The 71742-nt window shown below is 43.2% G+C and overlaps 4 protein-coding genes across 7 annotated transcripts in view; 2 read left to right on the plus strand and 2 right to left on the minus strand.

Moving 5' to 3' along the window:
• Window positions 1-168, plus strand: part of BTBD7 (BTB domain containing 7) — a 112537-nt gene extending 112369 nt beyond the window's left edge. For all 4 annotated transcript variants that reach the window (XM_034768056.1, XM_034768057.1, XM_034768060.1 and 1 more), the window contains exon 11: window positions 1-168. This exon is cut by the window's left edge and continues 2832 nt beyond it. The gene's annotated coding sequence lies outside the window, so the exon portion shown is untranslated.
• Window positions 169-12737: 12569 nt separating this feature from the next.
• UBR7 (ubiquitin protein ligase E3 component n-recognin 7) lies at window positions 12738-31920 on the minus strand. Its single transcript, XM_034768061.1, has 11 exons — window positions 31756-31920; window positions 29569-29702; window positions 28409-28469; window positions 28147-28242; window positions 25457-25510; window positions 23963-24068; window positions 21151-21338; window positions 20334-20465; window positions 19768-19930; window positions 14445-14506; window positions 12738-13268 (listed from the first exon to the last, which is right to left on the minus strand). The coding sequence occupies exons 1-11, from the start codon at window positions 31918-31920 to the stop codon at window positions 13176-13178; spliced, it is 1254 nt and encodes a 417-aa protein (XP_034623952.1). The 3' UTR covers window positions 12738-13175.
• Window positions 31921-32227: 307 nt separating this feature from the next.
• On the plus strand, window positions 32228-36661 carry GON7 (GON7 subunit of KEOPS complex). The gene is made up of 2 exons (XM_034768063.1): window positions 32228-32551; window positions 34055-36661. The coding sequence occupies exons 1-2, from the start codon at window positions 32341-32343 to the stop codon at window positions 34162-34164; spliced, it is 321 nt and encodes a 106-aa protein (XP_034623954.1). The 5' UTR covers window positions 32228-32340; the 3' UTR covers window positions 34165-36661.
• A 1337-nt stretch (window positions 36662-37998) lies between these two features.
• Window positions 37999-46925, minus strand: TMEM251 (transmembrane protein 251). The gene is made up of 2 exons (XM_034768062.1): window positions 46733-46925; window positions 37999-43136 (listed from the first exon to the last, which is right to left on the minus strand). Exon 2 carries the CDS (start codon window positions 43118-43120, stop codon window positions 42725-42727), a length of 396 nt encoding a protein of 131 aa, XP_034623953.1. The 5' UTR covers window positions 43121-43136; window positions 46733-46925; the 3' UTR covers window positions 37999-42724.
• Window positions 46926-71742: the final 24817 nt, after the last annotated feature.

Raw genomic sequence — 71742 nt, forward strand, 5'->3', positions numbered from 1 at the left:
AGAATCGTAACACAGTGTGGAAAGTTGTCCTCACCTCCAGAAACGTTAGGATAGGTTAACACGGGTGTCACACAGGCTAGGGACTGAGGTGCATTGGCCTTGCTCTGTGAAGTTCATCACAACATTTTCTAACATTAATCCCTAGCCATATGTACTGCCCCCCTCCCATGCTCACGAGCACTAAAATCAATGTAACCCTCTCCCAAAAAGTAAATGACTACTTCCATCGAAGCCTGTGTTCAAATGTTAGTAACATGATCACTTTAAATCCTAGCTTCCAACAGAAGACTTACTATTTGTATAACTTTACCTACAACTTGATAGATCTGCTTACAGGAACCCTGTTTTAGCTATTGATGATGTTGTTTGATGTGGCACTGTATGGTAAATTGTGGCTTAAATCTCTTAGAAATAGTATGAGTAGTTATTTGATGGAACTTGTGGAGGGGTGGCTGGTAAAGAAGGCTGAGAAGTTTCATGAGTATGTTTTGAATGCAACCATCAAATGTTTTTGCAGTGGAATATGTTGATGAGAAGTTTTTTATGGAAAGTTGGTCTGCCCTTAGAAAACAGTTGCCACTTTCAAGGTCTCAGAAGCTGGCATTTCACACCATCGAGCAGTACTTAAGGAAGAACAACCATGAAAAAGCGAGAAGTCCTAGACAGGCCATAAGACAATCGGGCCACTTAGACAATCTGCACTTTCACTTACTCATATTGATCTGGGAAAAAGATAGAGAATTGCTGCTGATCTCAAAATATTTTCAGGGGAGGGTAACCCTTCGTCATCTTTCCTTGGGGTTTTTCTTTTTTTAAATTGTAGGATTTAATCTACATTCTGAATTGTTGGCAAAGTGTAATTATTGAAGTCAAAAGTTGCACGATACAGCATTGTAGCAATTGTCCTCTAATCCCAGGGGTGCTTAATATTTTTTGTGTATATTAAACATACATCACTTCTCCTCCCCCTCCTCCCTCCCCCAGTCCTAAACAATTTAGAAATCTCATCAATTAGTGAGATGATTGATTTTTATTTTTGGTCGAACCTCCAGGTAACAGTGATATGTCTCTTGCAGATGTATAAAAGGAGTGTTGTCTAGTTTGTATTTCCTGTATCATCACTGGAGCCTCCTTGAGAAGAGAGCTCTGACTTAGTTTGTTATAATGCTGACAGTTTTTTCTTCTAGTTTTTAAGAAGTATAGGCAAAGTAGGCCAAATTATGCCCTGGTTTAAGTTAATACAACCTGGTTAGTGAATGGAGTTGCCTCTATTCATACCAAGGTTAAATTTGGCCCCAGGCTTGTATAACTGGACATGTGAAATATAATATAAAGAATACATGCATCTGACTCTATAGAAGCGTTATGCTGAAACTAATCTTCACTCCCCTCATCCCAAAAAGCAGGTGACAAGCTGGGGTAGTGAGGTGTCTCAGCTACTTAATATAAAAGATGTTACCATACCCTATGCTATACTTCATCTCTTTTCAGTTTATTGGCTGCAGCAGAAGCCCCTTGTTTACATGACAGACTTTCAAATTAGAGTGGGGATTCTAAGAACTCCCTGTCCTTCCATATAGTTCTGAATCGGAGAGAAAACGTCTTACCCATTTAACATTGTTTGATGAAAGATGCATAAGTAGATGTTTACTTCACAAATCATAGGATGATTTCCTGTTCTTGGTTTATTTAATGTTCATTTACTTGAAAACATCAGTACTCAAAAACAAAACCGATTTCTTCCCTCCCCCTCATTTTCTAACATGGTGTATGGATGAATAACTTAATTTCTGGAAAGGATGCTACTTTTAAATTGTTTTGCTGTTTCTATCTCTACTTCTGGAAGGTGGCCTTGCCTTCTGCAATGTTACATTTTGTTTATTGTCCTTGTGCTGTTACTGGTAGTCAAGTGCCTTCAATGCTAAAGGCTCAGAAAAATTTCTTAAACTGACTTCATGTCCTATGCAAGTGTTTTTTCTACAACCTGCATAACCAGTACTTTGTAAAACTTGTTTACGCTTCAATTGTACATAGTGTTTTTTTTTTTTTTAAATAGTATTTTATTTAGGTACCTCCAAACTTGAATTCTAGTCTTGTGTGATGCATTGTAAAACAATACATTTCTCTTTTGAGTACCATTACAGTTGTAAAAAGGTTTTCACTGGTTCTATTTTTCTACTGTTGCTGAGAAGCATGTAACATGACTTTATCCTACATATAGTTGGCATTTCAAATAAATGGCTTGTATAGAAAGTGTTTGTGTAACGTTTTTCAGTTCAGCTACCTAAGACAATTGTGTTCCATATCCATCTGCATGCTCTTAATTGATAGAAATATCCCTGTTGACTTATTGGAGGAATAGAGTACATCTTAATAATTCAGACAGGTAGGTATGATTATAGTATAGTCAATGCTGTCAAAAAAGGAAAATATAGGGGGGAAAATGCCCTGTAACAAAGGGTCTTAGAGGAAGAGAGATTATACTTGCTTCCTCTTAGAATAGGACGTTGCCTTGAATTTTAAGGCTGTGATTCACACTAATGGGAACATGGGAATCCAAAGGTAGTAATTTTGCTCATTAAATAGTTATGTATTTTTAAAAGGTTTTATTTGGGTAAGTGAACTTTCCTCTATAGGGCTGAGTTGATCTTGCTTTATTTAGGTGACTAGTCCCAGTGAAGGCAAACGAAGTGTTAGTAAGGCAGCAGGACTTGGCCCTTGACCCAGAAGCCATTTATATCCTAAAGAGAACAGAACAGTTGGAGAAAGACCTTCACTGAACACAGAGCATTCATTTCATGGACAATTTGCAGTTACCCAAATCAATTAAGACGTATGAAATGAATTTCTCAAACTTACAGTATTTGATTATTTCAAAGCTATGTTAGGTTTACATATGCGAGCCAGGCTACGTTGAACAGTTTGATTTTGAACTGCAACTGACTTCTAGGTTACCTGTTTAGTTTTCTCTTCTGCATGATGCCACAGGTGCATGAAAAAACAATGTTCCCCCTTTAAGAATAGAGGGATAACTTCCTACATTGTAAAATAAGTTAGTGCCCGTTTTAAAATGACTTTTTTCACGAGTCGTGTTCTTCCAGACTGATTCTGCGGGAGGTGGAGGGGGCGCGGCAATGTGCCAGCTTTAGGTTCTTTAGGAAAAAAGCAACTCTCAAGTACACTAGATAAAAATAAATTCAGATTAGAGAGATAAAATAGCTAGTGCAATGTGTAAGCATCCACTGATCTCTTCAATTAAACTGCTTTACTTGATGTGTTTAAAAATGCAATGTAAAAACAGTTGCTTTCAAAGTATACCTCTTCCCATGAAATTCATAAGCAAACTGGAAACTACAATAACTTCTAACTGCAATTTTTGGATAAAAATCTAGTCCTTCACAAGGAAACCATCTACTTTGTGTGTGAAATGGTGATTTAATTCTTTAAGAGCACTGTCACCTCTCTAAAATTCCCCAATAGCACTAAAAATTGTTGGATGTGGGCAGAGACATGTTATAGATCCTGAAAGCTGTCAGATTACATAGTAACCTAGACTGTATGCTTTTCCTGGGTACTCCCACTGATTACAGTAGTTGCCTCTACCCTTCCTGAACTTTTTACTTTGCCTTGTCCCCCATATCAGGCTGCCATGGCTGGAGGAATGACAGCAATTGAGTTAAATGCCAAAAGATCCAACTCAACTGACTTTACAAAAACTAGACAAGCCATTTACAAGACAAACTTTGCCTCTCTACAAAGGAAAAAGGACACTAAACTATCTAAACTGCTACATGCCACAAGCAGCCACAACAGTAGTTCCCTTAACCCACCCAGCAATATTGTTAATCTTTCCAGCTATACTCTTAGCCCAGCAGAAGAGTCTGTCCTATCTCGGGGCCTCTCCTTTTGTCCCTCCAGATCCATGAATATGATACAGTTCTGCGGTGACCTAGAATCCTACTTTCGACGTCTCCGACTCAAAGAATATTTCCAACATACCTCTGAACAGCATACTAACCCACAGAATCCTCCCTACCAGCACTACAAAAAAAAGGATTCTGCATGGACTCCTCCGGACGGTCGAAACAACAGACTGGATTTCTACATAGATTGCTTCCGTCGACGTGCAAAGGCTGAAATTGTGGAAAAGCAACATCACTTGCCACATAACCTCAGCCATGCTGAACACAACGCCATCTACAGCCTCAGAAACAACCCTGACATCATAATCAAAAAGGCTGACAAAGGAGGTGCTGTCGTCATCATGAATAAATTGGAATATGACCAGGAGGCTGCTAGACAGCTCTCTAACACCACATTCTACAGGCCATTATCCTCTGATCCCACTGAGGATTACCTAAAGAAACTACACCATCTGCTAAAAAAACTCCCTGACAAAGCACAGGAACAAATCCGTACAGACACATGCCTAGAACCCCGACCAGGGGTATTCTATTTGCTACCCAAGATCCATAAACCTGGATATCCTGGACGCCCCATCATCTCAGGCATTGGCACCCTAACATCAGGCTTGTCTGGTTATGTAGACTCTGTCCTAAGACCCTACGCTACCAGCACTCCCAGCTATCTTCGAGACACCACTGACTTCCTGAGGAAACTACAATCCATCGGTGATCTTCCAGAAAACACCATCCTGGCCACTATGGACGTAGAAGCCCTCTACACCAATATTCCACACAAAGATGGACTACAAGCTATCAGGAACAGTATCCCTGATAATGTCACAGCTAACCTGGTGGCTGAACTTTGTGATTTTGTCCTCACCCACAACTATTTCACATTTGGGGACAATATATACCTTCAAGTCAGCGGCACTGCTATGGGTACCTGCATGGCCCCACAATATGCCAACATTTTTATGGCTGACTTAGAACAACGCTTCCTTAGCTCTCGTCCCCTAACGCCCCTACTCTACTTGCGCTACATTGATGACATCTTCATCATCTGGACCCATGGAAAAGAAGCCCTTGAGGAATTTCACCATGATTTCAATAATTTCCATCCCACCATCAACCTCAGCCTAGATCAATCCACACAAGCGGTCCATTTCCTGGACACTACTGTGCTAATAAGCGATGGTCACATCAATACCACCCTATACCGGAAACATACTGACCGCTACACTTACCTACATGCCTCCAGCTTCCATCCAGGACACACCACACGATCCATTGTCTACAGCCAAGCTCTAAGATATAACCACATTTACTCCAATCCCTCGGATAGAGACAAGCACCTACAAGATCTCTATCAAGCATTCTTAAAACTACAATACCCACCTGCTGAAGTGAAAAAACAGATTGACAGAGCCAGACGAGTACCCAGAAGTCACCTCCTACAAGACAGGCCCAACAAAGAAAATAACAGAACACCACTAGCTGTCACCTTCAGCCCCCAACTAAAACCTCTCCAGCGCATCATCAGAGATCTACAACCTATCCTGAAAGATGATCCTTTACTCTCACAGATCTTGGGAGACAGACCTGTCCTCGCTTACAGACAACCCCCCAACCTAAAGCAAATACTCACCAGCAACCACACATCACTGAACAAAACCACTAACCCAGGAACCTATCCTTGTAACAAACCCCGATGCCAACTCTGTCCACATATCTATTCAAGTGACATCATCATAGGACCTAATCACATCAGCCATACCATCAGGGGCTCATTCACCTGCACATCTACCAATGTGATATATGCCATCATGTGCCAGCAATGCCCCTCTGCCATGTACATTGGCCAAACCGGACAGTCTCTACGCAAAAGAATTAATGGACACAAATCTGACATCAGGAATCAAAATACTCAAAAACCAGTGGGAGAACACTTTAACCTGTCTGGTCATTCAGTGACAGACCTGCGGGTGGCTATATTACAACAGAAAAACTTCAAAAACAGACTCCAAAGAGAGACTGCAGAGCTAGAATTGATATGCAAACTAGACACAATCAACTCCGGTTTGAATAAGGACTGGGAATGGCTGAGCCATTACAAACGTTGACTCTATCTCCCCTTGTAAGTACTCTCACACTTCTTATCACACTGTCTGTACTCGGCTAGCTTGATTATCACTTCAAAAGTTTTTTTTTTCTCTTAATTAATTGGCCTCTCAGAGTTGGTAAGACAACTCCCATCTGTTTATGCTCTCTGTATGTGTGTATATATATCTCCTCATTATATGTTCCATTCTATATGCATCCGAAGAAGTGGGCTGTAGTCCACGAAAGCTTATGCTCTAATAAATTTGTTAGTCTCTAAGGTGCCACAAGTACTCCAACTCAACTGATGTAATTTCCCACCGTGTCCTGGAGCCAACTTTCCTTCCTTCAAAACACACACTTCAATTGCTTTCAAACAGCATCATCCTTCCTGCTACTCAGACCTGTAGCTTCTTCCAAACTTCACCCCTTTCCTTTCAAAGTGTGTTGCCATTTGAATAGAAGGTACTACACTCATGCCTCCCCACAAATCTGAAAAGTTGCCTGGCAGCAGGGTTCAGCTACCTGGAAATCAGGAAACAGACCAAAAGTTTAGCTAGCTAGTGATAACTAACAATTATTTCTAAAACAGATTTCAGGCTCAGCAGTTATATGCTGGTGTTTGGCAATCACAGTAAGCAGTAGTGGATGACTTGTAAGAATTTTACAAGATGACTGGCTTAAATCATCTCAGAGTAGCTTTATTACTGATTAAGGAGGACCTTAATTGGTGTCCTGTCTCCACGGTTCACCCCTGTGCCCCATATTATCTATTAAGCTGGCTGATTTCCCATTACTTCTGCTAGGAGTGCTAAAATTAATGCCTTTGCCCTGCCACAATTTAGTTGTTCAAGTGCTTGCTCATGTCAATTCCATTCTAGGTGTGTATGCTCTCACGTGTACAGTCCCCAGAGACTTTTGCCTTAGCGGTATTGGTAGGGTCTGCTGTGGCGCCCTCTTGAGTGCTGCACTCCTGCATTGGTATATTAGGTGACACCAACCCTACACCATCTCAGTTCCTTCTTACTGCCCCTGATGGTTAGTTGGAGCGCCTTGTCTTGCAGATCACAAGAGCATTAGCAGTTCTTTACAGACTTTCTTTGTATATAGTTTATAGGTACTTAGCCATTAAGCATTGGGTTAGTTGGTAGCTGAGTCCCGGCTGGGACTTCGCCCTGGAGCAGGGCCGGCCCTGCTGTCCTGGCTTAAAACCATGCTCGTCATGCAGCAGGCTCATGCCTATCAGTGACTCCCACAACAGCTGCCTGACACGTTTGGGGGAATCCCACAGAAAGGACAAATGTAGAATGTGTAAGAACTTTCACCCTAGAACCCAGAAGGAGTGGGATATCCACATGAGGGCCCTCCTCATGGAGGCTGAACTTTGTCCTGCACCGGATCCCTCCCACTCAGACCCCACACCGAGCACTTCGGCATCGGTGAGGAGCGCACCGCCTGCACCTGGGGCTCCACCCAGCACCATTCCCCCTCGCCGGTGCTTAAGAAGCAGCAAAAGAAAAGGCTCCTGGCACCAGAAGGAAAATGGGCTTTGGACACAGGACCAATGTCAGGCCATGTGCCTGCCCCAGGGCTTCACGGGGGTATTATGGAGGTCGGATCCTCCAGCCCAACCAGCGATCCACCTCTGACTCCAGGGAGCAGTAGGGGACCTCTGTCTCTCCTAGGGCCCTCATTGCCCGAAGCGACCCTGGCGGCTGAAGAACAAGTAGGCTGACTGGCACCTCACCAGGAAGCAGACTTGCTAAGACCCCCTACATCTAAGGGTAAGCTGATTATTATGGGACTGCCTCATAGGGCAATGGAGCACTCTTGGTCACCGGATTGCAGGTGCAGATCTCCATCTCCGTGACCTCAGACCCGGGCACTGTATCTCAGGTCTCTGCCTAGAAGGCCCAGGTCCTTGGTGTGCTCTCCACCTACAGGACACTGGACACCGGAGTCAAGGCGATGGTCCCTGTACTAGCGGTACCAGCAAGTTTCCTGTCAGAGATTGCGACAGCCCAGATGTCAGTCCCAGCCGGGGCAGGGCCACTCCCTGTCAGGGCATGGGTACCCTTTCTCCTTCTGCCCCCCTCGGTACTGTTCGGTGGGCGGGCACCATTTCTTGCTCTTGCCTCGCCAGTCACCGATCCAAATCAGTCAGCAGACTCAGGCCTCAACGGCTCTGTCCTAGTCACTGGAAGGGCGGTGGTCCGAGTTGGACCCGGAATTCAGCCCCTTGCCAAGAAGGGTGATTTGCCACCTACTCGTGAGGCTGGTGCGGCACCTGCACTGACAACATAGCAGCCCGACGACCTCTTTAACATTATATACTCCGCCATCCTGGCCTGGCCCACACTGCCTGTCAAACCAGGGGTCCTCACAATTGCCAAATCGCTGCAGCAAACCCCCTCTTCCATTCCATCGACTTCTAAGAAGGCAGAAAAGTATTATGTCCCTGTGAAAGGGTTCAAATACCTCTTCACGCACCCCCCAGCAGTGTCATTGGTCGTGTCCGCTGTGAATGAAAGGGACAAGCAGGGCCACGTTAGTGACACACCAAAGAACAAAGATGCCAAGTGACTTGATTTATGGCAGAAAGATTTGACGGCCAGCCTACAATTCAGGGTGTCTAACCACCAGGCCCTGTGAGACAGGTACAATTTTAACCTGTTGGACTCCCTTAAGTTCAAAGAGGCCCTTCCATGGGACCAAGCCCAGTTCACTGCTTTGGTGGACGAGGGCACAGCGGTGGTGAGGGGAGCCCTCCAAATGGCCTGGGATGCTACTGATTAGCAGCCAGGGTGGTTGCCTCTGCGGTGGCCATGAGGCACAACTCCTGGCTGCAATCCTCCACATTGTCCCAAGAGAGGCAGGCCACTATTCAGGACCTCCTGCTTAAGGGGGCAGGGCTTTTTAAGCTGATGGACTCAAGGCTCCACAGCCTTTAAGACTCCTGGGTCACCCTCTGCTCCTTGGGCCTGCAGACCAAGAAGCCATTCCATCCTCCGCCTCCACGGTCTAGGTCCTGGGGAACTCCCTTATTGGGTTCCTACAGAAGAAAGGACGGAGACAAGGGGTCCAAGCAGTGACACCTGTTGTTTTCCCGCCTGTCTGCTCAGTCTGACTCTCCCAGAAACCAGGGAGGCTAGAAATAATCATTTTGAGGGTGTGCTCAAGGATGACGCCCGGTCACTTCACTGGATCCATTCTCCCTCTCCTTCCTTGACTGCCTCCACCCCTTCCGATAGACCTGGTCTTGACTAACCTTGGACCATTGGGTGTTCGACCCAATTTCTTCGGGCTACTCCCTGCAATTCTTGGCCACCTCTCTTCAGGGACCATTCTCATGAGCAGCAGCTTGTCCAGTTCAAAAACCTCTTGCACCTGGGGGCAGTGGAGAAGGTTCCTTGGGATATACACATCTCTCAAGAAGTTGAAGTTTTGCATGGTTTCACTGGCCTCCATCATCCCCTCCCCCAGGTGGACCTGTTTGTGTCCAGACAGAACAGAAAATGCCAAGTTTTCTGCTTGATTTGGGGGATCAACAGCACTGGTTCAGCACATTTCTGGACCTCTCGGTGGCTGCTTTGTTATGTTTACCACTCCGGCCAGACCTGCTGTCCCAAAACTACGGCAAGTCTTCTGCATCCAAATCTGGAGGCGCTGAACCTGACTTTTTGGCTGTGCATGGTTGAATGAGCAGGAGCAGTAGTGCTCGGCCGATGTCCAACAGATCCTGTTAGGCAGTAGAAAGCCCTCCACCAGAGCGATCTACCTGGCCAAATAGAAGTGGTTCGCCTGCTGGGCCTCTGATAAAGGCATTCGGCCTGACCAAGCCTCGCTGTAGTTAATCTGGGACTACCTTCTGCATCTCAAGCTCCAAGGCCAGTCCCTTTCATCTATCAAAGTCTACTTGATGGCTCTCTGTCCACCGCTTGAAGATAGGTCGTTTTTTCCAAGGACGTGACTGTCAGGTTCCTCAAGGGCCTTGAGCGCCTCTACCCATGTCAAGGTCCCCATTCCTCGCTGGAACCTGAATCTGGTGCTGAAGTGGCTCACGGGACTCCCACCTTCGAGCTTCTGGCTTCCTGCTCTTTTTCCTGTCCTAGAAGGTCGCGTTCCTGGTCACAGTAACATCTGCCTGACAGATCCGAGATTAGGATGCTCACCTTGTAACTGCCCTTTACGGTCTTTTACGAAGACTAGGTCCAGTTGAGTCCACACCCGGCTTTACTGCCCAAGGTGGTCTCTGTTTCATATGAGCCAGGACATTCTTTTTCTTGTCTTTTTTCCAAAGCCGCATAAGTCGGAGGAGGAGTGTAGGCTGCATTCCCTAGATGTTAGGAGGGCGTTAACCTTCTAAATTGTAAGGACCAAGCCATTCCACAAGTTGACGCAATTGTTCGTTGCGGTGGCCGACAGGATGAAAAGTTGCCTAGTGTTCACTCAAAGAATTTCTCCTTTGATCACTGCCTGCATTTGCTACTGCTATGATCAGGCGAAGGTGCCACTCCTGGTGATTGTAACCGCCCACCCGACCAGGGCACAGGCCTCTTCGGCAGCTTTTCTAGCCCAAGTGCCTCTCCAGGACAGCTGTAGGGCAGCCAGCTATGTCCCACTACGCACCGAGCCAGCAGGCCCGTACTACAAGCCCACCTCCAAGGATACTGCTTGAGTGATCTAGAATAGAATCGACATGAGCAAGCACTCAAAGAAAAAAAAAAAGTTATCTAACTTTTGTAACTGTTGTTCTTTGAGATGTGTTGCTCATGTTCATTCCATTACCCGCCCTCCTGCCCCTCTGTCAGAGTTGGCAACAAGAAGGGACTGAAAGGGCGTAGTGTCGGTGGTACCTAATATACCGACGCATGAGCGTGGCAGTCAAGGGGGCACCACTGCTGCTCCTACAGATGCTGCTAAGGCAAAAGTCTCCGACAAATGTGCATGTGGGCGTGTACACCTAGAATGGAATGGACATAAGCAACACATCTCAAAGAAAAAGTTACAAAAGGTAGGTAACCATTTTTTCTTTTTAAACCAGGAAGAAAGTTTTCATTTTGCCCACCAAGCTTTCCCAAGGTCATATTTCTTATGTCGATCAGCCAATTGTTCTAACAAATACTAGTGCAAGACTTCACAAGTAGTCCATTCTCTGGTAAGTTTTATTTAAGCTGAGTCAGGCATCTCAGAAGCCAGTATTTCATCTGTAAGGAAAAGGGCTAAGATCTGTTCTGCGAGTATTGCAGATCTGTTTTGCTACTTAAACATTTAAAGAGACGTCCATTACAAAAAGCTCTTGGTTAAAGGCACTGTGGTTCTGGGAAATCCAAGTCTTCCCTAGTTTTTGTTTCAGTAAGATGCACTTGCTTGCTTTGGTTGATATTCCCTTTGGGCAAAGCCTGAAGTTGCTATTTAAAAACCAAGTACACTTACTTGATGCTGTTACCTTCTGGGCTTAGTGACTGCTTGAGTAGGATTGGATGAGGTACCTAGTTACTTTCCAATCAGCTGTTTATCTTCCTTCCTGTTGTCCTTGCTTCTAGTTTCTTTGTACAGTGGAAGTCTCATGACTGTATACAGGAACTTGGTTAAAAACATACACACCCACAGCCTTATTCCTGGGTTGAAAGATTTACTGTTCGGACTGGATGCACAAAGCCTAAACTGCACAACAGTAATTCTAAAAGCAACCATGATATGCAGATTGTCTGAACAGTAATTTTATTTAAATTTTACAGAATCATTTTTGGAGTAGAACTGCATATCTAACTCCAGTAACAATTTCTACAAAAAGAGCATAGACAGTACCCAAAAACATAGTTTTAAAAGCAACTTGTTATATCTGCATAAAACAAACCAATTAACTGAGTATCTATTTCTGACAAAACTAGGTTTTGCAAAGTGAGGCAGTCAAACAAAATTAATGGGAAGAATAGTAAAGGACAAGTTTAAAAACAAAAAGCAATATGGTTGATGTAAAAGTAGACTCTGGGGAAAATACAAGCCCTTCAAGTACTATACATATCAACTGGGAGTTTAAGATTAACCAATGTAAAAATTTTCTCAAGAATCTCAATAATGGGTTTTAAACTAACATGTAAGTTCTGATATTTAAGTTTTGTTTTAAGGACTTCAGCTGTAGATTTAGTCTTATGTCCAATAACTACCACGGTGGTTCCAAAAAGGTCACAAGTTTATATGGCAGCAAATAGGTTTTAAAATGTTACGTTAACGTATTCCTTTCTGTAATATTTAAAAACTAGGGCAGCTTAAAATAGATCAGTTTTTAAAACCCCCAAAAGCTTAGGTTGTAACCTACTAGTATCATTCCATTTATATTCTAGTGAGAGGATAAAACTGACAGCCATTCTATTAATTTCAGATGTGACTGTATAATGAAACATGAACCAAGTTTTTCAAAAAAAAAAAAAAAAAAAAAAAGCCCTAGGCTGTTGCTTGAAGACCAGTCCATGATTCCTTAATCTCCTCCTACCCAGAAAATACACTTCCCCAGCAACACTGGAGTTAGTCTGTGCAAGTACAATGCAATTTAAGTTCACATAATGACCCTACTTTTAAGCTGTGATTCTCCTCTAAGGTTTAAACATACCTTAACATTTAGAGAATTAGGCCCATCAGTCTGGTTAAACATTCTGCCTTTGTATTGTAAACTTATGATAGTACCACTACACTAGAAGAGTTAGTATGGAAGTATTCAGACCAACAAAGCAACACTATACAATGTAGATTTATTCCCAAAACAGAATGTTGTCTGCCCCCATCTTTAGTATGGTATATAGCTACATGTACTAAAATGAAACAGGTCAAAGGTTAAAAAGGACACAAGTGGCACAAGTTATTTTAACAAGGACCAATTCACTCCCTCTGAAACAAAACCAACTTTTGACAACTTAAGTATACCGACACTGTCTGAAATCTGCATGATAAGCTGCTATGCAATGCACCTGTAACGAAATTAGACATATGTATAAGCTACAAAAGTAAGAGAAGTATTTTATGGAACAGAGTGAATGAGCAGAGGTGGAGGAGGCCTCTTGGAAAGCAGGATTTAGGGAAAGAGGTCAAATATTAGCAAAGGTGCTGCTTCTATTTACTGAAGGATGGATTGGATTTTCCATTTGTCCTTATGAAAGTCAAAGCCTTTTCAGTCTAACTGCAGTAGTACTGCATCCTATTTGTCCGTCTTCTCTTGCGTGACTGAAATTCTTCAAAGAATTGCTGAATGTCCTCTCTTTTAACAACCTGATAATAAAATGAAACCCAAGTTGTGACAAACTAGTACAATAAAATACATATCTGGAAAAAGGACCACCTAACAGACACGAACTACATGAGAAGTTTCTCAGGACAGTATTTGTAACACACACAAAACACACTGCATCACCAGCAGTATCAAGGAATCCAACTTGTTAAGAACAATGGTCCTGACCTACCAGTGCAAAAGCATAAAAGCACAAACTTCCACTCTGAATGGCAAAAAGAGCAGCCCCAAAGGAAAGGAAGGAAAATATTAGAAAAGTATAAAATGCTTGTCCAGCTCTTATGAATTATCAGGAACTCTAATTACAAAGTGAAATAAGGTGAATGAGGTAATCTTTTATTAGAACAACTTCTGTTAGTGAAACAGACAAGCTTTCACATTTACACAGTAAGCTCGAAAGTTTCTCTCTTTCGCAAAAGAGATTACCTCACTCACCTTTACTCTCAAATATCCTGGGACTAACATTGTTACAGCAACACTACAAACTAAAATGAAAGATGTCAGTAGGACTGTAGTGGGTTGAAGACTGCATAATTGCACACACAATGCCTGTATTTCAGCCAACTTAGGAACAGAACCAAAAATGGTACCAAAATGTCTCAGCTGAGGTAGTTTTTGGGGAAAAAAAAAACATGGCTCTGAAGGTACAAAGGAAGTTTAAGGTGTAAATTCTAGTGCTGACTGACAATGGGATGTGAATGCCTTGGATATAGTATGGTTGAATAGATCAAGTGTGGTAGTAACCTATTCTTGCTCTTTTAAGAAATGTTAGGCTGATAAAGGACAAAAAAGATGTTTATGCAAAAAGTCTCAGATTAAAAATTCAACTAATTATTTTGTTTATAAACTGCACTCATCAATACTTTAATATGCAAATAATGGGTTGTTACAGAACAGAAGAGCCTAAAGATAAATAGACATTATGTGCACAATTACAAAGAGCCCAAGCAGTCTCTCAGCAAATCTTTCCTTTACTTACAGCAGATGCATTTTCTCAACTCTTAGTCAAAAATGGAGGTGACATTTCTACTTCACTCTTCTATTTCCCCCTCCCCACACCCCAAAAAAACTATGGAAATTTTAAGCGGTCATAAAATAAGTATTTTTTTTAAAAAATTGAGATTTTTTTTCTAGAAAACACTTTAGTTATAGCTTACTGTTCCTTCATCTGCAAATCGCCTGAGATAGTCAGTCAGTTCTGTCTTTAGGTCGTTGTATTCTGGAAGAAAAAAATGGGAAAAAACCCTCAACTGTCTGCTTCAATGATTGCTTGCTATCTCCTCTTGATAACTAGTAACTGACTAGACTTGCTTCAGTAAATGGATTTCAAGTTTGGATTATAAATTAATGAAGAGCTGTGGGAAGGCTTTATCCTAAGGTGGTTCTTAAATCTGTGTGTCCTACTCAATAACTTCACTTTGAGCAGAAGTTGCTAACTGTTAGAGCTGTGAGCAATGGTGGCTTGTGCCTTTGACAGGAGAAGCACAAATCACAATAGTTCTATCCACCCTCACCCACTGAATAATAATGGCTATAATAAGATTAAATACACAGAAACGATCACTCCCAATCGGTTTGCAGAGAAAGAAAAAAGAGTACTTCCAAATAAACAAGACAGTTGGGACATTTTCATATTATTTTACATGCTGGCTTATTATTAAAGTCCTAAACGTAACTTGACATCGTTCACCTAATCTCATATCTCTGCTATGAGCATTTTCATGCATTCAAATAGCCTGCAGTCACTATGTAACTATAATATAATCCCATCAACTAAAAACAAAGGCAACATTAGCACTTTAAACAACACAACTTAGAAAACTGCTTTAAAAAAAGATTTCATAATCAATTGGCAAATCAGAACCTGGCAATCACATATTATTTAGTGGACTATTTGCTATAAACATTCAGTATCAAAAAGTCATTCAAAAAGTCATGTCATAGCAAGAAACTGACATCCATTAAGTGACGTAAGCTTACCTTATTCATATAGTGAAGATCAATCTGTCTCTTTTTTTGAAGCAAAGCTGTGCAATAACATTGTACCAGGTTGGTTGCTTCTCCAGGAAAGAGAACAGTTCTTTTTCAATGGATATTGTGGCCAGTGCAGTGAGACAACCCTGATCCATTGTACTCAAGTATGTCTTGATGTGTTTAAGGCAAGAAAAGCTTCTTTTCACACTCACTGTTGTTGCTGGTATAGTGGCAACTAAGCAAAAAAAACGGTACACTTCCTTAAGCACTTCACAGAGCCCAGTTTAATTAATTAAGCGCAGCACGTCACTAACAGAATGATTCTGAAACTGCTCATCTTTGAAGATGACACCAAACTCATTCTTGAGACGATCTAAATCAAAGTAGCTGCCATAGGAATTGGAGAGTGAGGTAAAAGCATCTGTGGGGAACTGTTTCCTGAAAGCTGGAACTCTTGAGTCCGACAGCTCAATGAAGTGGGGGGCCTTTATGTCTACAAACCTGAGAGACAGTTGCAGAATGATGTTATCAATGATTTCATTGTATAGTTGTAAATATATTTTCTGACCATCTTCAGAGGATCCATCTTCCAAATCCAGCCTATATTTTTTTGGAGGTGAAGGTAAGTCAGTGAGGGTAGTGGCTGCAGAATTAAACACTTCTTTGAACTCCTCTTCTTTATGCAGATCACCAATCCTTGTGATTGTTAACTGAACTTGCAAATTGCAGTAATCTACATCAACAGCCTTTTTCTGAAGAACATCACTGAGAATGTCAGTGATGCTGAAGATGTTACCGTAGGAGTATGCCAAGAAAAGAAACTGGAAGTTGTTTAGTTTTGTAAGGTATCCTATGGCTTATCGCCGAGATTCTCCATCCCAACCACTGGCATTGACAATCTCCTGAAATACTTTGCAAAGTTTCTCTCTTTCCGAGACAATGGCATATAGGACTCTGCTCTTGTATGTCCATCGAACTGCACAGAGGGAAGGTATCCTTTGGCCCACAATTCGATCCAGCAGTTCACTGTGTTTGCTCGAGCGTGTAAAAAATGTGGAGAAGCCTTCCAAGGTTGCAAAAAAGCCACGGGTTTCTTTAATACACTGCGCCCCTTGCTGGAGAACTAAATCTAATTTGTGGGCAAAACCATGCACAAACAGAGCTTGTGGAGCCTCTTTTTTAATTAGGGCTTGCAGACCTCCCAGCTCACCAGTAATCACTACAGTGCCATCATATGAATGAGACACAAGTTTTCTTTTGTAGTTGTATTTTAACAACACTGAATCCAGAACCTGCTTCAAAGCAACTGCAGTTCCATCTGCACTGACATTTTAAAAACCCATGAACCGCTCCTGTGTTTGCCCCTTCTTGTCCACGTAGCGTAACACAAGTGTTGGGGTCCACTAGGCATAGCTACCAGGTAACTCGAGAGAGTGGAAGGCCAAAAGTGCCCATGAAGCTCTTTTGTTCTGGGTCTGTGAACCACAGTGACTCCATCTTGGGAACTCTCACCTACTTCTATGCTAACTGCTTACATGCTCTGAAGTAGGTTGAAGCAGAAATGTAATGTCAGCTTTTTAGCAGATGCCTGCAGTTTCACTCACACTAGCAGAAATAATAGAGATAAGGAGCGGGGGAAAAGGCGTAGTTAGTTTGCAGGCGTCTAACTCAAGGTCGCAAAGACTGAGAAAGTTTTCTCACAAGCTTATGTAGAGTTTATTGTAACAGTTGTCTGGAAGGGAGGGGTAAGGGGGAACAGCCAGACAAAGATGTATGCAAACAGTTTGGAGTATAAAAGGTAAAAGTTGTTTGTATTTGTTACACTTGATTTGAGACATGCTGGTCTCCTAGTGCCATTTCAGAGCTCTGAAATAAACTTGGCTTGCTTTCTCCCCTCGGTGTCTTTATTGGTGCCAAGCACACCGGGCGACGAACCCCCTGTTTGCCATCTCGGGCCCAGTTCTGGGCAGGCAACACAAGTGAAAGCTGGCTTAAGTGAGAAATGTCAGTTGTTTCATCTATCTCGCAAGCAAAAAAGCTGCACTCTTCAATTTCACGGTCAATGTAGGATATTATTTCTTTAGCCACACATTCCATCAATTTGTTTTGAATGGTCTTTGATAGGTCAGAAAAAATGGATGCATTTTTTTTGCCAATAAACATTCAATCTCTTGTCATGACGAAAAAATAATCAAAAAGTTCCCTGTAATTACCCTGATTGAGAGATTGTTCCGTCTCATAACAGTAATGGAATGCAAGTTCTTGACAAGATAAAACAACTGAAATATCAATTAGTCGCTTCAAAATCTCTCTGTTCTTCCTGACTTTCTTGTTGTGCTCTAAGATAGCAAGGTGCCTTTACTCACTAAGCAACACATCTATAGGAGTGCTTGCCTGCTCTAAGCATTTCAAGGAAACTTCATTTTTTATGTGCTCTTGTGATGAGCTGTGTATAGATGTGCTTCATGACACATTTTTCCAGTCACAGTAACCTTCATTAGCCCACATGTTTTTTTTAGTTGAAAGAAGCAAACAGGGCCAACAATATAATCTGTTACTCAGAGCGCTGCCTGTTAGCCATTTATGGACTTTGTACCAAGATGTCTGAAACTGACGCGTTCTTTTCCCGTCTTTCTTCAAGACCTCCAGTGCTGATGTTATTCTGCCTTCCTTAATGATTGAACATCTCTCTTCTTGAAATCTTAATGAAAATCCTCTTTCTCAGGTCACACACGTCATTTTCTACAGCAGCCATTACTGAAAATTTTAAAATCTCAAATTCCAAACATACGTCACCAAGTTCAGAACTGGCCTCAACTGCTACAATCCTGCCATGGCCTCAAACAGTGGTTACCATAGCAACACCTTTATAAACTGACTTCTTGGTGTGGTAAATTGCCATGGTAACAAGGCAGCTTCTTGAGGCACTATTAGTTTTACCGAGATTTGATCATGCAGCATTACATTCTTCTAACATTTTGGCATTGCGTTTCACTACTGGACAGTGAGTTGTGACAGATTTAAATCAAATCACAAGCACTTCTTGTGGAATTATATTAACTTTTTAATATATATGCTTAACTGTCTGTAAATCTATATTTATCAATTCGATAAACACTATGGAAAATATCTTGCAGCTCTTAGGAATTCTTGGTTAGGCTGTGCCTCACTTGCTTAGGCTGACAAGCTGACTGTGCGGAAAGCAAAGTGCTATCAACACTAAATGAGATGGTTCAGAGACTATGGGATACAGATTCCAGTTCTAGCACTTGGCAAGACTTCAGCTCAGTCCACTGTTTCCTTACCAGATTCACAATGTACCTCCCCCCAGCAAGTTACATAAAGCAATCTGTACCTTTCTGAATGAGAATTAACTGAGCAAGAATCAAGCAATTTGTTCTGTTCTTGTAAATTTTAAAACTAACACACTGATTTTTAGGAGCAACCAAACATGGACACACACTCTGCGCCTGACATCACTGACAGATGCTTCCTACATAAGGGAATTCCCCTGTGCCTAGACCAACCAGTTTAAATAGGTATTTTAAGGACAAAACAAACCTGAGAATCAAGCCCTATGAATAAATTAATACATCAGTACTAGCTGTTCTTTATATGTGAAGTGAGCTTCATTTGTTCAAACCCTCAAGGGTTTATTAGCTTAAGTTCACTGGAGCAGAACAGATTCTGCTGAGGTACAATACAGTCACACTGGCACATTGTGTTCTTCAGAACAGTGGCAAGAGCATGAGTTGATACAATTGATAAAGTCTTCCATGGAGGAGCCCTAATTTATGACTGAGAACTCTGGCTTATTGGCCCAGAAATGCTCAAACATGTCAGATATAGTTCAGCCTCTTGTTGAGGGACTGGTGCACCATTTTTCAAGTACCTCCATCTTCATGTCTATAGACACTGGAACAGAGTTTGGGTATACTCCACACACAAGGAACAGAACACTGTCAGGAAATTCCATCTGCCCTGAAGCTGACAATTCCCCCGCCCCACAAATAATGCATATAAGAAGCAAACTAAACTAAAATTAAGTGAGTGCTTGACTTCCTCATTCAGTTCCATGCTTTTCACTGTTACCCTTCCCTGCCCATTATCTACTTATGACAGCTGTGCAGGGCAGGGAAATTGTATTTGCGCTGTTGATGCTATATATACATAATATATGAACTCAGAAAACTAAGCTAGCTAATATGAACATGTCAACTTTCGAGAAGGAATTACCACTGCCGATCTGCTGAATTAGAAAACAAGCAGAAGCTTCTACAAAATCTGCTTCCTTAATATAAACAGTAACAATTAACAACAGGCTGAAGACAAAAACGTTCAAGGTTTCCTACAGAAATGTTTCTGGAGGTTAGTTAAACAGTCTCTTATAAGCTGCTTTTTAAAGACACCGTTGCTATTTAAGTAGGTGGTCTATTAAATAGCTCCTTTAGGTAAGATATATATTTAAAATGCTATGCTGAATTCCCAAAATGAAATTATATTTACCACAAATGAGTTCTACTTGCTGGACTCTGTTCATGCTATTAAGCGTGTCCATTAAAGGATCTCTTCTGTCTGTTTCCTGGTCACTTGTACCTTTATTCTCATAGGCCAAGACAGTGTCACATTCATCAATCAGGAATTGGACATCCAGTTCTGAATACATTTTCTGAAGAGTAAGAGTAAAAGTTATTATTTTCCAGCTTACAAACTTTACAGACCATTTGCCAACTTTTCAAAACCTCTCCCAAAGAAATGACATTTATCACATTATTTTATATCAGCAAGTATTTCAGCCACTTCTTGTGAATGCTTCCAGAACTGTGCTTACTTTAGAGAGTAGGTAAATAAATACAAAATGTTCACAGGCTATTATATATTATTAATACTGAAGATGATAGTCATCAGATAAGACCCACAGTTGTTTCCTTAGGTTAGTGGAATGTTTTCCAGTAGATATTTACATTCAGAACAAGGAAGTTTTACAAATTGTATTATGTATTGACTTCGCTCAGTAGAGTCTTCAAGGAGCTAATGTAAATGTTAGCCCAGAAAACAAAATGTATACATACTAAACAGTCTTTGCATGTGCACAATTTACTCCGCCAGTTAGATGGCCAAAAGGTGGCGGTATCCTTCTTCAGACACTGCTTGGTCTGAAGTTCTCGCAGCTTACACACCGGTTCATCACTTTTTGTAACTGTCTGAATCAAAATGAAACAAGTCAGTATTTTTCATTTCTATTCTATTTCAAAGGGGTTTAATTTAGGTTTTTTTTCCAGTTTGTCCTTTTCTTAGCTACAATACTGGCCCCTGCTTTGATTTTTTTTTTTTTAAATGCTCCCTAATGCGTGTTCAGAGTAAAGTTTGAATTAGGACACTGCTGTATACCCAGGAGAATCAGCTAAAACTGCTAAAAGGCATCATACTCTAAATTAATTGATTATCCTTCTTACAAATCAACATCAGAGTCAATGCAAAAGCAATAAAGGGCTCAGAAATTAGATCTGGGCTAGCCTGATGGTACAGGTGCAGTGGGTGGTACTTCCATATTAGCAAACAAATTTAGAAGTGATCTCAGGCTGATCAAGCAACAAAAGGGGTGACATAAAAAGAGGAATGGAAGATCTTTGCTGAGCAAACTGTATTCCTGTATGCTCTAGTCTACTGGCTGATCAATTGACGCATTTCACATCAGTAGTTACTGGCATGTCTACTGCAGTGGAGGCTGTTCTGGGAAATTACACAGACTTTGAGTAGTATTTAAGTAGATGAAGTATTGATAGGGAGCATGAAATATATGTTTCCTATTCACAGAACCAAAAAAGGAGCTTTGCCCACACTAAGCAGAGAGGGAACATAAAACATTAAGAAAAATGTGCAGTTTACCTCTGGACATTTAGATCCAGAACTAGTAGATGGCTCATTATACTGCTCTACTTGTTCTTCCTCCTTAATCTTCCCTTGGTGATCTCCTCCACTTTCCTTTTTGATTTCTCTGTTCTGTTCTTCAGTTTCCTTGACATTCAGCACAATCCTTTCGTCATCAAGTGAGGTCACTTTGGTCACGGTAGGAACTAGAAAATGTATATCCATAACTAACATAAGCTTGCCAGTCAAAGAAAGCAGTTTCAGAATTTTTTTTGACACTGTAATGTCATACAAGTGCTCAAACTGCACTGTACACTTCAATAAAAACAAGGATATATTCTAGAGTTTTCTGGGGACACTATGATCTCATTAAACAATAATACAATGGCTTAATCTTTTATCATAGCTTCCTCATACCCCCCACGCCGCCTCCTGCGAAAATAGTGTTACAGAACAAGTCACAGTAAGTTTATTTTTATTAACTGAAAGACTGATTTAAACTGATTAACTGCGTTGTGCCTTCCCACTTCCAAAGCAGAAAAGAAAACCCTCATTGTTTTTTCATCCTGAAAGCCTAGAGTTTACTGGAAAATAATGGCGAAAACGGGGGAGGGGAAATACCATGACCTCACAGAGTGCTGAACACCCCTAGGATGCTAGTCTTCCCTTGGGTTTTTGAAATTCATTGGTATTTGCAAAAGATTGGATAGTAGTAGCCAGGTACTTTCTCTAATCTTATTTTAGTATATTTTATTCCCAATATACCCTTGAAACTAATTTTTTCAGACAAACAGATAGAAGAAACCAAGAACAATATGTTTAATTTATTATAAAATACACTTTTAGAATGTTTACAGAGGTCTTCGAGACAAACAAAAGGAACAATATTCTGTGTGGACGATGCAACAGTCTCCCAGTTTTAGAGGCTTCTCAAAAAAGACTGGTTTAAATAATAATTTCTCCATATATATCTATAAAGTGTAATTATGAATCAATTACAAATAAAATTAAGCAAACATACATAAGCATGTCACTCTCAAACCCTGGAACTCTCTGGGGCAGATGCTCTCAAATTCTGGAGCGTGAAACACATGACTGCTGCTCCTTAAGAGCACTGCTGCTCCCTCACTCAGTTCGCTTGTCACCAGGACAGCTGAAATTGTCAACATAACTTTTTAGAGTGAGTGAAGTAACCAAAGCGATCAAACATTTCACTGAGCGATTGTGCTACAGAGTTTGCTCATTATTTCTTAGTTATTTTACCAGAGAAAAGCCTCGGTCATCTCTTTTCAAAGCAATCCTGGTGGATATAAAAATGGATAGACCTCCACTAGCTTCCTTCATGATTTACTGAAACAATCTCAGCACCACAATGCTAGAGTATATTATATAACTATGCTATGTGGGTTCCCCGTATATATCAGGTTTACTTCTTTGATGTGTAATTAAGCGTATGCTCCATGCCATACCTATTCTAAGAAAAAGCATTGTCATGTATTTATACTACAAGACGATTCCATGTATGACATCTTTGTACATCAACCCCTTAAACACATCCTGAGGAGCCAACTTTATACGACCTACCAGGTCATAATCAGCAATTGATATAATCAACCATTTGGAAACAAGCACCTTCAGTCAGCCACCTGCTGTGGAGCAAAGCAATCTAACGTAAGAACAGCCATACTGGGTCAGACCAAAGGTCCATCTAGCCCAGTATCCTGTCTTCCGACAATAGCCAATGCCGGATGCCCCAGAGGAAATGAACAGAACAGGTAATCATCAAGTGATCCATTCCCGGTCGTGCCCAAAGGGAAGATGATTCCCTTTCTTTCTAGCTCCTACATTATTTCTAATCCCGAAGAGAAGAATGTGCAGCAAAGAACACTAGGATTACTGTATTTATTTTGATTAGACAACTGGAGAGTTGTTTTCCCTAAGAAAGATCACATCCCAAATAGAGCAAGGGGGAACTCTCCATATCCATTTGACGCAGAGTCACCCTTCAGGGTCCATTCTGTGTTACTCCAACAACATCTCTCCCACAACCTCTGTTTCCCTATACCTCCCTCCAGTGTTGTAATGTCTTTTCAGTAGTTTTGATTTAGCCTAGAATGTAAACTCCTAGGGGCAAGTATCAAGTCTTTATGCACTATTTGTCATAAATACCTACGGTGAGAAAATACACTTATAAACTACTTTCAAAACTAAAAAAATAAGATTTCATAAAACTTAAGAATTAGGCCTTCCTTGTTTTATAAAGCACAAAACCTAAAGTTGTCACCTAAGCTACTTTATTGCCTGAGGTTTTTGTCTAAGTAAAAAGAACAGGAGTGCTTGTGGCACCTTAGAGACTAACAAATTTATTTGAGCATAAGCTTTCGTGGGCTACAGCCCACTTCATTGGATGCATAGAATGGAACGCACAGAAATAATGTACAGAGAACAGGAAAAGGTGGGAGTAGCCATACCAACTGTAAGAGGCCAATCAATGGTATGGCTACTCCCACCTTTTCCTGTTCTCTGTATGTATAAATATCCTCTTTCTGTGCGTTCCATTCTATGCATCCAATGAAGTGAGCTGTAGCCCACGAAAGCTTATGCTCAAATAAATTTGTTAGTCTCTAAGGTGCCACAAGTACTCCTGTTCTTTTTGTGGATATAGACTAACACGGCTGCTACTCTGAAACTTTGTCTAAGTAGTAACACAATTTCTTCAGCCCTGTCAGCAAATATCTGTCTTTCACTTGGATAGGCTTACGTGAGTTAAATCAGCTCTGTTTGGGAGGTTTATAGAATAGAAATATTAGTACAGCTCTCCTAATTTTACCTGCTAACTGTGAAGTATACGCCCAAAGGAAAGCACAGCAATTCATGCAGGCCTGGCATACCATCTCATGGAAGTCCCCGCTCTCAGGGGGAACTGCCCCAAGGTGCTATCAAGAAGAAATAGGAACATATGACAGAGACATATTAGTTGCAAATTAATGGATTCTGTAGAGTGTTTTTTTCTCTAGGTTTAGTGGCAGAAAAACAAGCATCATGCCCACCTCTTCCCTCATGTTTTCAGAATTCCCATTAGCAGTATATTATCCCCAGTTTGTCCTCCATACCCAGCATCCATACTGCTAGAGAATGAGAGAGGACCAATCAAATTTAAGGAATGTATCCAGATTATTAGCCTCTCTAAGTCTGGACTCTATCAGCCAAGAGAACAGGAATACTTATGGATATTTCCAAACCTTGTCTATCCTAATAGGACAGTTACCACACACTGCAGTTTTAAGTAGCCCTCTTACTTAGTAATCTGAGATTCTCTCCTTGCTGAACAAGTTTTATAAAACATTTTATCCTTCTTCAGCTTCAGGATGGGACCAATGTGAGAAGAGTTAGATACAAAATCTAAACTGTCTTCAAACAAACTGGCGAGAAACATCAAAATGATTAAAATAAATTGCCTCCATTTTCTTTTGACAAATTTGACCAATTTTTATAGTTAAAGCTAGAATATTCATCAAAAATACTTAATATCTAATACAAACATTTAGGAAAAAATAATCCTATAATTTATCTGAATCAGAAAGTCTATAATTAATGAAAGGTATGCTATACCAACAATATTCCTATTTCATGTCTTTGTTCCAGCCATTCTACTTGCTTCTGTCTGGTTGGAATTTCACAATCTACCCTTAGTGACATGATGAGCTGAACCCCCAACCCTGCATAAAGCAGGTGATTTTCAAAGGAAACAATGTGACCTAGGCACCCAACTCCCACTTCCTTTCAATGGTAATTGGGTGCCTTGTCCATTTGCCTTGAAAAAATCTTCCCTAAAGTTCCTAATCAGGCACTGACTGTGCAGTTTGTTCCCTCCTACCCAAAATAAATATGGCTCTAAGTTAATGTCCCATCAAATGAACTGCCATTCACCACAGATCATGATACAGTTGATAATGGTGTGCTCAATAACCTTCTTCTCCAATTCCAATGGGAAACGCTATCATTCAGAACAGTCTTCCATAAAACATTAAAGTTTTAGATGTCTATAGTCACTTATTAGGACTAGTATATACATTAAGAGCAACCTTGAATAAAGTACAGGTCCTCTCCATTTGGGGTACTAGTTCATTATGAGGACTGCCAGCATGAAAGAATAAAGATTTAGGGTTTTTTGTACAGCCTGAAAAGAGCTAATCTGAAAACTCTTGCCCTGGTTCTCAAAAGATCCCTACCTACCTTTCCAAGTAAGATTTTCCCTAAGGAAAACACTAATTTTAGCCTATTTCCAGGCAAGATGACAATTTTCTTAAATACATATCCTTACCCTTCCATGGAACCAGTCTTCACAAACTATGCATTGGATCATTTCATCTGGGATCTACAAGAATGGTTATATTATTACCAATAATATCAACCTTCAAAGTTTCTCACCGGCCTTTAAGTGCCGTGTATTCTAAAGAATATACAAGTGAATCACTTTCCACAGTGAGACACTTAAATTGCATGGCCATTATAAATATTTACCGCCTCACCAGCCAAAGTTTTGAAGCACTTGTAATTTGTTATATTCTGGCTAGAGATTCCCAATTGTTTAACAAGATTATTGTTCCATTAGCGCCAGATATGCTCTCTGTGACATTCTGCACCCCATATTTACCATTGTGATGTAATTATGATATGCTTTGAACAAAGTATGCCTTGAAAGGTATTATTCTAAAAGTCTTGATCTGCTAAACATTAATATCTCATTGGATTGTATGTGCTATCATTGTATATGAAGTTAAAAAGTTTTGCTATTTATGTGTTACTCAAAGATGTGAAGTTAGAAAAACCCACAACTAGCCTTTCAGGTACAACAATGAAGAAGCTAGACAGTGCTAATGGCCAATCAACAAAGACAATGGAAGATCTTATCCTCACCTGTGGACTCTTCAGTCAGCTATGGGCAATGACTCATCGGGAGCATGCAAGGGCTTATGATACTGAACTCCATTTTGGTACCAGTATTTTTCTATGAACTGGGTTGGGAACCTGACTTGGAACAAGAGTTTCCCGCCATATGGAAAAACTATATAACTATATATCGGGTTTGCAGTAGGAGAGCTAGACCTGCTTATTCAACTTTAGAATTCTGTCAAACATAATACAAGACAATTTGGTTTATTATTAAAACGTTGTTTTTAAATAATCCATTTACCCGTTCATTATAAAGTGCTAAATGCCCTAAAACTTGGCAGAGTTGATGGTGTACTGTACTTCAAAATTATAGTGTTTGTCATATTAATTTATACATTCATATGGATCTAACAAGAAACCAGATGTTTGTTTTTCTGCATTTGCTATTTTGGTATTGCCTATTCCCAAGATGCCCTCTGTGAGAAGAATTCACTACTATATTGTAGTAATATTTCATATTATTCAAAAATACAGAATATTTAGCAAAATATTATAAACACATTCTAACTTTCCTTACCCATTGAAGAGGTGAGAGACAGACTAGTTATAATCCAATATTTTGAAGAGGAAAAAAAAAACCTGAAATGTTATGTGCCAGTTGAGTAAAGTGGTGAATTTTAATTCAGATATGACTGCTTCATAATGTACAATACCAGTGCTGGGAACTTTGATATGGGATGTTTTTTATCATTCACTTCTCAGAGATTGTGCTTTGTTACTTAATAATTGGAGGGGTATTTTATTATTATTTTGAATTTTCAGGTGAACAAATACAGAGTTGGGACATGATGATAAGAAAATAATTGGAAATCTAAGATTAATGCACAAGCTGACTCACTTTATTGAGGGAACTGCCCAGCATTAATTTATCAGGATGTGGGGGTAAAATGAAGCATGATTTTATCTGTTGATGGGGGGCTGGCTCTTCATTTAAGTTTTTGAATAGGGAAACAGCATTAATTTATTGCCCGTCTTCCTTGTCTATCTTCAAGGCAAAACACACTGTACTCTTAAAACACTGTGCAAATGCAGACTACTATATAAAATGATTAACAAAAGTAACACAGAGGTAAGAGCTCTCTATTAAGATGGAGTTCATTCGATGGAAGAATTTGAGGATCATAGTGCTACATAAGAACAGCCATATTGAATCAGACCAAAGATCCATCTAGCCTAGTATCCTGTCTTCTGACAATGGCCAATGCCAGGTGCCCCAGAGGGAATGAACAGAACAGGTAATCACCAAGTGATCCATTTCCTTTTGCTCATTCACAGCTTCTGGCAAATCAGAGGTTAGGGACACCCATCCCCGCCCATGCTGGCTAATAGCCATTGATGGACCTATCCTCCAGGAATTTATCTAGTTCTATTTTGAACCCTGTTATAGTCTTGACCTTCACAACATCCTCTGGTAGAGTTCCACAGGTTCACTGTGTGTTGTGTGAAGAAATACTTCCTTTTGTTTGTTTTAAACCTTCTGCCTATTAATTTCATTTGGTGACCCCTAGTTCTCGTGCTATGGGTAAATAACACTACCTTATTTACTTTCTTCACACCAGTCATGATTTTATAGACCTCAATAATATCCCCCCTTAGTCGTCTCTTTTCCAAGCTGAAAAGTCCCAGTCTTATTAATCGCCCCTCATATGGAAGCCGTTCCATATCCCAATAATTTTTGTTGCCCTTTTCTGAACCTTTTACAATTCCAATATATCTTTTTTGAGATGGGGCAACCACATCTGCACGCAGTACTCAAGATGTGGGCATACCATGAATTTATACAGAGGCAATATGATATTTTCTGTCTTATTATCTATCCCTTTCTCAAATTCCCAACATTCTGTTCGCTTTTTTGAGTGGATGTTTTCAGAGAACTATCCACAGTGACTCCAAGATCTCTTTCTTGAATGGTAACAGATAATTTAGACCCCATCATTTTTATGCATAGTTGGGATTATGTTTTCCAATGTGCATTACTTTGCATTTATCAACATTCTATGTAGAAAAAAAGTGTGTGCACTTTATCCATAGTATTATTACTGATTGTGCACTTCTTACCTCATCTTCAGGATCAGGATATGGTCTTTTACAAACACAGTATAATCCATAGAAGTTGTGATTATACTTATTGCCTGAATTCACTTTTCCCTTTTCCTAGAAGGGAAATAGGATATATGTTTTAATGTACAAACTGGTGAAAAAAACATGAACATTTATTGAGAGATTGTATAACCTGAAGACAATTCTCGTCCTATTCAAACCTCCGAAGAAATGACCCACATGCTATCTTGACAATATAAAGATTAGTGTCTAAACTTACTGGAAATAGCTTGCACTGCAAATTTTTGAATTTGCTGTTTCCACAGTCACAGCGGAAGTTTCTGGAAAGAAAGAGACATAATAGTTCAGATTGTTTATGCTGTCTTAAAATAATGTCTTATTCTTATAAGTGCTCCTTATTTAGAACCATGAAATGCTCTCACAAGCTATTTAAACAAAAACATATGTGAAAATTGGCTAGACTGTCCTGAAGCCTTACCATCTCATGCTGTGATCCTGTCAGATCTCAGCTCAGCAGTATTGAGTTACATCAGTATTTGGTTGGGAAACCTCAATGGAAGATCTAATTGTTGCTGCTGTAACTACTCACATGCATAAAAGCAAGCACATGTTTTAGTGTCTGCAAGACTGGGGCCTAAGTTAGTTGGATGTCATGAGAGCCTGTGTTATTGGAGATACTGTCTTTTGGATGAGATATACAACTGAACTCCTTCCCACTTACGATCATTCAAGATCACACTGAAATGTTTGAATTAACAGGGGTATTAATTGGGGTGCTCTGGGAAAATTCTCCTTTGGGCAATTCATCTGCCTACCAAAGATTCAGTTTCAATATATTCTGATGACAATCTTCACTTAATATATTCAAATATTTTTCTTCATTTAACCTACATGGTTGGGTAGTAGTGCTGTGCTTTGTTGAACAGCCATTACATTCTACCCCAGAGGTGGCTGCATGCCAATGATTAGCACTGTGCACACTACGTATTTTACTTGATTCAGATGGATGTGTTGGGCCTTAACATTTAGAAAGTTCTTTATAACGAATAAAAGTGCTTATAAAACGTGTGAGCAAGAATACTTTATAATTTAACAGAGGAGCACAATCTGTACTTTGAAAATAAGTTTTTTGAGATCAGTGTTGTTGTTTTTTCCTGAAATCCACTCCCTCCAAACCCATGTAGTAATTGCTTTAATGAAAGGACCCAAATGTACTGTGTACTTCTTCAGTGCCATTTCTGCCTCTGCAATCATCAATCATTTTCCACATCACAGATTAACATCTCTAAGAAGATGGGCACTTAGCATAAAGGCACATACTACTTTTTGGTGTGATGCTTTACTTCTTCACAATATGACAAAGAAAAAGAAGTGTCTCAGAAATTACTCTGATATCTCCCTTCTCTAGAAAAGCTTTACCTTTTTGTATATAGTTCAAATAACTTGTGCGTGCCATGACATTCATAACTGCAGGCTAAACAGATTCCTGCTGGTTCTTCTCCTGGTGGGGTGCAAGTACTGCAGGCATACAAGGCTTGTCTTTTTACAGCACCCTACAAAGACAAGATAAATGACTACAGAGATGCAGAGAGATGCAAAAATAATTGAAGGAAGATAATTTGCTGTTGAAATGAAGTAGTAAATGCAGTTTGTGTCAGAAGAATTTAAGATTTAAGATAAATCCACCCATGGATTTAAGACATGGGTGGGCAAACTCTTTGGCCTGAGGGCCACAACGGGGTGGGGAAATTGTATGTAGGACCATGAACGTGGGGCTGGGGTGCAGGAGGCAGAGTAGGGTGTAGGATGGGGTGCGATGTGCAGGAAAAGGCTCAGGGCAAGGGGCTGGGGCAGAGGAGGGGGTTGGGGTGCAGGAGAGGGTGCACAGTGTGGGAAGGGGCTCAGGGCAGTGGTGCAGGGAGGGGTGCGGAGTACGGCAGGGGGTTCTGGGCAGGGGGTTGGGGTGCAGGAGGGGTGCGACGGGGGCTCAGGATGGGGTTGGGGCATAGAATGGGTGTGGGGTGTGTCAGGGGAATCAGGGCAAGGGTTGGGGTGCAGGAGAGGTGCAGGGTGCGGCAGGGAGCTTAAGGCTTGGGGTTGGGGTGCAGAAGTGGTTCGGGGTGTGGGCTCGGGCCCGTCACCGCTTACCTGGAGCGGCTCAGTACGCTGCCCTCCCCTGTGGGTACCTCCCTCAAAGCTCCCACTGGCCGCAATTTCCCATTTCTGGCCAATGAGAGCTGTGGGGGCAGTACCAGCAGGTGAGGGCAGCACGCGGAGCCGTCTGCCCCCGCTCACTCCCCCGAGGCCTCAGTGACGTGGTGCTGGCCGCTTCCGGGAGTGGCATGGGGCCCGTAGCCCCACGGGGGTGGCAATCCCGTGGGCCGTATCCAAAGCCCTGAGGAGCCAGATCCAGCCCACAGGCCGGATCCAGCCCGTAGGCCGGATCCAAAGCCCCGAGGGGCGGATCCGGCCTGCGGGCTGTACTTTGCCCACCCCTGATTTAGGGAGCAAGTTAGTATTTGGGGGGCAAGCTGGCACTGGGTGCAAAAACAACAAGGCATTTAGTCAGTGCATTCACAAAGTTGCCAAGTGCCTTCTTGTAGTCCAAAATGCTGACCTACGAATAGCTCTTTAAAAGGGGATAGACTAGGATAAATGCAACGAGGATGTGAATATATGTTTCCTGACCCTGGAAATGCAATTGTTTTTTCAAGACAAAGCTCTTGCAAAATGCGAGACGCACCCTGAGCCACACCAGGGTTTGCGTCTCATGAACCAAGCCCTGTACTTGAATAAATAGTGAGTGGGATAATTTGTTGAAAGAACGAAGAGTACTTGTGGCACCTTAGAGACTAACAAATTTATTTGGGCATAAGCTTTCGTGGGCTAAAACCCACTTCATCGGATGCATGCATGCATGGAGAGGAAACTATGGGTTAAGCGAGTTCAGAGCTAGGCAGAATGCTGTGGACACCAAGTCCTCTACCCACAGAGCAGGCAGAGGCCCCAACTTTGTCTCCCACTAATGACCATCACATAACAGTTGCTGACGACTACATTTTGTCTGATGGGGTAAACTCCTGAACTGGATGTTGTGGGGCCCCACTATCAGCCTGCAAACCATGCGTGGAAGAGAGAAAGAGCACAGAAATGGACCCTATCAAAGACAGGGTATCCCAAAATACAAGGATGTTGGACCTCTCCCTCTACCCCAGAGGGACCATCTCGGCAGTCCAGCCTTGCCACTGAGCTTGCCACAAAGGGGGCACCGAGGGCATGGCAGAGGGGGAGGCCAAGTACCGCCACGAGTGGCATTTGTTGGGTTCTGGTTCAATCAGGACCCCACTTAGGGACTCCTGAAGAAAATCAAAGACTAAGACACATCCCACCCCTGCCCCGCGACAGCCCCACCACACACACCCCGCTGGCTCCCTCGCCCCACCCCTCCAACTTGCCCCGCCCCGGGGAGCCGCTCCCAGTGCACCTGCCTTGGCTCCAAGTCCGGCCCCCGCCGTTTCTTCTCCGCCTGCAGGAGGCTCCCACCCACCCCTCCGCTGCCTCCCGGCCCCGAGTCTCTCGCTCGCCCGGCCGGCCCCGCCCCCTCACCTGGGAGTAGCTGCAGCGCTCGTGATCGCTCCCACCCAGCACCGCCCGCGCCTCCTTCTCGAGCTCCTCGTTCTCCGCCAGCACGTCAGCCAGGGAGACCACGGGCTCCTCTGGGGCCCCCGCGCAGCCGCCAGCGGGCTCAGCGCCCCCGGCCGCAGCCTCCATCACGGGATCCGACCGAGGCAGACACGGCACAAGGCGGGAAACGAGACCCAACGCTGGGGGGCGCCGCCACAACGGAAGCGGAACTGCCAACACACCACGTGACGCGCGAGACCGCAAAACAAGGGTTCAGCGCGCGGCGCGGGCAGACGGGGCACATAGCAACAAGTCACAAAGGGTGGGGCGGGGCTGGTCAGTACCACGTGACGGAGGAGTAGTCACATGACGAGGCAGGTGGTGCTCAGACAGTTCGCACATAGTGGCCCCGCGAGAGTTGCTGCCCGCGCGCGGTTCGGCTGCCGGGGTGAGTTTGGAGGGGCGTTGCCTCGTGGGCGCCGAGGGCTTCCGGGTTAGGGCGCATAGGACGGATTCTGATTGGGCAGCTGTGCTGCCGGTCTCTGCCCCTCAGGCCGGGCTGCGGGGATGGAGCTGCGGGCGCAGCTGACCGGGCGCGACGGGCAGGAGCGGCCGCTTCGCGTGCGCTGTGAGCCCGAGCCCGGCGCCGGCGGGGAGCTCCGGGGGCTGCTGCGCGGCGTCTCCCAGCTGCAGGAGCAGGTCTCGGCGCTGCTCGCGCCCCTAGTGGAGCAAGAGAGCGGGGGGCTCGCGGGGGCGGGGACCGCCGCCGGGCCGCGGGGTGAGTGACGCGCGGGGGCCTGCGGGGCGGAGCGGCTGGAATCGGGGGCGGGGCTGAGTGGGCCAGGGGTGGCGAACTTTTTGGCCACATCTGGGTATGGAAATTGTACCGTGGGCCATGAATGGTCATGAAATTAACAATTCCTGTTCAAACGGGGACAACATAAATTTTGTTTCCAAATCAACACGATTACAATCATTCTGTTAGAAAATTACATTACTGGGCTGCTTGTTGATTTTACCAGACAATTTTGTTCCTGTCTGAACACAAATTGAATGTTAGCCTGGATTTGTCGGGCATCAGCTTTCAGTCATTGAACTCATTGAGATTCACCAGCCCCCTGATCTCAGCAATCTCCTCCCATGTAACTCCCAACAGCCCACAATCCAGTTGGCTCTGGCTGCTAGGAAAGTCACCTAAGCCAAAAAGTAGCACGTTCCAGGCTCTAATGGCTTTTGAGGTGCATTTGGGTTGTGCAGCCAGAGTAACATGCATGTCCACGCCCATAACGCAGGAGTGCTGGGCAGCTGGAGTGGGGCAAGCCCCCGACCCCGCTCCCTGGCTGGAGTGCCGAGTGGGCGGAGCCGGGCAATTGAGCTCAAGGAGCAGATTAAAAGGTCTGAGGAGCCGGATGCGGCCCATGGGCCATAGTTTGCCCTGCCCCCAACCCACTGCTCTGGGCAGTAGCTGGGCAGGGCGTTAGCGCGGAGGGAAGGGGCTGCATGAAAAAGCACAAGCGCTCATGTGTCATCCGGATCAATTGGCCACGAGACTGCTGGAGTCACCCAGATGAGCCCTGCCCCTTTACTCCAGCATTGCGCCGAGTGTGTGCGGGGCAAATGACAGCCCCCGTTTGGCTTCCTGGGGGTAGAGACGTGGATCGGAGGCAGGTGTGTGTAACTGCACGGCATCCTCCTTTCACTCAGACCTCGGGTTCTCAGCCCACATGTTCAGGGGTTGCCAGTCCACCGGCCTTCCCTCCCCTTGCTACGTAGGAAGGTGCCTGGTGGGATGATGAGGGTGCTGATCTAGAAAGGGTGGAGAATCACTCACGTAGATCATACAGTTCCAATAGAAAACCCAGTAAACCTGTTGAACGTTTTGCACAGGCATTGTTTCTAGAGGGTCAGAGCTGTCACAATCCCTCCGCCTTAGGGGATAGAAACATAACATTGAGACTTGCGGTGCCCTTTCCCAATAACAAAAGCAGGTCTTGTGGGTTTTTGTCTGTACCCTACACATAGTGTTGGTGCAGAATCACACAACAAAATGGTAGGGACTAGCAGATAAAGAATGTGAAGAATTCATAAATAAACAACTTTGAATGACATGGTTTCATAGGGGGTGGAAAAAGCATGTTTCAGCCACAACTTTTGCTTCAGGTAGGCACCTGGAAAAAGAGAGTTTCTCTGTCCTCTAATCCATCCAGTTTCTTTCCTCGGGAAATGGATTTGTGGGCATTTTTTGTATATGTGGTATTAATTTGTATTGTAATTTTAAAAGGTGATGTTGGGGAGGAAGAGGAGGAGGAGGAAGATGAAGAAAACAACATTGATGTCAAAACATGTGTGGATGGACCGCCTTTAAAACGGACAAAAAGTCAGCACTCCTGACTATTGCTTTAAAAGCTATTTAATTTTTTAAAAAATACTTTTCTGCTGTTGCAAATGTTAGTGTTTATATTGCATTGTTGTACCTCTGACAGAAACTATTTTTGGAAACTAGACAACTACATTTGTGTTCCTTTTGGTTAAGTTTTAGAAGGAAAATGCCTTTTTTTTTCTGGTATTTAACATTATTAATAAAAAAAAACTGACAAAAAGAGAGTAAGGTGTTATATAGTAGATTCTCTTACATGGAAAGAAATTAATTCTTAAATGTCTGGGAGGAAGAAATTATGAATTGCCAGTGTCAAGAGGAGCCTTTGTTTGCAGATGTCTCTTTACTAATCTGGCCACTAAAGTTTGTGGTTTTGAATCTTTTAAAAGTCAATATTATTTTGTACTGCTTCTGGGCTCCCTGTATTTTTCCTGCCACTCTTAAAATAGAGTAAGTGACAGTTTAAAAAAAAGAAAAAGCAAGTTACTCTGCTGAAATATTAAACTACAAGAAACAAACTAGCAATTTTATATAACAGTGCTATTGATAGGGGACTGTATAAAATAACCAGTATTCCAGACCTGTTTAAATAAATTAGCAAGGAAGTAGTTATTTACAAAAAAAAATGTTGATCAGCTTTACAAGAAGCCTAAAAGATCTGTTTATGGTGTTGGGTCTCAGATACATTTGTGTTTAACACTTGTCTTTACAAAGACATACGCATAGGTATTTGGAATCAGAATCATGTGGCTTTGGGTGCCACCATAATTCAAATAATAAATAAATACAAAATGTGCCATAATTTGAAAAGGACACTAAAATACAGTGTTAAACCAATAAATGCAAGAAATTGTCAGGAGAGTGGTGTCAGTTATGTAACACCAACAGTGTCTTATCTAACTTAAAAAAACAAAAAACATAACCTACCTCACAACAATGTTGTAAGGATGAATTGGGTTATAAAACACCCTGGAAGTGCTAAGTATTGTATAAAAATTTGTCTTTATTTGGATATGGGCATTAAGTATAGTAAGCATTGTCAGTTTTGCGGTTCACTCGGTTGACAATGTGTCTGATCTGTTAGTTAGTTTTGTGTGGTTTAGCCATTATATCAGATACGAATAAGACCCTCATTGTGAACCATTCATTACTTCACTGTAGCCAGCACCGGAAGTTTCCATATTCATTAGTGAATCTTATCTGTCTAAGGGTTTTGCCTTGCCACCCATCATTACAGTGTTTTAAGTGCCTTCCAGAAAAAACAATTTGGGAGTACCAAAGTCCCTGGTGGACTTTGTCTGTCTCACTTCCCTTTTTGAGTTATAGAGACACTGCATGAGTAGGGTTTTCTTCATTTATTATTTTTGGTTGTTGCTGGTGTATTATTCTGGTTATGATGGAAAAGCTTCAATCTGTTAGTATCTATACATACTGCCATGCAATAATTGCTAGTGATTACTGTGACTACTGCTCTTGATTGGCTTATTACACATATGAAGTGTGCATGCAGTCAGTGTGTGCTAAAACAACCTGTCATTGTTACCTCATCTTGATGTCCCACTCCACTTCACCAGCTTGTTTTTCACTCACCTAAATCTTGTGCAGTGAGCTCTGTGCAGGTGGAGCTCTGCCCATGAAGTTCCTTGCTCAAGTAAAAAGGGGGGCTTTGCAGGCACAGTGGTCTGCCTGCCCAGAGCAGCTTTGGGTTGAGCATTGGCCTGCTAAGCCCAGGGTTGTGAGTTCAATCCTTGAGGGGGCCATTTAGGGAACCGAGGTAAAAATCTGACTGGGGATTGGTTTTGCTTTGAGCAGGGAGTTGGACTAGATGACCTCTTGAGGTCCCTTCCAAACCCTGATATTCTATGATCTAGGCCTTTAGATTATAAATCCTTTTGGAACAGGACCTAACACAATGGGGTCCTGACCTGGTTGATTGTATCACCATCTAATATACATCAAATACACAACTGCAATAATCAGGTTGTAACATTAATCTTACAGGAATTAAGTTTACAATTGCATCAGCAACTCTACCTTCATATAGTGTTATTAGACATCTGCTGTAGCCTGTTCAGTTTGAATTGCACTGAGCAAGTAATGAGACACTTGCATTGCATGCCCAAAAGAACAATGCATTTACTATGTAAACCTGAAATTTTACTAGCACACAATTGTAAAACAATCATCTTTTTGAATATAAATTTGTTTGGCAGTCTGTTTCTGATTTAAAAAGGGAGGGTTTGGTAAGTGCTGCGAGAGTGACAAAACATAAAGATGTTCACATTCTGCACAAGAGTTATATTGGATATCCTCCATGTAAATCCAAGTGTCCTTCTACACAAGGAGAATATGGTTGCAATGTAGTGACTTTATTGAGTGAAGGCCTGGGACAAGAGATAACAAATGCAACAGTGAACTCTGGTCTCATGTTATGCTGCAAATGATTAGCACTAAGCAAGACATCAAAATATATGTATATTTAAACAGATTCTAAATAAAGTTTTAGAATAAGAAGGCATTCAAGACCGTGACTATTCAAACAGTGGGGGCTACGTAGACTGTAATAAGCTTACATTCAGCTTTGGGTGTTCTAATGGAAGGTGGATGATGCTGGTCTAATGAGGGATGAATGTGATGTCTGGCAAGTTAGTTGGCTATGCTTCGCTCTTATTCTGCAATGTAATGTATGACCAGTGCCCTGTCTATTCTGTAGCTGTAGAATCGGGTACCAGTATCTCAGCTTTTATTTAAAAATAAATTTTCTAGCCCTCATGATTGGAAGGATAACCTTGAAAAGATGAACAGAGTACAAATGGATGCTTACCTTTACTTGCCTAAGAAGTTCTTTAGTGTCTAAACTGCTACTTTTACCTGTGCTAGAGGTGAGTGTAGTGTATGTGCTCTGTGTGCTGCTGTAAGGAGTGTGCAGTGGAGGTGAACTCACTGTATCAGAACAGCTTGTTGGATTACCTGGTTTCTGGGGATGTTGGTTTAAAAAAAAATGCTTTAAAGTATTTTTTACTCTTTGAAACTAAGTCCTTGATCTCTAGGTGACAGCCACTGCTTGAGTTCAGCTCAGCCAAGGGAGCAGAAGACTGCCACATAAGCACAAGCAAAACTGGCCTTGCCCCAAACTCACTACTCCTGATGTTCTCTCAGCTGTGTCTGCTGCTAGTGCCCTGCCTTTCTGCCAATTACCTCTCCTGCATCACCACTGCTCTGGGCCTCTTTTCTGGAACCACAGGACAATTCTGATGTGGTCTTTTCTGTCACTTGTGCAGGCTTCCTCAGTTTCTCTTTACCCAGCTGGGTCACTTTTCCTCAGCCCCTATGTAAACTGCATGGCTGAACAGCTGTCTTATCACTTTCTCCTAACTCCCTACCCTGCATCTGTCCACTATGGCTGCTCTCCCTGGTGTTTACTCCCTTAGGACTGCTGCTGCCAGAGCCTGCTGCCCTAGTAGGCCTTGATTCCTATCTGGAGTGAATAATGGAAAAGGGAAGTGTTAGTCCATAATGAAAAATATTCCACTGTAATGTCATGAATCCACTCAAGAGGAAGTGCTGAGTAGCCTATATTTGAGGAATAGTGCAGTCTAAAGACCAAAATTAAAAAGTGAGCATCAGCAAAATAGGTAACATTGAACCATAGAATGGAGACTAGACTTATTTAGGTTAGTGTTAAATGCATCTATTGTCCTCTAAGCGCTAGCCCACTTCTTGAAAGGCAAGTACAAGATCTTATGGAGGATAAGAACTCATGCACAAACTTGATCTTTTGAGAATTTCAAACTTCTCAGTGAGAATTACAATCTTTGTTCCCCCAGCCAACAAAAATCCAAACCAGAAAAATTTTAAAGGTTTTATTGTTTAAAAAAGTTATTCATTCACAATGCATTTAGTCCCAAAAGACACACAAGTTCAAGAAATGCAGTCTTAAAAAATAGTAGCAATTATAAGATGCTCAAGTTGCTAGTTTACACAATAACTCAGTCACTTGCAAGAGTTGAGCTTGCATTCTAGGGCTTAAGTAGAACCATAGCTGATGCAAACTTTTTAAAATGAAACACGTGATGTTCGTTAAAACAATTCATTTTTCATGCATTAGTTTACACCATGCATGTGTGGTGAGGTCAGACTAGAGTTGGTAGTTAATATACATTCTTAAGGCTAAGAGAACACCAAACTCCACTTCTGTAAAGTTGTCAAACCAGAGATGATCACCAAGGATCTAATGTTGGACAAGAGACCCAAGAACCAGCTACAACAATACGTATGCTAGAAATAGCCATGGAAAAAGCCTCGCAGTGAAAGGCCTATCAAACAGGGTGTTGGTTTTTTGTTTTGTTTTAAAGGAGACTGTTTTTGAAACTTCAAGTATTACAGTAGAATCTCACTGTTACAAATATCTCTTGAATGGAGGTTGTAACTCTGAAAGGTTTGTAACTCTGAACAAAACATTATGGTTGTTCTTTCTAAAGCTTACAACTGAAAATTGACTTAATATAGCTTTGAAACTTTACTATGCAGAAGAAAAATGCTTTCCCATAATTTTTAGTAGTTTATGTTTAACACAGTACTTTACTTGCGTTTCCCCCTCCCATCTTTGCAGCTGCCTGATTGTGCTCTTCTGGGTCCAAGTGAGGTTGACTGGTCAGTTTGTAACTCTGAGGTTTTACTGTACCCATTACCAAAGGTAAGATATTAGACTTCACAGATCTCTCATGTGCCCTTTTACAACAATTCCTATTTTCTAGTGCAAGTTGAAGAACTGTAGTCTTAGTCCCATGATCTTATTGTATTCTTCATAGGAGCTGTTCTCTGATGAACAGTGTGACCAAAAAGAAGCTTTTGCACCATAATTATGAACTTGGAAGCTTAACAATAATTCATTTCTTTTCCACCTTTTAGAAAATTTTCAGTATTTAAAGCCCAATGATAAAATTCCCTAATACAAGCTAAGATTATTTAAAAAGTCTAAAGTTATGCAATTTCTAGAGGAAAGAAGCTGTGATTCTACATGAATGTGAGAATCTCACTAGCAAATATCTAAAAGCCTTTAGGATAGTTAAACTACTTTTTAAAGATGACTCTATAATTGAAGTAGCTGTTTAGACAATTTGATATTCATTTTGATTTCTTAAGGAAATCTCCCAGTGACACAGCTCCCTTGGTGCTAGAAATGGTGGTGACTAACTCCCTGCATTTCTACCACCCTCTTCTCTAATCCTACACCAAGCAGGTCTAGCCAGTAGAGTGGTAAAAATATTGGTGAGCAGTCTCTGCACTAGCCCTCTTAGTATCAAATCATTCATAAATAGCCCCAATTATGCATAGCTATTTCCACAGCAGATGTTCTCTGAATCTCCTAGTATAAACAAAGTGATTCTGCCTTTTTTCATGAACATCAACTGCTGAAATCATGCTGTCCCTATCCAAAAAGGCTCAGCCCGTTACATAGAAGAGCTGACTAATCTGTGAAAGGCCACTTGATTGCTTGACATTGAATCAGACTGCTTTTTTTGTTACTCCTTGAAACTTCCTCCCTCATAGGCCATTCTTCTGCAAAGGATCTTGCCTACAGAGGCACAGATCTAGTTTCTTCTTTGTACCTGGCAACTTTGAAATTCATGTTCTACATGTACTTTTTTTTTTTTTAAATTACACCATTGCAACCAGACCTATCGGCACAGTGGCTCACATCCTATACAGTAAAGGAAGAGAGTTTAAGAGAAAAGGATTCAGACTTATTGAACCAGTTTGAATTTTCTGAGTGGGAAGGGAGAGGTGGCATGAGCTATGTACCCTGCTTGACAGTGTTAGCTTATGTTGCCCAGAAGTGTAGACAAAGGGACATTTTAGGAAGCATTGGGAAATATAGCCCGACAAAGCTAGCTATTGAGACTGCTACCAGCCAACACTTAGAAGAAGCTCCACTGATAAGCTAACGAGGAAACAATCAAAAGGAATTTTTCAAGGCAATATTAGAAACATCTTATTTCAATGAATGGAACTATTGTCTCAGTGGTATCTGCATAGTCCCTCTGTAATGATAGAAAGTAGGGAAGATACTCCAGTTTTAGAAACATGGAAAATAAGAATATGGATTTAAACTGATTAAAAAAATGAAGGAAATTGTATCACAGTATTAAAGCTCTGCCTTCTGAAGGTTGATTCTTCCATTCCTGCTTAACACTTTTGCAAGACTCTTTTAGATATTACACTTTGCCATTAGAACTTTATTACATTTGCTTTCTTGTAAAGGGTAGAGTGTATGTTCAGTTCTTAGCAGCAATGTTGGCATTTAAAACCACAGAAACAATTGCTCCAAATGCAAATGAAAGCTTAAGAATGTTTTAGCTGCTGTGTTTAAACATGGTAATGCTGAAAGCAGAGCTAGAGGGAGAAGTGATTGTAGTCTCCCCAAGATCCAGTCAGTCTCAGAACAGGTGGATGTTCTGCTGCAGCAGTTCAGTAGAATGTTAACATTTATTATAATTATAGTGGAATTCACATAACTGACACAAAAAGGGGTATAAACTATCTTGGCTTGGGCCTACTGCTTCTGCCTCTTGGAAGACTCAGCCCTGCACTGGTTTATCTCCACAAGGGCTAGAATCGTTATTTAGCCTTTCCATATTTGCTGAGCCAAGCAATGGCGTTCTCAGGGGCCAAATGGAACTCTCAGAGCCTGCTGCTGAATTTGGTTAGCGGGCACTCCTTGACGATGTGTAGCAACAATAGAAACTTAATGAGTTCCACTAAAACCAAAGGGACCACCAAGTAAACGCCTATATGCCATACTAAGACAGGATGGTTCAATTTGATGGGGAATCATCATCGAGCGGGTGTATTTCTGGTGGGGTTCTGCAGGCATCGGTTCTTGCCCTATGGTATAGCACATCACTGACCTGGAAGAAAACAGTCATCACTGATAAAGTTTGCAGCTGACACAAATTGGGGGAGTGATAAATAATTAAGAGGACAGGTTACTGATTCAGAGCTGATGATGACTGCTTGACAAACTGGCCACAAGCCACGAATAAGTGTTTTAACATAGCTAAATCTATACATCTAGAAACAAAGAATGTAGGCCATACTTAGATGATAGGGAACTCTATCCTAGGAAGCAATGACTGGAGTACAATCTATTTATCTTACCGAAAAGATTAAGAAGTGATTTGATTATAGTCTAAGTACCTGCATGGGGAAAAAATATTTAATAATGGGCTCTTCAGTCTAGCAGAGAATGCTATAATATAAGCCCATGGGTGGAAGCTGAAGCTAGACAAATTCAGAGTGGAAATAAGGAATACATTTTTAATAGTAAGTAATTAACCATTGGAACAATTTATCAACACTCATGATGAATTCTCCATCACTATTTTTAAATCAAGATTGGATGCTTTTCTAAAAGATCTTCTTTAAGAATTATTTTTGGGACATTCTGTGGTTTGTTTTATACAGGAGGTCAGACTAGATGATCACAATAATCCCTTCTTGCCATAGAATCTATGCTTCTAAATTAATAGCATGGTAAACCAATTGTCAGAATTACTTACTATGCCAAAAAGGTCACTGAAAATGGAGAGTGAAATTAAGATATAGGACAACCACCAGTAATACTTCTACATGTTTTTGGAAAATAAGAAGTCTGGTACTCATTGTATTAGTGGGATTATTTAGCTCACTTGTTTAGTATTTGGGAGAAAGACTGGATATCCTTGTAGCCTTTTGTTTGCATCTCACAGGTGTTTCAGCAAAGAGTTGATGGACACATCTTATTCTCCCATTTTTATAGTAGTTCCCCAATGCACAGTTGATTCACCAAAAGCTGTTCTAGTTCCACTCACGCAATGAAGCACAACAGTAGTGAACTCAGTTACCATTAGGAGAAAAGTAGGGAGAAGAAAATAAAGAAAAATGAGTTTTGTAGAACCTCTAGTCCCCTGCCAGTTACCAGCTTTTCTTTGGCATCAGTGAAAAGATGTTAAAGGCATCACACCTCCCCAACTTCTGCCTAATAAAATATGGTATTGTGTGGCCTGTAACTCAGTGACAGAGAGAAAAGGACTATCCTCACTAAAAAGCTGTTCAGCCATACTTCATTCTCATCTTTTTAAAAGATAATTCAGAATTGTAAGCGTGCAATAGTATTTAAAAAATGAGAAAGCAAAGTAATGTGTTAAATGCAGCTTTTATCAGCATGTTCTAATCTTTTACATTTACCACAAAAGTGTCCACTTTCATTGATTCAAAGGGAAAGCTTGCACGTAATCTTTTTTGCACAGTGGAGTATGATTGCAGAAGCATACTTCCCCAAGATACTTCAGAGGGAGGGTGGCAATTTTGCATCATAAGGCATCAAGTCTCTCACAGGGCTCTGCTATTCTGGCTAGTATGATGGGTCCATGCTTTAAAAAAAGCATTAAAAAAATAAGAACGTAACTACTGTTCAGTATTTAGCCATTTGAAAGGAAAGGCTCTTTCCAACCTCCAGTCAGAACTTCAGTCGTGTGATTAGGTCAGACATAGGTGTTATTCCTGAAGAAGCTATTGAAACCGGAGATTGAATTAAGTGTCAATCAACTGTAATCTACTGATCTGATTAGAGGCCTTCACAAATGTTTGGTGCCGATTGCAAACAACAGCCAGGCAGATCGGAATGATGCAATAGCCCACAGTTTTGGGGTCAGCTCTTGTACAGGAATAAAGGAACAAAAACATCTGCAAATATGGTATTAAAAATAGAATAGTCCAGAGCCAAAAAGGCAGGGACAGCAGTCGTGCTTTCAAGGAGTGTGTCCATGTGGTTCCTTCTTGTGGCTCCTCAGGGTGCTGTTGAATGTGCTCCAGTGCTAGTTTGTTGTAAGTCTCATTGATTTCAAAGACATAGTAAAAAGCTGCAGCACTTGCTAATAGATACAACCCCACACCAATCCATCCCATCCTCTGGCGGAAGTTCATCATTCTCCATGCTCTGCACCTTTAACAAAAACAAGACAAGCATTCAGCACAGATATAATCCAGTGTTTGGGTCATGAATTACTTAGTATGACAGTATAACTACTAGCAACTACTGCACAAGTACATCCGGTTTGGGATTTTGGTTCCCCCCCCCCTTCTTTACATAAACTAAAGGTGTCATGCATTACCACAACAGCATGCTAATGATAGTATTACATAACCCCTTTATGGTGATTCTGCTGGTAAAGGGAAAAGGATAGCCCAGTGTCTACTGGAGAGCGGGGCTTGGACAAAGGGCTAGCTGGCTGAGGCTCAATCTTGACAAGACAGAAATAGCATTAATTGTGACAAGGCTAAGAAAACTGGCTAGACTTGTACTAGCAATACTAACTAAATGGCCATTAGTGACACTTAGGTTTGCAATTTAAGATCTTATTAAACTTTGGGGTCCTAGGTAGCAGCCATATCAGAGGACACGTTTTTCTATCTGCATTTGATAAGGCAAATGCAATCCCATTTTGGATGGAGACCTGCTATACTTATGTCTTCATCGCCTCAAGATTAGACTACTGTAGTGTGCCCTACTTGGGGCTACACCTATAAGATGGTTGATGTATTCTGAACTCTCTTACTTTGCATTTTTATATGAAGCACCTAGCCCTGGTTCTCCACACACTATACTAATTTCCTTTGAGCTTTAAGCACTGGCCTTGACTTTTACAGTTCTAAAAGGTTGAGACTCCCTCTATCCTCAAACCATATTACTGCAGTCATGGCCATCTGAGGAGCCTGAGCTGGAATGCCCCCAATGTAAAGGAGGTGGAACTCTTTGTAACACAATCTTCGAGGGGTCCTCTACTTCAGAACATACTCTCTACCCACCAACCCTTGGTCTACCTGAACCTGACTTTAAGTCTTCCAAACCTGCTGGTTTTCCCTTTTTCTGTGACATTTGGAGAGGGGACAGAAAGTGGTTACATGGTAGCACAGTATTACAAAGATGTGAGGTGGGTCTGAATGAGTAATTGGTAGTGGTTTTAAGGTATTTAATATAATTGATTCTTTATTGAGAGTTAGAAATACTGCAGAGGCTCAGTGCCTAGTAAGAGCATTTCTAATATGTATATTTTCAGACTAGAACTATAATACATAAGATACTGAAAACAGATTTTAACATGAATAGCTAACAAAGTTATAACAGCTGTCTAGCTCCCAGTGTCCATGCCAAACAGCTACCCCGAGGGGTTGTTTTGGTGACAGATATACAAGTTGTACCTCAGCCTTGAACTAGAGGAACATTGGCAGGGCTGGAAAGTTGCCAAGTTGTACTTATTGTGGCTAGAAGATTTATATAACCAAACAAAAAGAGGGTTTTATTCCAGATATTCCTATCAAGTTGGTAACATGTATTTACATTATTTAAAAGTACAAGTCAAACAAGTCAGCAGAATGCCTCATTCTAATATATTAGATTTGTCTGTCAGATGCTTCTAAATCACCACATTATCCAAAACAGTTTAAAAGAAGTGTTAACTATTGGGTAAGTACTGCATTAAAAATGCCAGAGTATATGTTTACCCAACAGCTTAGTGACAGTCTAGTTTTTCCAGTAATTAGACATTTTATAGTTGTCTATTGGTAATTTCCTTTTAAAAAGGAGCAAAGGAACTTGAATAAATAAATTCACAGATATAATTAAAACTACAATACAAAAACTGAGAAATTCAGAGTTAACAAAATTAACTTATATTTTACTTTCTGCCCTCTCTCTTCACACAGGAGTTACAGACAGAACATCAGCCTTCCTTCTGAATTAGTTTAGAAAAGTCAGTAGAGATCATTGCTTGGAAACCCTAAAATTAATGATGTATTGGTTTACTTGCTTGGAATCGCCCGATTCTCTATGTATAGCTGTTACAGGTGTCCAGAATTAGTATTAAAAAACCCACACATTTATTCCAGTTCCTCCACTCCCACACCAAATAAGATTCAGTCAGAAAGCACAAGTTACTGCTGACTAAAAAAAACATGTGATCTTAAACACCAGTCACTTCTAAATGACTATGAGACTTCAAACTACACTTAGGTCAGAAATCACTCCACAGAGCTAAAATATGGTACCCTCCCACAGAAATCAAGCGGCTGCAGATGGTCCCCTGCAACTTGCATGATGCCCCAGTTTCAGTCCTCCTGGGCACAAAACTTCCCCAATAATTAAGCCATTATTTTTCTTTTACTATATTTATGTAAATATAAGAGAAATATAAACTTGTGATTACTTTCAATATGTTGTTACATGGAACAAGCCCAGACTTAAAGAATTACATTCACACACAGATTTCAGATGAAATCTAGATTTAAATTAAATTTGTGATTGATGATTTTCATTTTACTTCAAATCCCTTCATGTGCAAGTTCTACACCCATGGCATTTGTTGCCATCTTTAGAGATGTTTATCTATGTACAAAAACAAGTTTAAAAAAAAACCATGTGTTTTTTACGCATGAAAGCTTATGCCCAAATAAATGTGCAAAAAGAACAGGAGTATTTGTGGCACCTTAGAAGTGGGCTGTAGCCCATGAAAGCTTATGCTCAAATAAACTTGTTAGTCTCTAAGGTGCCACAAGTACTCCTGTTCTTTTTGCAGATACAGACTAACAGGGCTGCTATTCTGAAACCAAATAAATCTGTTAGTCTTTAAGGTGCCACCGGACTTCTCGTTTTTGTGGATACAGACTAACATGGCTACCCATCTGATACTATCTATGTACAGTTTTACATTGAAGAACTAATTTTAGATGCTGCTCATATTTGTGTTAGAAGATGTCCTAGGATTTTCAGTGAAAGATGCCAACAAAAAACAGTAGTACTTCCATAATATAGGTCTTTAGGAAACTTAGCTAAGGAAACCTTACTGTCAGCACTCCCCTCTTGCTGAGGAATTGAAAGATGAAGTGGCTTACCAAGGTCATATAACAGGCACGTGGCAGAGCTGGGCTTTCAGGAGTTCCTGAGTCAGATCACTAAATCATGCTGCCTCCACAAAACTGAGTCAGTTCTAATAAGCTGCATGTATTATAATAGCCAAAAGCTATACCTTTAAAAACTCTACAGGTGTAAGGAGCAAATGCAAGAGACTAAATGTAGCCTGTAGGCTCCTCGGGGCAATGATCCACCATCTAGTCATTTGTGAGTGGCATAGACCCAGCACGATGAAATTGAAGCGATGAAGAAAATAAGAATCTTCCCTACCCCACAGCGAGACCCCTAGAAGAGAGGCCACCCCCAGGCTACGTACCCGCGCCGGGCTGCTCCCGCTCCAACCCGCAGGAACACACCCGGGAACAGGCCCGGTCCCAGGAACCCCTCACGAAACTGGTTCCCCTCCAAGACGTGGGTCCTCATCTTCCCGTTCCCCATGTCTCCTACGCACCCGCCTCACTCCCCGCTAGACCCCTCCCCGGATGCGTGCCTGGGGCAGCCCCATGAGCCTTCTTCCCCGCAGCGTGTGCCTGCCTCGCCCACCCTGGCGGCTTTCCCAGGCCGACCCCGGGCAGCTTCCCGCCCGGCAGCGACGCTCCCTTCCCCGCCCCGTGAGAAGCGGCTTCTCCTACCTTCCTCAACCGGAAAGGCGGCGGGCGAGCGGCCCGATCCCATCACCCCGCTCCCCCGCGCCGGGAGAGGGCCGGAGCCGCCGCCCAGCTCAATCGCTGCCTCCTGCGCCGGGCAGCTGCCATCTCCCTCTGGCCACTAGCCGCCCGGCCGGAACACCTGCGCTTCCGGGAATGGAGGCTTTCCACTTCCGGTGTACTCTGCCCTACTTCCGGGGCACAGGCAGCTCTGACTGAGCCTTGTCCCGCCGGCCAAGCACGTGACGGGGGAGGGAGTAGAGGAAAGAACTCTTACCCGCTGCCATCTTGGATTGGGCCTGGAGGCCCACCTGGGTTGCCAGAGCGCGCCCAAGATGGCTCTTGGGTTGGGCCTTGTGGCTCTCATGGGCTCCATATAGACCCAGGGCTGTAGCCCACCCTGGGATTGTTAGTGCCTCCGTGCCCCCTATGGGGGTGTGCCCCACAGTTTGGGGACAACTGTCCTCAGCTGGTAAGAGCCACCCAGGGAGCCTAGGCAGCTCTGGACAGCCAATGGCCATCCATTTGCCCTGGGCGGGGGACAAGGCTGCCCGAGAGCAGCCCCTGGCCTGTGTCCCTGCCCCCCAAGGTGCACCTCCAGGGCTCTGCACAGTGGCCCGGGCTGTCTGGAGCTGTTATAAGCTGAATGAATTTGCCTAATCACCTCCTGTTGTTCTCCTATATACCCTTCCCATGGAAATACATACAATCCCTCAATAGCACATAGACTGTTGCATTTTTAATACAATGGACTCCAAAGACATTAAACTCAATTCAGTAAGGTTTGTCCATGATGTTACAGGAAATTATCATTCTGTCACAGAACCTTTCATTTGCAGGTCGTTGGTTCAATTCATTCCAGTCATCTGAAATCTATCTGTCTGTCTGTCTATCTAATCTCTGTTGCCAACTCTTGTGATTTATCATGCAGCTTATGATACCAGATATTTTTCTAAAAGCCCTAGATCCTGGAATCATTTGACTACATCAGAATCTTAGCTTTCATTTAAAAAAAAAACTGTCTGGCCCTTGTGGCTGTGGAGATAGGCTTGAAAATGTGACCCCCTACCTGGCTTGACAGCCTGAAGACAAAAAAATCCACCCGAAGCCCTCCAGAAGTATTATTTTAAAAACTCTCATGGTTCTTAATTCACACCATGACATTTGAAGGCTTGATTCATTAATTTTGAACATGTGTGGCTGGTAGTACTCCTGTCTATCTCACACTCATCACCATAGTTTCAAAGTACCTTATAAGTTTATTAGTAGTAGCTAGTTCATTTGCAAATATTTGAGACTATCCAGTATTACAAAGGGATTTTGTCTGTTCTGTTTTTTTTTTTACCCATGGATCTTCCTGAATCTGGAGCTCCAACTCTAAGAGAGGCCTAATCCAGTGATTTGAATCTTGAGTCCATCAGTAGAGAGGAGGGAAATAGAAAGAAAGATTCAAAGCTCAATATAAACTGAAGAAGCATAGGATGCAGTTTGAAATCACTGCATACCTTACTTGGGGCATGTCTACACTTGCAAAGTTACAGCACCGGCAGTTACAGCGCCGCTCAAAGAGAGGTGAAGGAAAACCACTGTTGTGTGTTCACACTGATAGCTTCCTGCACAATAGCATGTTCACACTTGCGGTGCTATTCGGAGCGGTGCACTCTGGGCAGCTATCCCACAGAGCTCCTCTTTCTCTTTTGCAGCTAAGACTTGTGGGAAGGTGGAAGGGGTATCCTGGTCCTGTCCCAATGCCCCATGATGCATTGCTTCGCATCCCAGCAATCCCTGTGCTTCTGTCCACATTTGGCGCCATCTTTCATCGGTTTTTGTATTGTGTGCCCTGCCCTGCCTCTTTCTGACTGCAGGAATGGATCCCGAGCGGTTGACCAGAAGCTGCTCACACTGACCAACACGTCACAAGTGGCAGTGGAGTTATTCCTTAAACTACAAAGGCAAGAGGAGTGTGACATTGATCTCGCCACACATGCTAGCTATGACACGAGAATACTTGTGGCATTCATGGAGGTACTGACCACAGTGGAACATTGCTTTTGGGCTTGAGAAACAAGCACTGAGTGGTGGGATTACATCGTGATGCACATCTGGGACTTTCGCATGAGGAAAGCCACATTCATGGGATTGTGTGATGAGCTTGCCCCAGCCCTGCGGCGCAAGGACACGAGAATGAGAGCTGCCCTGTCGCTGGAGAAGCGTGTGGCGATTGCACTGTGGAAGCTGTCTACTCCAGACTGCTACCAATCAGTCGCTAACCAGTTCAGAGTGGGAAAGTCAGACCGTTGGAGCCATGTTGATGGAAGTGTGTAGGGCCATTAATCGCATCCTGCTCTGAAAGACCGTGACAACATGCGTGACATTGTGGCTGGCTTTGCACAAATAGGCTTCGCTAACTGCAAAGCAGTGATAGATGGCACGCACATTCCAATTCTGGCACCAAACTACCTAGCCACCAAGTACATTAATTGCAAGGAGTATTTCTCAGTGGTTCTCCAGGCGCTTGTGGATCACTGTGGGCATTTCACAGACATTAACGCAGGCTGGTCCAGAAAGGTGCATGATGGTCTCAAGAGGAGGATGGGTCCCAGGATGGCTACAGATTTGTGTATGTCCGGGGATCATACCCAACCTTCTCCTTTGGAGTATGATGCAGCGAGTGCTGTACTTCAGCAGGACCAAACTGCAGAGGGATGGGTGTTGAGTGCAGTGGGTAGTGGGATTCCACACTGCTGGACTGTGAGGAGGGAGGAGTGGAATGCTGCAGGTAAAAAGTGGAGCCAGGAGGTTGATAAGAGTGTGTTGGAGGTGTGTGTGTGGGGGGGAGCACATGGGAAAAAGTTTTGCGGCTGCAGGGGAGGGCGGGCGCGGAGCTGCTCAGTTTGAAGAGCTGGTATCGCCTGGAGCATGTCCGCTTGGCGCTCCATAACTGTTAAGAGCCGCTCCCATGGCTTCTTTCTGGTGTGCCGTGTTTTCCTTTTGTTCTCTCTTCTCGCTGTCCCACCACTCCTTCAATTCCTTTTTCTCGGCGGCGGAGTGCATCATAACCTGACGCATAAAGTCCTCCTTAGTTCTTCTTGGACACTTCCTAATTCTTCGCAACCATTCTGCTGCCAATAACAAAGAGGAAGGCTGTGCTCCCAAGGTCATCTCTGTGAAGTTTAAATGCAACATTTTACAGAAGCAGTATTGTTTGCAACACAGACAACACTGTTTCAGTGCTTTAAAACACAGCCAGTACTCACACATCTGTCACTAACTGGCTGACCCCAGGCAAGCACACACAAGCCACAAGACTCCCAAAATGGTGAGTAGCCACAGGGGCAGGGTAAATCACTGTTCCCGGGCCCTGCTGTACACTAGGCATGTGGCTCTTGGGCACTTGGGGACAGCCAGGACTGTAGGAGGGGGCCTTATAATAATTTCTGTCCCCACATTTTCTACAGGCTGTGTTCATTATGGAAGATATCTTGCTGCTGAGGGTGAGCAGGGAATCAAGGGAGGGTCTTCTCCAAGCCTGTGGCTTCCGCCCTGGCCCCTATTCAGCTAGCCTGTGTGCAGCAAAGGTTCCTCCCCCCCCCCCCCCCCATGACGGCACAGTGGTGCGGGAAAGTTACTGTTAATGGGGCAAGAAACAAAGCAGCTCTGCCGAGGAACCTGCGGCAGCAGATTGCCCAGTATCTCCCCAAGAGTTTCCTGGAGATCTCTGAGGGAGATTCCCATGAAGTGAGGGAGTGTATCAACAGCCTGTTCCGTCGCTCAAACTAGGCATGAGATGGGAGACAAGCCTGCTTTCTGCAACCCTCCTGCCCCCAACAACTCGCATCAGCAATTCCCAAAATCAGATCCACTTGCCAGGAGACTCCTCTCCTGTTTGCGCTTCGCCAAGATCTGACTGCTGTGACTGGCTAGGCTCCTCCGGGGTAGAAAAGAGCTCCTGACTGCATGCATCTTTGGCCTCCAAGTCATCCTCTGCCTCTGGGTTCCCCTCCCCCTTCATCCAATATTGCCTCCTCCTGGCTTGGTCCACTCTTGACTGGCATGCAAGCCAACGAAGTAGCCACAGGGGCCTTCACAGAGGAGGTGGGGTCACCACCGAGTATCGCGTCCAGCTGTTTGTAGAACCAGCCGCTTGTGGGGACAGCACTGGAGTGGCAGTTTGCCTCCCACGCCTTGTGGTAGGCGTTCCGCAGCTCCTTCACTTTGACCCTGCATTGCAATGTGTCCCAGTAATGGCCCTTTTCTAACATGCCTCTAGAAATCTGTCCATAGGTATCATAATTCTGACGTCTGGAGCGCAGCTGTGACCGCACTGCCTCCTCTCCCCAAATGCTGATGAAGTCCAGCAGCTCAGCCTTACTCCAAGCGGGGGATCGCCTGGTGCATGGAGCAGGCATGGCCACCTGGAAAGATGCGCTGAGACCACTGCACACATCATTGAGCAAACAGGAAGGGGACTTTCAAATTTGCAAAGGAATGTATGGGGTAGGGCTGATGGTTGGTCACCTGAGGGCAGGGCAGTAGAGTTCAAACCGATGGCGAGAGAGGTGAGAACGGGCATTGTGGGACACCTCCTGGAGGCCAGTTGCAGTGCTGTAATCACCACGGTGTCTACATTGGCACCGCAGCGCTGTAGCCCCGGCGCAGAAAGCTCTATGTCTCTTGTCGGGGTGGTTTTTGAAGAGCGCTGCATCTGTTTCTGCTCACTAAGTGGCTTGGCAGAGTGTACACCTCAGGAGTTACAGCACTCAAAGCTGCTTTACTGCACACAAACTGGGCCTGAGTTTTGTATCTCGTTATTATGGTGATTAAGATGAAAAAGACAAATGTCATCCTAGGATGTATCAGATGAGGTATTTTCAGTAGAGACAGGGAAGTATAAATACAATTTATAAGGCACTGCCAAAACCTCATCTGGTAGACTGTGTACAGTTCTGTTCACCCATGTTTAAGAAAGATGGATTCAAACTGGAACAGGTGCAGAGAAGAGTTACAAGGATGATCAAAGCAACAGAGGGTCCTGTGGCACCTTTGAGACTAACAGAAGTATTGGGAGCATAAGCTTTCGTGGGTAAGAACCTCACTTCTTCAGACTAACACGGCTACCCCTCTGATAGGATGATCAAGGGAATGGAGCCTGTCTTACTAGAGGAGACTAAAAAAGCTTGGTTTGTTTAGCCTAACAAAATGAAGCCTGAAAGGTGATATGATTGCTCTTTATAAAAGCACCAGGGGGTAAACACCAAATAGAGAGGAGCACTATTTAAGCTAAATAACGATGTTGGCACAAGAACAAATGATTATAAACTGGTCATTAATTAATTTAGGCTGGAAATTAGAAAGTTTCTAACCATCAGAGTGAGGTTCTGGAACAGCCTTCCAATAGGAGCAGTGGGGGCAAACATTCTAACTGGTTTTAAGATTCACTTTGATGAATTTATGAAAGGCGTGTTGCCTGTGATAGGAGGGTCTTGGAGATGTAGTGCTACTCTGCCATAGCTCCTAGCCCGAGTTTCTGCAAGGCACATGTTGGAAAAAAGGTAGGTTTGCTCTTGAACCTCAATTTGAGAACTAATTAACTATTTCACTATTACTAGTTTATATTTTATGCATAATGCCCCCCCCCACCCCCCGCCGGGGAAAAAACCCCCGCCCCCGGGGGCCCCCCCCCCATGGGGCAGAAGCCCCAGAGCGACCTCCCCCTTCACACAGCAGAAACCCTGAGCTCTGGGTTAACCTCCCACACCTTCGCAGGGCAGAAGTCCTGAGCCCTGGGGCACCTCCCTGCAGAACTGAAGCCCCAACTCTTGGTGCCCCGCAGCTGAAGTCTGGAGCCACAAACGGGGGGTGGAGGCTCCAGGAAATAATCTCTGAGAATTTAAGACCTGTAAATAACTATATTCTTATTGGGAACATAGTTCATACTGCAAATGAAGATTTCAGATCATGCAGCCTAGACAATTTCACTCTCAACTGGTATTGGGAGTAAAGGGATTCACTGTCAGTCACAGTTCTGTTCTTCTGTACCTGCTGGCCTAACTCCTCAAATGAGAAGAAAAGAAAGAGTGATGCAGATAAGAAAAAGGAAACAAAAGGAAGGCCTAGAGAAAGGTGGGGACAGAGGGAAGAGAGAGAAACATACACACACATATATAAAGAAGGAGAAAGAGATAGATATGGAAAAAAGAAGAGACAGAAGAAATGCTCAGATGCAGAAACATAGTCGCCTAAGGAACTGTTTACTGCAATAACATAGGCGCCAAGCAACTTTAGGTGTTAGCAGGCATAGGCTCACCCAGAGGGAAAAAATGTTGAGTGCTGAGCACCCACCAGCAGCCATCTCTCCCCTCCCTCTCAGCGCCTCCCACCTGCCGCAGATCAGCTGTTCTGTCGTGTGCAGGAGGTGCTGTGAGAAGGGGGGGAGGGTGGGGCACACCTGGGGGTGCGGGGGTGTGAAGAAGTGGGGTGGACTGGAGGCTTGGGGGCGGAGCCAGAGGGTTGAGCACCCCCTGGCAGATTAGAAAGTCGGTGCCGCTGCGTACAGGTTAGGTGTTTTGTGGATTGCAGTGGCGCCTAGAAATGGGACTTAGGTGCCTAAATACTTTTGCAACTCTTTCCCTAAGTGCCTGATCCTGCACTAGTAGAGTCATTGGGAGCTTTGACGTTGATTTCAATGGAGCAAGATGGCAGCTTTTGACCACAAAGGATCAAGCCCATCTTTCCCTATAAATTCATGTGGCCATATTGAAATATTGGAGAATATACACTTCTTACTGGGGCGTATTTGTGACAGCAGAGCACCCAGAAATGAACATACATCAGAATCCTTTGATACAGAGCAATTTCACTTTGAGTCCTATTCTGCAATCTGTATTCAGGCTACCGTCCCACTTAAAAAGAACAGGAGTACTTGTGGCACCTTAGAGACTTTCGAAAGCTTATGCTCAAATAAATTTGTTAGTCTCTAAGGTGCCACAAGTACTCCTGTTCTTTTTACGGATACAGACTAACACGGCTGCTACTCTGAAACCAGTCCCATTTAAGTATTTCTTCTAACTCTGATTGACGGAGTTCCTCTGAAGCCCACCAGATGGTGCCCTACACCACAAAAAGTAGGTGTCATATAAAGACACTGAATTAAAACCTGGCTCCAGTTAGGTCAATGGTAATTTTGCTATTGATTCCAGTGTGGTTAGGATGTCATCCTCTTTCTTTAAATGTGGGTGAGCCACTGGGCCCTGATCCTCAGAGATATTTAGGCACCTAACTCCCATTGATTTCAATGGAAGTTAGGCACCTAAATACCTTGAGGATCTGAGCCTCGGTGCCTGATCCTCCTACCACTGAAGTCAATGGCAAAAGTTTCAGTGAGAGCAGGATTAGGACTACTTTAGAATGATTTCCTTTCCATATTTTATAAAAATCTGTGAAGCCCATCTATGAAAACCTCCTTTAACTACAGATTTATATTTATGGCAATTGGCTTTTTCCATAAATGATGTCATCATACTGTTTATTTTTTAAATGAATGAAGATCCAGTAGATTTCATTAGCAACTGAAGGTTAACAAACAGCTACAGACTCAGAAAATGTAAATGGAAGATTGGGAAGACTTGCTAACAGCAAGGAAATTCACAAGCAAAATAATGGAAGCCCTGTTGCTTGATACATGAACAAAGATTGGACAAAACACTAGAAAACACACTGCAGAGAACTATACTACACAGGAGCTGTACAAATATGTCTCTTCCTCCTGTAACTTCTATGACTCAAAGCTGTCCCCAAAGATATTTATAAATGGACAAAGGTAAATTCTTGGTCATCTGATTTATAGGGACCAACAAAGGTCCTATTCCATAATCTGGGAAAGGTGTAAATAAATGGTACAAAAGTCTGTAAAATTGTTACATAAATGCTGAGAAAGTTCTGGGGCACTGGATTTGGAATGATGTGATCACTTTAAGGGGATGGAATGATTTGGCTTTGGATATGTGATTACTGGATGAACCAAACAAGGCACCAGGACACACCAGTAGTCTTCTCCCATTTTTCTGAAAATAAAGATCTGTAAAAGGCAGGATTGTCAATCTCTCATAACTTTCCTATCTTTTATTAGATCCCCTGACAGCTGACTTACCTATGTGACCCCAGAACTGATCCCATCCCAATACATTAAAATGGATTTACCATTAATGTTTGAGGGCCAGTTAAATTCCCTGTATTCATGAAATTTAAAAGCACCTAAACCTTTGGAGTAAAATACCCTGTTATGTTACTGTATATTGCTGCTTTCTGGACAGCAATGGAATACAAAGCTAGACCATGCTCGTGCAATGGCAGCTGCGCAGCACCCCACTGACTTCAGTGGGAGTCTGTGTGGCCTCTGGGGTCCACCTGTATGCAGCTCATTGCAGGTTCAGGGCCTGAAAGTATTTGGCAAATAAAAAAAGACACTAACATTAAAACAATGTGCAGAGGTTTCTTAACATCCAAAATACTTCCTACATTTGATTATTAGAGAGCCTTAGGGATCCTCCAAACATGACACTTAGACCAATAAGGGTAGGTCTACACTACCCGCCTGAATCGGCGGGTAGAAATCGATCTCTCGGGGATCGAATTATCGCGTCTCGTCGGGACGCGACAATCGATCCCCGAATCGACGCTCTTACTCCACCAGCAGAGGTGGGAGTAAGCGCCATCGACGGGGAACCACGGAGGTCGATTTTGCTGCCGTCCTCACAGCGGGGTAAGTCGGCTCCGATACGTCTAATTCAGCTACGCTATTCGCGTAGCTGAATTTGCGTATCTTAAATCGACCCCCCCTCCCCCCCCGTAGTGAAGACCTGCCCTAAGCAACCCTTCCAGCAAGCTTATTTACTGGAACTTCCCTTGTAAGGATGAATCTGTTTTTAGTATTTTGAATTGTGGTGCCATGTAGAGTCCACAGTCTGGGATTAGGGCCACCACACTGTACAATCAGATAACAAAAAGCTGGTCTAGGCATAACATGAGAGACAATAGGTGGATTCAACAAATACACCTCTACCTCGATATAACACTGTCCTTGGGAGCCAAAAAATCTTACCGCGTTATAGGTGAAACTGCGTTATATTGAACTTGCTTTGATCCACCGGAGTGTGCAGCCCCGCCCCCCCCGGAGCACTGCTTTATCGCATTATATCTGAATTCATGTTATATTGGGTCGCATTATATCGAGGTAACAGTGTAAATGAGGGAACACAAGGTAAGAGTGCGAAGATCATGACAAGCAGCATTTACAGCATGCCAACTGCCTCACCCTTGTCGAGTATCTTGTAGCCATCCTGGCAGAGTTGACTTTTAAGGAGTGATATGAAGGTGGACAATGTGGTGGCTTGCTGCTATTGGTATGGGGCTTCGTATGAGTTTTTTAAATTACCTGTTTGCATACTATTACTGAGGAACTGTTTCTACAGACTTGGATGTGATGAATGATACCTCCATACACCTCACATCTCTAGCACATAACTAACCCTCAAAACTAGTACTTAAGCACACACTACTCAGATTTTATTTTATTATACTTTTGTAAACTCACTCAATGAGTTTCACATTCTTGATGTTACTGATTAATAAAAGAATGGAACAGGATTCCAGTGAAATGGGGATGAGGAAATAACAGCTTGCATGTTACACAGGTCCTCATGTTATGTGGAGGGCTGTTTGTAAATTGCTTGTACAAACATTTGCTTTAAAATCTTCCAGACTGAACTTGAAAAGCAGTGAAAAGGCACAATCAAGTCCTAAAGGGAAGTGTGGAAGAATGAAGGCATAACTTGACGGCTCAGCCAAGGTCAAAGTCTTAGTTTCCATAAATACTTTAACTCTGCAATTCATTTTCAGTCTCTGGAGAGAAAGATTTCTTCTTTGGAATGAATGTCAGTACTGCAAGTAAAACTACTGGTTGTAATTTTTTTTTTTTTTGAGCGAGAGAGAGAATGGAAGAGAAAACACAAAGGAAACATTCAAATCACCATTAGCCTAGAAGAAAAATATAGGAGAGAACACTGGATTCTGAGGATGTACAAATAAAAGACTGAAAATGATGGCCAGTTGGGCTTTGGCATATTTTCAGAATAATATACATATTAGGTTACAGACCTTTTGTTTTCCCCAAAGACTGACGGACAGTCTCTCCAAGACAGCAATGTGTTTTCATTGATCAGATACACTATCCAGTCTCCTGCTCAAACATTTAGAAGAGGCTGTGTGCACTGAATAAGCTGGACAACATATATCAGATACTGATATTATATTAAGCTGGTTTGTTTGTATCTGGTAATTTATACAATAAGTCACTCACTATACAGAACATCAGTATATAGGTGAAACAGCAAAATAGAGTCAGACAGCAATTTATTGGTTTTTATGTGCTTTTTTCTTCTTATGCCTATTTATCATTTAATAATACAATTATTTGAAAGGATTGAAACAGAGAAGTGATGGTTTTGGTGGTTCAGTAGGGGGGCATTTTTCCTTCTGAGCCAGTCATGAATTATCAGAGGGATAGCCGTGTTAGTCTGAATCTGTAAAAAGCAACAGAGGGTCCTGTGGCACCTTTGAGACTAACAGAAGTATTGGGAGCATAAGCTTTCGTGGNACACCTTAAATACATACAGCGAGAAAAAATGGTCAAAACATCTTCAGCACTAAATAAATATGATCTATTCTATAAATTAAAGTTACAAAAGAACTATGACTGAGTAGGAGATGCACTGTTTGTATTGTTTTAGCCTTTCATATTAGGATTTCATACACATGCTAGTTAAGCCTCAGAAAACACATTTAACTGAAACAAAGTATTGATCCAAACCAGTCCATAGCAACATACCCATTTCCTCTTGTACATCAGGGTAAACACTAGTTAACTTTCCATATCGTTCTCCCCTAGACTTGACATCAAAATAAACATTACCTGTTAGAAAACAAACATTGAGATTTATTACAAAGATAGGGGGCATTCACTTTGCCAGTGTGGTGCAGGGCTGCCCAGAAGGGGGGGCAAGTGGGGCAATTTGCCCCAGGCCCTGGGTTCCACAGGGGCACCCATGAGAATACATCTGCAATGACTTGCATCTGAAGAAGTGAGGTTCTTACCCACGAAAGCTTATGCTCCCAATACTTCTGTTAGTCTCAAAGGTGCCACAGGACCCTCTGTTGCTTTTTTCAGTCATGAATTAGTGACCCAGCATGGCACTGGAAGTGCTGACTTTCAGATGATATGTGTAAGAGGTTCTGGGACTCCCTTGAGCCTCCCTCCCCATGTCCCACAGTCTTTCATTTATCCTCTCTACTCTCCCAGTGGCTGCACTTGGTGGAGTTCTCTGGGGCAATCGCTCACTGGCAGAGGGCTGGTTCCTATTCCTCCCTTCCCCTTGCAAGAGAGGAGGGTCTGGCTGGCACAGCGGTCAGCCTCTCAGGCAGCCCCTGGATAGGGCTTTACGGGCTCAATCTCTCAAAGTCTATTTCCCCTTTGTAGGCTTGACCTCCTACTCTTCTTCCTGGGGCGTGTTGCTTGGCTGTCAGCTGTGGTGGCTCTGGAAGCGGTGTGTTCTGGGCTGTCTCCTCCTCAACTGGTCTGCTTCTGTTACTAGCAGTTCTGTGTGGAGCAGCCTTCTTCCTGGTAAGCTTCCCCTTTTAAGCCCCTTCTTCTCCAGGAGGAAAAAGTTGTGCAGGTGTGGCTCATTAGCACACCACAGGCCCAGAGGAGCTCATTAGCCTCCTCCTGTCCAGTGGGAGGGCATGTCCCTCACATACCCCACCCCTCAAGATAGAAGGCTCTTCGGGGTGGGGAGGGGCTTTTGCCCGAAAAAAGAAATCAGCATTAGCATGGTCTTTGCCCAATCGGTGCCATACTCAGAAACGGTATGGTTGTTATACAAGGTATTATCTTATTATGTGAGGGTTCGTGTCCCTCATGGTCTGGATCCAGCACAGGGGCACGTGATTGGTGAACAGATGGGTAATACCTGCGGGTGTTTACCACCCATTTTATCACTAATGTCTCCTTTTTGATAATAGAGTATGACTTTTCCCTAGGGAATAGCTTCCTACTTAAGTAGAGGACTGGGTGGTCTTCTCCTTCAAAGTCCTGTGAGAGAACAGCGCCAAGACTGGCATCTGAAGCATCTGTATGTAGTATGAATTCCCGAGAGAACTCGGGGTTAAAGAGCATGGGTGCCGGACATAGTCATGTTATCAGTTCCCTGAATGCTTCCTCGCACTTCTCATCCCAATGGATCTTGTTAGGGTTGTTGCCTTTTATGAGGAGTGCGAAGGGGGCCATGACCGAGGTGAAACTGGGAATAAACCTCCAGTAATATCTGGCCAGGCCAAGAAAACGTCTCACTTGCCTCTTCATCTGGGGCATTGGGCATGCACCTTGTTGACCAGCAGCTTCATACTGCCACCCCCTACGTGGTACCCCAATAGGTCACTTCACCCACAGCCAACTTACATTTTGCTAGGTTGGCTGTAAAACTGCTGCCTCTGTAGGGTTTTTAGCACTGCCCTTAAATGCCGCAGGTGTTCTTCCCAGATGGGACTGTAGACAACTATGTCGTTAATGTAGGCTACCCTGGATTGATGGTGGAGGTTGAGGATCTGATTCATTAGCTGTTGGAAGGTAGCAGCAGCCCTGTGGAGGCCTAAAGGCATGTTCTTGAATTGGAAATGCCAAAAAGGGTTGGAGAAGGTAGTTTTCTCTTGCGAGGAAGAGGACAAGGGGATCTGCCAATAACCTTTTGTCAGATCAATGATGCTCAGGTGCTTCGCCAGTCCCAGCAATTCTAGTAACTCAGCCACCCTTGGAGGTAGGCATAACATTTTGTGATCGTATTAATCTTCCTGAAATCAATGCAGAACCAAACTTTACCATCTAGTTTGGGAATGAGAAATGTGGGGTTCTCCATTCACTTTTGGATTCTTTCCTAATCACCCCCATCTCCAGCACTGCTTATATTTCTTATTGGACTGTACCCACATCCTTCATGACAATGGTCTAGGGTTCTCCTGGACTACCAGTCCAGAGTAGTCTCTAGGTGAGGCTGGACCAACCACATTTTCGCTGAGTGGTTGCAGAACACTGCTGCAAAGTCCCCAACTAGTTGGAGGAGTTGCTTCATTCGTGCAGGTGAGAGACCCTGACACCCTGATAATGTCACTGGAGCTTTGCCACTGGGCACCCGGGGCCCCAATTCTAGATCATCAGGGCTTCCCACACCTTCCAGGTGTTTTGAAGAGGTTCAGATGGTAGAGCTGGGTTTCCTTCCTTCTCCCAGGTAGTCTCATCTCATAGTTTATGGGCCCTACCTGTCTGACCACTTCAAACAGACCCTGCCATTGGGCCATGAATTTAGATTCTGTGGAGGGCAGTAGGAGAAGAACATGGCCACCCAGCCCAGAAGTCCGTAATCTTGCCCCTCTATTTTGTTCCTCCGGGTAGTGTGCCTTCCTCAAATTCTCCCTGGCGAACACCTCTAAGTTTCTAAATTGCTCTGTTAACTGTAGGATATATTGGGTTGCGCTTAAGCCTCTTTCCCCACTTCAGTTTTGATCTTCCCACCCTTCTTGTAACAAGTCCAAGATGCCCCGTGGTTGGTGGCCATACAGCAACTTGAATGGGGAGAACCCCGTAGAGGCTTGTGGGACCTCCCATATGGCAAACAGGAGTGGTAGAAGTAACCTGTCCCACTGCTGGAGGTTGTCGCTGACAAAGTATTTTAACATTCCCTTCAGGGTCTTATTAAACTGCTCTACTAAACTGTCAGTCTGTGGGTGGTATACGGAGGTTTTCAGAGACTTGACCTTCAGAAGGGAGCATAATTCCCACATCAGCTACGGGCTGAAGTTAGTCCCTTGGTCTGTTAACATTTTGCAGGGAAATCCTACATGCAAGAAGAGCTTCCAGAGTTCTGGAGCAGTCACTGTCGCTTCTGGGAAGCGGAGGGGAAGAACGGCCGCTGGGTACCTGGTTGCATAGTCAATAATCACCAATATGTACTGATGCCCTGGTGCAGTTTTTTCTAGGGGGTCCCATGATGTTCACCCCGTCCTTTCAAAGGGGGTCTCAATCAAGGGCAGAGGGAAGAAGGATGCTTTGGGGATCCCTCTGTTACTAGCTAGCTGAAACTCTGGGCAGGAGGAGCAGTATTCTCTCACGTCTGGGTGTACGCTGGGCCAGTAGAAATAGGCTAATATCCAAGCCAATGTTTTCTCTCTCCCCAGATGGCCTGAACAGGGCATATCATGCGCCAGTTGCAACACGGCCCATTGGTACTGGTGTGGTAGCAGCAGCTGGGCCCTCACCACTCAAGTTTGCTGATCCTTCTCGATTTAGTACAAGCGCTCCTTCCTCGGTGCAAAGTGCAGGTGCTGTTCACCTCCCTGATGCTCTGCTACTTCTCCCCCTATGGTGGCCAGCTGCTCATATGCCTTGCTCAATTTAGGGTTGTTTCTCTGCTCTAGCGTGAAATTCCCATCTCGTAAGGGTGCTTTTCAGTCTCGATGTCCTCCCTCTTCCTCCCCTGTGAGGATCTGCAGCTGTATTGCTCAGGACATCCCTTCTCCGGGGTCAATGATTTTCACAAGGCTTATGAAGCTCCCAGGAAGTGGGGTCCCCACTTGGTCCCTATTCTCACTTGTTGCCTGGGCTTGGGTATTGACAACTTGCCAAAAAAGAGGCCAGTCCCAACCTATGATCATGGGATTGGCCAACTTTTCCGCCAAGGCTATGGTTATCACTGTAGAATGGGCCCCCACTGTCAGTTGTAACCGCTGGCTGAGGTAGGTTTTAACATCACAATGGATACATAGAAGGTGGATCATGTTCTTGGGAGTGGTATCACTCCCCACCATGGAGACCAGGACCACCATCTGTCTGCCCTCAAGAATAGCATGTTAATGGGCTGAGGTGGGCTGCCTTTTTCCTAGACTGGGGAGAGCCCATCTGAGGGGTGTTAACTGGACTTCTGTCTGTGGGTGCCACTTCAGCCATCTGAGATCCTTGGCGTTCCCCTGCGTGGCATGGCCTTCGTGCTCAGCGTCTCTGTCCCCTTCGTGCTCCATCACCATGGTCTCAGCTACTTGGGTCTTTTGTGCTCCTCCAGGTGGAGCCACTTCCAACAATGTTCTCTGAGCCGTTGTGCTACCATTCGGGGTCTCACCCCCTGTGGGTATCTCAGGTATGGGGCTAGAATAAGAGCCCACTGTTCTGGGGGCCACTGGACTGTCAATGCCACCCTCTCAAACATGACTAAAAAGATTTCAGGGTCATCCTCCAGTCCCACCTTGATGAGCTTCACTGGTACTGTTGAAAGGACCACTTCAGTGGAAGCGTGGCCCCCTGGTGCCTCCTGCAGGCGTATGACTGGTACTAGCTGCTGTAGCATTTCCTTTTGGGTGGCCTGACTTGCTGCTGGGCATTCCACTGCTGCAGGAATTGCTGTTGTAACTACTGCTGCATCTCCACCACCTATTTATACCACCGCTCTGGTTCCATCTTGCATGGAGCTGCTGGGACTTATCTTTTCTAAGGCCTTTTCCCCCCCAGTTTTAAATCCCTTGTATCAGGCATACCGTGCCTGCATTTTCTACCACTTGTAGGAAGGGGTGGGACTTCCGTCCAGGTCTCACTGTCCTTCATTTACCCTCTACTTCTCCACTGGCTGCACTTGGGGGAGTTCTCTGGGGCAATCGCTCCTTGGCAGAGGGCTGGTTCTTCTTTCTCCCTTCCCCTTGCAAGAGAGGAGAGTCTGGCTGGAACAGTGATCAGCCTCTCAGACAGCCCCTGGATAGGGCTTTGAAGGCTCAGTCTCTTAGTCTATTGCCCTTTCATGGGGTTTACCTCCTACCCCCATTGGCTATGATTCTGGGAGGCTCCTGAAGCTTTGTGTTCTGCAGCTATCTCCTTCTCAACAGGCCTGCCTCTGGAACTCATAGTCTCTGCATGTAGCAGCCTTTTTCCTGGTCACCACCACTTCCTATGGTAAGCTTCCCCTTTTAAGCCCCTCCTCTAGGAGGAACAAACTGTGTAGATGCACCTTGCTAGCGCAGCACAGGCGCAGAGGTGCTTGTTAGCCTCCTTCCAGCCCCTGGGAGGGCGTGTCCCTTTACAATATATAAAACCTTAATCCTGACCACTTGTGGTCATTGAAAACCTCATAGCATTCACAAGCATAAAGGTATCAACTCTAGCATCCTGACCACACACAAATTTGGGAAGTTTATGTGCTGGCTATGTAAATTCTCTTCACCATTTCAGCTGCTTACATTATTTGCCTTCACTTTTATCCTAAACAGTTGTGTAGTGCTGCTGCACACTATAATATAGTTACCATGTTCCATTTCAGAAATGGGTGCATTTCACTGAGAGAGTGAAGTACTACTTGTCTACAAAGTTTGTAAAGCACTTAGTGATCCTTTGGGACTAACAATGTTAGATACAAATGAGATGATAATAGGAAATCTTCAAACTGCTTATCTAAGTCACATTGTAAAAGTGCTGATGCCAAAAGGACTAGCAGTTGGGGCAACAAAATGCAATTATAGATTTGAATTCAAAACTTTCCCAAAGTTCAGAGGTGTTAGACTCCAGAATTTTGATTCTGATCCATCTTTAACTCTAGATAAATATAAAATGAAAATCTAATTACACTGCCCTCCATCTGGATACAGATTAAAGGCCCTATAGGTACATAGCTTCACAGTAACAAAGAAAGACAGAGCAGTGAAAGAAAATTGTGTAGTTACGGCTATTTGACTCTTTGGAAATGGTGTCTCTAACTGCAGCAGAACATCGCTAATTTGCACTAATGACAGGGAGAACCGTTGCAAATGACTAAATGTTGCAAATTAGCAAGCAACTGAACAAATAAGCAAGGATAATGTATCATAAAATGTATTTTATTTGTTTATTTAACAAGTGGAACTTGGTTTTAATTATGATACTTCATCATAAATGTGTACGTGTTCTGTTTGATATTTTGTAAAAGAAATGGAGTATCAGTGATATGAGCCCTCACTAGAGTGCTCCGCTATTAAATATTCACAGAGAAATGGGAGAGGCTGCTGTTTTTCAGTAGAGATGGCTTCAAATTGAAAACTTTAGACCCAGAGTTTGAACCCTGTCCTTTCCTACCCTTCAAGTTTAGGGTTGTTCAGATCTGGGGGTTTTCTCTGGCCTAATATGAACCATTAATAAGGTTCAGATCTGAATCCAGTTTTGGATTTCATCTCCCCAGAGTTTAATATTGGTAATTCCTGGTCTTCTAGTTCAGGCTCCTCTGTTAACCTTCAACCTAACCAACAGGGTCAGGAACTTGGGCTGGCATACAGTATCTGATCACCTGTGGAAGCAGTTGTCAGTCCACCCACTTCCATCTCGTGTATGATAGAAAAGAGACAGAGAGATGTGTATGCTTCAAAAACAGTTAAAGATTTATTAAGGAAATTGACAAAAGCAGGGATAGGGGAATGATAACTAGAATAAACAACCCAATACAAATGCAAATGTGGCTGCCCCCAATTGGACGTGAAGCCTGGAGACTCGTACAAGCCTTAACTTTGGCTATATTTAAACTAAACAAATGGAAAACACAAACTACCCCAATACTGTACTGAGTCAGAGGAGACAACTTCAGGTAAAGCAAAACAGCTGATGGTGGTGTATCTTGTTGTAGCTTGAGAGCGTGGGATCCGAATCCTGGACCTCAAACCAAACTTTGCAGCCTGACTTGTGCTACAGGAAGAAGGAGCACGGGACCGTCAGCGAAGATCTACTGGAACAAGGATTGAAGATAAAGACGTCACTGGAATCAGGATATAGGTAGGTGTTATAGTTCATGAGTGATAGTAAGTGATGTCTTCTTGGCCAATGGTGTGGGTCCAGAGTCACTGAGGAAATCCTTGACGCCCGTGCAAATCAACGTGATACCTGGCTGCTGCGCTGGTGGACAGCAAGAATGCTCAGGCATGCAGCCCTTTTTATAGGCTCAGTGGCGTGAACCTAATGGTCTGAGCTGGTTCTAACTGCCCCCCTAAAAATCCGTTGCTCTTTTCCCGCCAGTAGTTTGAAAAGGTGCGAAAGTTCTAACAAGAAGGAGCAACAACATGGAGTCCGAGTTGTCATTATGGCACGACGCCATCTTGAATCATGGACTCAATTGATTTCTGTTCCATAATTAACTCATTTTATACTAATCATTACAGCACAAACATTAATTCAAACATAAACACTAATATTAACATCATTAAACATACATTTAGGGGAAAACTTCCCAACACCTCCTAGGTCTTGGGGTAGATTTTCAAAAGCACAAATGGGAGGTAGGTCTCCAACTCCCATTGGGAATTGGGCCCCTTCGTGCCCTTCACATGGATGAAAATCTCCCCTTCCATGAGCAAATTACAGACTTCACTGTGGAATTTAGCAGTTTTACTGCCTGACAGGAGTGTTTCTAGGTGATTGAAGTCTTTGAAGTGTATTGCTAAATAAAACAGAGAGCAGCATATTACAAAACATTTACTGAATGCAACATAATAGCCACTGGAAGTTTCATATCCTGCTATAGAACATATAAAGCAGAGGTGACCTATAGAGGTGACCTTTGTAGACCATAGACTTCCACATGGTAGGCCAAGACACCCTCAACTTTAATATGGATTGAGGTAGGCCTCAATTCTAGCATGAAATACTCCTTCTTGAACCACTCGCTCATGATAGAGCATCTTTTATGCTGGGACCTGGAGTCTTGGCTCTCACTTCATGTTAAAGAAGAAGGTAGATGCAAATTAAATGGAATTCCTAGAATCTGGAGCTAGAATGCAGCTGATTAGGTCATCTCATCCATCTTCCTCCTCATGTAGTATTTTTCTCAATTGTACATTTAGTAGTATTCTGTCTAGTCTAGTATTCACTGTGTCAAGCAATGGGGCTTCCACAAGTTCCCTCAGGAGATTGTTACCCTAATAGATAGAACTCACTGTCAAGAAATTTCCCATGATATTTCAAGTATGACGATTGGACTCCTGCCAAGTGCCAATATGGCCTTTAGGCCACTGGCAAGTTGCCAATTTGCCCTGAGCTGGGCAAATTTTGGATGCCCATTATTTAAAGGGAGAATGGAATTTGGCTGAATTTAGAATGTTTTTCACTAAGCAAGTGCCAGGGCATCTATTTTCACTTTGGCTATGTCTACACTACAGACTTTACAGCGGCACAGCTGTACTGGTACAGTTCTGCCCCTGTAAGGTCTCCCATGAAGCTGCTCTTTGGTAGCAAGAGAGAGCTCTCCTGCTGGCATAATTAAATGAGCAGCGTTAGTTATGTCAGCAGGAGAGCCTCTCCCGCCGACATAGTGCTGTCCACACCAGCACTTTTGCCGGTGAAACTTACGTCGGGCAGGGGGTGTTTTTCACACTCCTGACCAACAAAAGTTTTACTGACAAAAGTGGTAGTGTAGACAAAGCCTTTCACTTTCCTTTGCCCAGTATTTTAGTTTCTCAGTAAACCAGAAGATTTTTGTTTTCATCTGAATTCAACTAAGATTGAAACTACATCAGCAATAAAACGGTTAACCTTTGCAGTACCTGAGTAATATGGCTATTGAAATCCATTTTGGTATGACTTCTAGAACATTTTATTTCTTTTTTATAACAAGTACATTGACACAAACAAGTAGAATCAGGTATGTTCTGTGTCCCCTTTTATAGCAAGTTAACACTCCACTGAGTCAATTGTACCCATTTTAAAAGTTATCTGAAAACCTATTCATGTGCTATGGCATAGTCAATGCAAATGAGTTGTTGTTGCTCTTTGGGTAAATCATGAATACTTTGCAGAGACTGCCCATATATTGGTGCCAGGCAGAAAAGGGGGAAGCAGAAGGACCATAAAAATAAACATTAGGATTTTGTGGACCAAGAATTTGCTTTCACCTTGTAACTACAACACTGACCAACAGCAGATTTTTATTGTTGGTCATGCAAATATCACAGAAGACTCAATGACAAACAAACACAAGGGGTGAGAGCCTTTATAGGAGGCAGAGCTTCTGCTGATTAGCATAGGGGGCTACAAGTCAGGGGATCCGGGTGTATTTCCTGGTTCTGTCACTAGAATGATCTTGGACAAATATCTTAAGCTATAAAATGAAGATAACACTCATCTTTGTAGAGCACTTTGAGCTCCTCACATGAAAGACGCTTACCTAAATGTAAAGTATTATTATAAAGTTGGATGTTTTTTAAATGTTGGAAATTTGAAGCAAATTAAGTGCAGCCTCAGGTTTCTGGCAAGTTGCCAAAGAGGGCCTTGGTATGAGGCAAACCCACAGCCAGACCAGGGCTGCTAACTCATCTGCTATGACCTTACCCCTCCAACAGAGCCTACAGTGACTCAGCCCTCAGGCATGCTGCAGCAGTTTATCCCTTGACAGGGCCCAGGTCAGATGACCTCCAGGTACAGGTATTTTACTGACCTTGCTAGAGCACCTGTAATTTAGTCTGTACAACAGCACTACTTGGCCAGGAACTCTCCTGCTGCCTTGCAGTGTTACATAATCCCTCGGCTTCCAGTCTGCTCTTGATCCGTTCCTGTTCCTGCTCCAGTCTTATCCTAGCCCCTTCAGTCTTGTCCATGCCTTACTCTGACCTTGCTCCAGCATTGTTATAGACCCGCTCCAATCCTGCCACTGTGTCCAGACGCTCAGACTGACTCCAGCCCAGCTTCAATCTTCAGTCTGCATCTGGACTCCAACTCTGATCCTGATTTGACTTGTCTGCTCTGGACTCTGACCTCAGTTCTGGCCCATGGCCTGTCCTCAGACCCTGATTTTTGTGCAGCTCTTGGCCTAGTCCCCACTCTTTGGCCAGCTCCAACCACAGTGTCTGACTGCCTAGAGCTTAACACTTGGTGTGACAAGTCTGACCATCCCCTCAACTACTCTGTCTTTCGTTCTTACTCCCATTGACTTTAATGAGCATTGGATCAGGTCCTCAGATCTCTCTGCAAATCTTGAGACTACTGTCTTTTTGCCTACATGAAGTGAGGGGAGAAGGAAGGTGGTAAAAATAAGAAAAACCCGAACAAAATCAAGATAATCATTAAGATGTACTCATGGGCTATTGAGTAACCACATAATCTTATTTCTGTCTCCCTGCCCGTCTTCTTCTTTGTATCTTTATGACCCTTCCAATTTGTCATGACACATTTAGATAGTACATCCCTGTCCTAAAGAGCCAGGTACATTTATTTGTTTTGTCAGTGTACAGGAACTGCCCAAGCTCCATCTAGACCAGTGTCCTGTCTCGGACAGTGGCCAGCACCAGATGTTTCATAGGAAGGTTCAAGAAACCTGCAGCAGGCACATAATCTACCGTCCATTAAGTTAGTTAAAAATTGGGTTTGACCTCCAAAGCATAAGGTTTCCTATTCCTTCCAAAAATTTTATTAACACTAACTATTGTAATATGCTTGTTATCCGTATAAATGTCCAATTTTTTTTAAATTCTTGATCTCAGTGACATCCTCTGGCAATGAGTTCCATAGTTCAATCATGGTGTGTGAAAAAGAATGTTCTTTTGTCAGTTTTGATTTTGCCATGTTACGTGATAGGAGCTTTTGATCTAACTTCTCTAGTCCGTTCATTATTTTATGTACTTTTATTATGTCCCCTTTCCTTTTTAAGGTAAACAATCCCAATTTTTTTCAGTCTCTCTTTATATGTGATTTTTTCATGCTCCTAATTATTCTTCTCATTACCCTTCTCTAACTCCTCTATTCTGCACTGTCCATTTTGAGATGGGATGAGCAGTACCACAAACAGTATTCCAGAAGAGGCTGCACCATTATTCTATATAATGCAATTCTCCAGGCCATTCCATATCCATCCTTACATCTTTGCTTTTTTTGACCACAGCACTGTGCACTGAGCAGAGATCTTCATTGGGTTGTCTGGGGTACTAGCCAGGTCCCTTTCCTGAGATGAGGAAAGAACATTTTTGGGTGCTTTAAAAATATTGACCCAAAATGATCCTTCAGACTTGACCTTTGGTCATATGTCACTGAAATTCTGATCTAGTCTTCCTCTCTTGCTAGCAGCCACTTCTCAATGAAGCCCTTGAAAATCCCATTATACATGTTCTCTGGACATCCACCAACACTTTGTTCCTGGTTTGTCTAAATTACTGTATGAAGATTTGTCTTCTTTCCAACAAACTGTAAATAGCCCTTTGAATCTCACATAGATGTTTGCTAAATTAGTCTCTTAGTTTTCATCAGCTGAAGGAAGAATTACACTCTGTTACCCTCTGTCAGGGCCTCTTTTTAAAGAACTGAATCTTTTCTAAATCCTATCCAGGCTTTTGAACACCATGTTATGATAATGCTTCATATTTCATTGGTTATCACCAAACATGAACTGATGGTTTATTTAATATTAAGTCAAAATATCTTTGCAGGAGATAGGGAAAATGCTCGCTTCAAAGATGCATTGACCCTGCATTTTCAGACAATGACCAGGTGGCTTCAAAGGCTAGGAGGAATTGAGTAGGCAGATTGAATAAACATCAGTAGAGAGGGCTGGTAACTGAACACTTCCAATTTCAAAGAAGATTCAATAGGCAATGTCCGGAGCAGCTGTCTGTTTTATAATTGATTACATATATTTCTGGAGAAACTGTAGTTTTTGATCAAACAAACAATGGATGTACTAACTAGATAACTAATTAAATAATGCTCGGATGGTGCTGTGGGGATCTCAGATGAGGGGTGCTATATAAGTGCAATTGGCATTTAGTGGAACATTGTGTCACTCAATATCTTCGTCTTCAAAGAGAAGGGAGCTACCAGAACTGATCAGTCAGAAGCCAGGGAGCTAAGTTGGGTCTGGAGAGGAACAGTGAGAAGATATGTGTTTGTAAGAGCGGATCTGATCTAATTTTACTTTCCTCTAGTGAATTTAGTGTTCATGAGTTGCCAGTCTGATGGCCCCACAAGACTGAAGTTTTCTATTTATCTACAGAATAAACACAGTCTAGGCAGCAGCAGTGCAAGCACCCCACACAGCCCCGTTAATGTGCCCCAGTCCTGTTCTAATCAAGGAGTAAGAATAATTCAGTCTGTGGCTCTGATTCTCCTCTCACTCATACCTGTGTAAATCAGAGTAACTCTACTGAAATCAATACTGGTGTAAGATCAGAATCAGCTCTTCCATGCTCAGTCCAAGGTGGGCCAGTCTTTCAAGAAGGGGTGCCAGCTATTGTGATAGTTTTTGCATTTTGCACCAAACTCATTTCCACTAGGCCAGCAAAAAGCCATCAGAGGGTATCAACTAATCCAGCACCAACATGGTTTTGTTACACCATCGGCTGTAAGCAACTGACACAACGGTAAAACTCTCACATACCCAGGGACGGCTCCAGGGTTTTGGCCGCCCTAAGCAGCCAAAACAAAACAAAAAAAGCCGCGATCGTGATCTGCGGCGGCAATTCGGCAGGAGGTCCTTCGCTCCCAGGTGAAGTGAGGGACCGTCCGCCGAATTGCCGTCGAATACCTGGACATGCCGCCCCTCTCCGGAACGGCCGCCCCAAGCACCTGCTTGAGAAGCTGGTGCCTGGAGCCGGCCCTGCACATACCCACCTTGGGAGCCAGGCCTACACATGTAGGTCTTACAGTGCAAAAACATAGGCCTCTGCCACTTGAGGTAAAATAGGTGGCCTGCAGCTGGTGTCAAACAGGACTTTTATTGTCTCTACTGGCCAGTCACTAGACGGCAATATGATTTCTCTCTCATTCTCCTTCCCTCTGTTTTTCACTCTCTCAGCACAGAGTATATTATGACAGAGAATACCAACACATACCCTAGAAAGGCACTCCCATAAGTCCGATCACTAGTCTATCACCAACACCTGAGTCATGATTCTAACATGGTCAGAATCCTTTATCTATGCTGGCTTATTGTCCATATTTCTTGTCTCGATCAATAACAAACAGAATTAATCCTAAATGAGAAAAGGATAAGGATTTGTTTATTTTTATCTTGTTTTTCCCTTGCACAATTCTGACCCTCCCATGTCCAGAATTATATCTTATCAATCAATTCTTATTTAGTCAGTTATAAAGTGCATTGTTCTTTGCATTAAACCAGTGAGAGCTTGTAGTTAAGTTATATTCTTTTGATGCAAACATGATATAATACAGAAACCGGAGCCTGCTGCAGCCTGCAGCTATTGAATCTGCCCTCGCAGCCCAGAGTCTCACCTTCCAAAAGTATGTAACCTAAATCTCCCTTGCTGCAGATTAAGCCTTTTTTTTTTTTGCCCTACCTTTGGTAGACATGGAGAACAATCGATTCCCGGCCTCCTTATAACAACTCTTAACATATTTGAAGACTAGTATCAGGTCCCCCCTCAAGACTTTCTTTTCTCAAGACTAAACATGCCCAGTTTCCTCACAGGTCAGGTTTTCTAAACTTTTTATCATTTTTGTTGCTTTCCTCTTGACTTTCTCCAATTTGTTCACATCTTTCCTAAAATGTGGTGCCCAGAACAGGACGCAGTACTCCAGCTGAGGCCGCACCAGTGTTGAGTAGAGTGGGACAGAAACCTCCCATGTCTTACAGATAACACTCCTGTCATAGACCACAGAATGATATTATACATTTTTGCAACTACATCACATTGCTGAGTCGTATTCAATTTGTGAGACACTATAACTCCTAGGTCCTTTTCAGCAGTAGTACCACCCATAGGCATACTCATATCCCAGGGGAGTGCTCGACCCCTGCTCTGCCCCAGTCCCTGTCCCCACTCCATGCCTTCCTCCAAGCCCCCACCCCCGCTCTGCTTCTTCACGCCCCTGCTCCGCTCCAGGCCTCACTCCCACTCCACCCCTCCCCCCAAGCTCCCATCCCTGCCCCGCCTCTTCTCACACCCGCTCCGTC

Source organism: Trachemys scripta, chromosome 4, assembly GCF_013100865.1.
Source record: "Trachemys scripta elegans isolate TJP31775 chromosome 4, CAS_Tse_1.0, whole genome shotgun sequence".
In the NCBI taxonomy this organism is placed as follows: Eukaryota; Metazoa; Chordata; order Testudines; family Emydidae; genus Trachemys; species Trachemys scripta.

Coding starts and splice junctions, on each gene's coding strand:
- UBR7 (XM_034768061.1), bottom strand. CDS start 31,920: ATGGAGGCTGCGGCCGGGGGCGCTGAGCCCGCTGGCGGCTGCGCGGGG. Junction 29,703..31,755: donor AGCGCTGCAGCTACTCCCAG/GTGAGGGGGCGG, acceptor TTGTCTTTGTAG/GGTGCTGTAAAAAGACAAGC. Junction 25,511..28,146: donor ATCCTGATCCTGAAGATGAG/GTAAGAAGTGCA, acceptor CCATTCTTGTAG/ATCCCAGATGAAATGATCCA.
- GON7 (XM_034768063.1), top strand. CDS start 32,341: ATGGAGCTGCGGGCGCAGCTGACCGGGCGCGACGGGCAGGAGCGGCCG. Junction 32,552..34,054: donor GACCGCCGCCGGGCCGCGGG/GTGAGTGACGCG, acceptor TAATTTTAAAAG/GTGATGTTGGGGAGGAAGAG.
- TMEM251 (XM_034768062.1), bottom strand. CDS start 43,120: ATGATGAACTTCCGCCAGAGGATGGGATGGATTGGTGTGGGGTTGTAT.